Raw genomic sequence first — 72089 nt, 5'->3', positions numbered from 1 at the left:
ATATAAAGCAAATTGAACTGTGATATTCGTTTTCAGCACCCCTGAAAATCGGCGCTGTTTTTTACTAAGAGATTCGTTTACATTTAATCTGTATTTACTTTTTCTTTCTTTCCTAACCAGTTCGATATATATATTTTTTTCTTTTTTTTTAATTGAGACATTCAACAATTTCTTTTTTTCTTTAATACTGTTTTCATACTTTTGTTTTTACAGCATATTAATTGGTACTTTTTCCCCATGTGTGAGTGTATGTTTTCGTTTACATTTAAGAGATTTTGTTTACATTAGGGAAGGCGGTGGAGGATCAGGTGCTGCGGCCGCCACAACACCCCCTGATCTTCCACCGCTTCCCCAATGTAAACAAAATTTTTGTGAAATATTAAACTGCAGAAGCACCTGTTAAAAACTATACAAGTTCTATAATGAAAAAAGAACAAAAAACAAAAGTATGTTTTTTGTAAACCGCTTGTGTAACCTTACTGACAGCATCATTAGCGTCCTAAATTATGAGATGAAAAAATGAATGAATCTCTTAGTAAAAAACGGTGCCGGTTTTCGGGGGTGCTGAAAACGGATAACAGTTAACTTTGCTTTCTGATATGAAAAAATTACTAGGTGACCAGAAAGTGGGTGCTCATTTTACGTTAAATTTATATAGGAAAGTGATCACCCACTTTTTGGAAAAGTAATTTCTTCATATCATGAAAACTACTCATCTGCCCCAAATTTAAATGTGACATTCGTTTTCAGCACCACCAAAAACCTTTAACAGTCCTCATTTTAAAATTTTTGCGGGAGTTGGAAAGAAACTTGACATTGACCATCACAACTAAGTGTATTTTATGACCGGGCAATGCCAGTTGGCTACCGAGTATATATATATATATATATATATATATATACACTTGTGCCCGATATTATTCATACCCCCCTTGAAAATTGAGTTTATTAGGTGTAACTTTTGTAAGAATTTATTGTTTACGTCCATATTGATACATATTCTTAATAAACCTCTTCTGATCATTTTCGTCATTTTAAAATCTCGGGATACTTGTAATAAAAGAAATATACAGCTATTTATAAAATCTGCAATGTTCAAAAATAATCATACCCCCTTATTTTTTCAGTATTAATCGAGTTTCTGACTGTTTGTTTTCTGTTTGATTCTTATTTTGAATGCTTTTATACAACCTTTGATTAATTTCATTTCGTTTTTTGCATTTTTCAGAAATTAAAATGATATCAACTGAAAACCAATAAAAGAATAAAAATTATTAGAATGAGGAAGAAAAAAGAGCTTAGTAATGATCTTAGGACTAAAATTGTGAATTCACATAAGGATGGTTTAGGTTACAAGTCAATTTCCAAGAAATTTGAGGTCCCTACAGCAACAGTACAGAGCATCATCAAAAAATTCCAGAGCCACCACACAACAAACAACTTGATTGGTAGAGGAAGGAAAAGGAAACTGTCTGCTAGAGCCACCAAGAATATTGTAAGAAGTGTTAATGCAAATCCAACCACCACTAATAAGGACATTTTAGAAAATCTGGAGTCTTCTGGCATAAAAATATCAAGGCAAACATTGCAAAGGACTCTGCATGAAAATGGTCTGAAAGGAAGAAGACCAAGAAGGACTCCATTGCACACCGGAAAACACCTTGCAGCACGTCTAAAGTTTGCTAGGACCCATGTGAATTCTCCAGAGTCCGTTTTCTCAAGTATTTTGTGGACTGACGAAACAAAAATTGAATTGTTTGGCCATATGGATGCTTCTTACGTTTGAAGGAAAAAAGGAGAAGCTTACAACCCAAAGAACACCATACCCACGGTGAAACATGGTGGTGGTAGCCTAATGTTTTGGGGCTCCTTTTCGGCTAGTGGTCCAGGTAGTTTGGTCAAGATAGATGGAACCATGAAGAAGGAGCAATATTTGGAGATACTCCAGAAAAACATTAGACAGGATGCGGAGAAGCTCCATTTAGGACCAAACTGGGTCCTTCAACAGGATAATGATCCAAAACATACTGCCAAAATAGTCAAGAAATGGTTTGAGGATAATCAAATTAATGTTTTGGAATGGCCTAGCCAGAGTCCCGACCTGAACCCTATCGAAAACCTCTGGCACATATTGAAAACTGAGGTTAAAAAGCGGAAACCTAGAAATTTGAGGGATTTGGAGAACTACTGCATTGAAGAATGGTCAAAAATCAGTGTTGATGCTTGTAAAAACCTTGTTGATAAATATCCCAAACGGTTACAGGCAGTTATTAAGAATAAAGGGCATGCTATTGACTATTAGTAAGAGAGGCATGAATAATTTTGAACTAGTGCCATTATTGTTTTTCTTTGTATAATGTTTCAAACTTGCATAATTTATTTATTTGTTGAGTTTAAATTAAATGCTTATGCTTGATTTATTGTTTGAAATCCCTTTAATATTGTCTACCTTCTGGTTTGAGCAATATTCTTATAGAAATCTCAAAGATCCGAGGGGTATGAATAATATCGGGCACAAGTGTATATATATATATATATATATATATATATTTTATTATTTTACTATCTTGGGTGCCCGGCTTTGCCTGAGTGTTTGTAGGTGTAAAAAAAAAAATGTTGTAGTAAGTAGGCAGGCTCGAACCCGTGATACGAAGGCGGAAAAGAAAGTGAAAGAAACTCTGACGTCTTACCTCTACGCCATAACGTGACCGGAAGTGTTAAGCATTCAAATTAAACATAGTCAATAACAAAGATGACTTGCAGAAATGGCGTTGCTTTTAAACCTTCCACAAAGGTTGTTTTAATGTGGAGGAAAATCAGCTCCTCCAAAAAAGGGGAGCACCCTGGCAGTATCCAAATGAATAGTAATTGTCTCAGTATGAAGGGTTTCCACTACATTGATCAAGGAACAATTATAGAACAGATACTACCCAGCAGGAAGGCCAGGCGGTTGCGTTTGCGTTTGAATAGTTTCCCTTTATTTATACGAAAAAGACAAACAAACAGCTGACAAGACGAGACAGTGGGAATTTTTTAAAACTCAATCAAAAAAAAAAAAATGTGTCCGTTTGTGAATCTGAGATATTATGATCAGGAAATATGCGAAAACTTCTCACAGAATCTAATCGTTAAAAAGTAGAATCTAATTTTGAAGGGAAATGATTTAGTTAAGGATGTTATTAATTATGTGTCATTCTAGTGACTTATCTTCCCACGGAGGCAGATTTAGATACAAGGGTGGTTTATAACATACAGAATCCAGCTCTCCAAGAAGTGGCATTCTGAAAAAATAAAAATTGTCTAGAAGGATTTCTTTTTCACTGACCAAGAACAGAAAAAAATAAAGTTTACTACCAGAACAGATATTACACTTTGAATTATTTGTTTGCTAAAAAATAGAACATAGTACAAGGTTATTAACATTGTCGGAAAGTGCGGATCGTTGGTCATCCTCTACCTTATGCTATCTATTTTACTCTTAACTAGAATCATTTCAGTCACCACAATACCACATTTACTCCTATTCAAAACAGTGTCAATATGTTGAAAAAAATATAATTTCAATATTTTTTTTTCAATAAATATTAATAAGTTTTTAATAAAAACAATATTTTCCATAAAATAGCTGAAAAATATCAATAAATTCATTGTCAAAAATAGATTTATTCAGTGTTAGAAATTCAATCAATAAAACTTCATACAGAAATATCTGCCCGTCTCCCAATTTAAACCAAAAAAAACCCTTGTGGTTTAAGAAAAAAACGACTTATTTAAAGGTAGAATATTTGGGGGCCAAATTTTCTGGTGCCCTTATAACATATAAATGCATAAGTTTCTATCGCATGGAAGGAATTTATGATTTATGTACAAGTTTCCAATGTGTATTTTGTATATAAATTATCAGCAATATACAAATAAGAAATTAACATACTCATTATTTATACATTTTATTTCCCCACAAAATTATTAAACAGAAAGAAAAAACTGATGCAAACAAATTGTTAGTTCATTTTTTAAAAAATAACTTTGATATATTCACATCTCAAACTCATTGTTCTCTTTGCAATAAGTAAAGCTACAAATATCGGAGCAGTTCTATATAAACAAACTTAAATCGATGCCGTTTAATGAACTCTTTTGATAGGGGCGGCGGGAGTCTATATTACTTGCATGCTGTGGCTGTGGTTTTTTGGATGTTTTTGTTATTGGAATTAGTAATTGTATCAGAATCAAAAATTTAGAAGAGAAATGGTAATTGTATCAAAATCGGCAAAAAATATTGGAATCGTCCCATCACTAATATATATATAAACAACTACATGGTAGACAGCTGAGGATCCCCATTTTCTATTTAAAAGATTTTAGTAAAGGTTTTTTTTTTCATCCTTATATAGTTAAATTCTTTTTTATAATGGACTAGCGAGAGGTACCCAGCGTTGCCCGGGTGTTTGTAGGTGTGTGTGGTGGTGGTGGTGGGGGGGGGGGATCAAACCCGAAGCCCTGAGGCGAAGTTTGAAAATAAAATCGGCCAGCCAGAATGAGTTAGTGAGAGATGTTTGAATTTATTTAAGTAAGAATCAAATTGACAGGTGCACGGCCGGAAGTCGTCGAATGTTACGACGATATAGGTTTGTTTGTTATAAGCGAAGTAAAAAAAAGAAAACAACGTTAAAAAAACAAAACAAAAACTAACATAAGGCAAACAAACAATGAAAGCAGAAAAACGAACACATGAAAAATGGCTTGAATAAGCCTGTTTCGATATTAAAATTTAAAAAATCGGTGGGTACCCAGGTGTTTTTGGGTGTCGCTAAGAATAAGCGAAATAAAAAAAAACAGAAAAACGAACCTTACGTGAAAAATGGCTTAAATAACACTGATTAAATATTTAAATTTAAAAAATCGAAAAAAAAAAAACATCTCACACCATGATTCGAACCTAAAACTTTTAGATAATGAACCAACGCCTTAACCAACTGAGCTAAAGCGACATACATGAAGTTTGTTTGGTTTTTCAACTATTTAAAGTAAATCAGGTTACGACGTCATCCGACGCATGCATAGAATCTGTCATTGTCACGAGAGGACCATTTTTGTTGACCCCCCCCCCTGTCGAAAATTGTTGATTTCGGGGTGAAAAAGTTAACGTTTTTGGCCAATTTTTCGATATTTTTCGAGCAAAGGATGGAGCTTCGATGTGATACCAAGTTTGTGAATTTTCGTCACGTCTGTCGAAAGTTTTTAGCAGACATCCAAACATACACACAAACATACATACATACATTTTCGCTTTTATATATATAGATAGAAGACTTTTGAGAAATCTGCTTATGCAAGTGCTAAGTCTATTTCTATTTAACAATTTTAGTTAAGATTTTTTTTTCTTTTCATCCTTATATAAATGAATTCTCTTTTGTAATTACAAACTTTTTAGAAGTCGGATTATGTAGATGCTAAGTCTACGATAGGTTAAATTTAGTTTTTTTTCCAGGAATTTAAACTGCAGTGTTTATTTTTATCTTTATATTTTTTTACTCAGAGCTGCTTTAGACTATATATATATATATATATATATATATATATATTGTAATGATATAGGGGAAAGGGGAAAAGAAATGAAAGAAAAGAGTAATAAATAAATGAATAAATATTTGCAAGTAGCGATCCCCCTTCCTCCTTCTCCAAATCAAACGTAGACCTCTACCAAGCCCCCTCCCTCACACACAACAGTGCCGGCAACGAGAACTCCACCACCACCTTTAACACCCTGCCTGTTTCTTCCCCTTCGCTCACCCTTCTCTCTCATTGTGGCTTAGTGGGGGATGCCCTTTTCTCTACCCTGCAACCTCTCTCCCACAGAAGAGACGTTGCGAGCCTATCCTTGTTTTATCGTTATTTCCATGGCAGGTGCTCATCTGAACTCCAATCTCTGGTCCCCCCTCGCCAATCTTTCATGAAAAACACTCGTCTAGCTGAATCTACTGTGAACAATTTCACCCACTCTATATCTGTACCTAAATCAAAATGCGGATTCCATGAACAAAGCTTCTTTCTTAGAACTGTATGCCTGTGGAACTCTGTTCCGTCTGCCTGCTTCCCACCGGACTACAACTTGGATGTCTTCAAGTCCAACGTTAACAAATTCCTAATGAACCGCCCCCTTAAGTAAACACTTCATCAAATCTCCACACTAACGTAATGTACTTGAATAACCTTTATCCCTGAGTGGCTTCCGGGCCTTGATAAGTGGTGATCACTGTGTATAAAAAAAAAAACCCTTGCGGCAGAAAGCAGTAGCAGCAATGAGAAAGGAAGGAGGGAGGAGGAAAAAAAATCTCTAAGCGGGAGAAACAACAAAACCCCGGTCTTTTTAGAGTCGACACTACGAGGAAGCAGACGGAAAAATTCCACGCGCCGCCATGCCAAAAAGTAATGGGAGGAACCAGTGACCAGATATGATGGACGAATCATCTCCGTACTGTTCCGAGGATAAAATGAAGGACTTTCTTTTGCTGTCTAACTCAAACCCCCATGAAAAGAAACTTAGTATTCAACTGCAAAAAAAAAAAAATCAACGTGGAAATGATATTCACATGGAACGATATAAACGACGCCCATGGCGTACAAGTTTCAGGTCGATGAGATAATGTCGACGAATTGGAAAAAGCCTGCTAAAGGCAATGTATCTGCGTTCACGGACTTTTAAAAATAATAGAAAAAAAATTTTTTTTAAATAATACAAAGTAAAGAACACGAAAGAGAGAAGCTACGCTGGCCATACAACATATCCTATCGGCAGTTAAGGACCCCATTTCTAATACCCCAGCTCTCAAATCCAACCTCGCCTCTATCCATGTTTATATATTTTTTGGGGAGTCTGCTATTCTAGGACGACATTCATGTCAAGTTGTTTTCACTCTATCTTTTTTTTTGTTTGATTTAATTTATTTTTTTTTTTTTTTTTTTGTTTTGCTTAATTTCTCGTTTGCTCGATCTCGCCCCAACCCATTGAGGTGATACATTAAATTTCAATCATGTGTTTAATAAAGCCCTTATGATATTTTATCCACGAGTTGTCATTCTTGCTTTGCATTTGAATTGTTCAAGGTTAAATTAGTTATCCATGAACCTTAGACAACGTGTCATTCTAGGGCGCAAATCTGCACCCGACGCATTTAGATATTTTTCTTTTATTTTTATTCTGTGTTCTGAGAACGTAGACTGAAGCGCCATATTAGAGTAAAAGATTCTAACCAGGGGTGATCACCCCGACTTAGCTTCTTCCAGCCCGTAACAATATATATAAACTTAATTAACAAGATATATGAACCATACCATAAACCCAATCGAACGTTATTTTATATTGACTATAAATGAAATCATTCAATCTCAGCAAAGAAAGCTATTATACCTAGCATATCTAAAAGAATATCCTGATTATTTTATAACAAATATTAATAACAAGAAAAATATTATAATGAAACATTAGCTAGATCAGGATATAGAAGTGAAATAAAGTATATTAAAAATGAACATAATGAATTAATGGAGGAAAGTAGCACCAAAATTATCCAACATTATTTCATACAATATGGCAATGGGTAACTCCAGTCATATAAATTATAGAAACAAAATTACTAGTAATAATAACTCAGAAAAAACAATATGAGAACCACACAAAATAATATTGAAAATAAGAATAAAAAGAAAAATAGATGTAGAAATTGCATATGGTTTGATCCGCCTTATACATACAAAATAATTTACCGAAGGAATTTTATCAAATTATTGATAAAATCTTTTTAAAAGAGACCAACTGAGAAGAAATTATAAACCGAAATACAGTAAAGTTATCTTTTTCTACAACTACTAATTTAGTGAAAACTATAATAATATAAAACAGTGCAAAAATAGATAAGGAGATTAAGGAGAGTGGTTACTTAACAAATCAAAATATCAAAGTGAAATAATTTTGTAACTGTAGAAATATTGATGAATATCCTCTAGAAGGTAAATTTCTCATTTCTAATATAATATATGGATGTGAAGTCATTGATAATAACAGAACCAGAACATATATTGGGTTCATAGACGGCTGATTCAAGGATAGATTCAATAATCATATAGCATAATTTAAAATACTTCTTGTGAATAATAATAATAAGAAAACAACATCATTAGGAAAATGGGTAAGGGAAGTAAGAATTAATAACATTGAATACAAATTGAAATGGTCTATATGAGGAAAAACTAGTAAATACTCACCAAATAAGTCTGACATTATAACCTTTGCATTCTATAATCATATCATATAATTACGTCTAAAGAAAATCTACTAAACAAACGACAGGAGGCGATTCAAAATTTTTTGCATAGATCTAGGTATATCCTGTCTCAACTAAATCCTCATTAGGTTCAACAATGACTTACATTTTAAGAGGAAAAAAAATTTTACTTAAAAAAAATAGATAAGATAAACTAAAAAAATTAACAAAAGAGGCTGGTAGGGGAAATTGAAATAATAAAGTCACAATGACCCCAATAAATAAACCAAGTGCAATAATAGACTGATGGCCATTAAATCTTTAGTTATATATATATATATATATATATATATATATATATATATATATATATATAAGTAAATAAAGAAAGTGAAATACATCCATAATTATTTAATTAAAAATGTTTTGATTTAATTAATGTAAACGAGAATGTTTTTATTATCAAAAACAGAAAATGAAAAAATTATTAAAAACAGAAAATGAAAATGGCATATTCATAATTGTCTAAACTGGGTGACCGCCACTTGAAAACCAAAACATTTACTGTATAAAAATTTATCAAAATATAATTGTAAAAACATTTATTGAAAAGTTTGCGTAAGAAAATATAATTTTAATAAAACAGTTTTGTAATGAAAGCAACACTGGATTTTTATAAAATAGTTTCTTGGGGTTTTTTTTTGTACAAATAAACAATTTTAATGAAACATCTTTTTAATTAAAGCATCTTTAAAGGGTCAACAACAAATTAATTTAAATGAAACCGGAAAATAATTATCTAGTTTAATCTTTTTTGTTATTTATTTCATGCTTCGGTCATAGTTTAAAATACTGATTTCTCCCTCGGATTTTAACGATAGGTGCGCAAAAAAATGGTGTCTCTATTTTCAGCGATAAACTGTAGAAGTACCCCCGAGACCTATATGTTCTATCAGGTGTTTTTGATAAACTTGAACTGAGATATCTCAAGGTTGTGTTAGGTGTCAAAATCAACACCAGTGGAAATAAAGTTCAACTGGAAGCTGCTCTCTCTGACGAGAATAAATCCAGTTGATTCATTTCCACCTCCAAAGCAACAAAAAGAGTCTCTTAGAGAATCTGCTGAACATTCAGATAACTCTTGCAGTTGTGATGAAGAACCATCTCAGGATATCTTCAGTTATGAGCATCAAGGACAATGGGAAGCTGTCTACTATGACATCAACTTTTACATTGGCCAAGTCATTGAGGTTATATCTGCATCCAGCGCTGTAATAAAATTTTTATCGCAAACCAAAGGTAGAAAAGATTTTTTTCGATGGCCTTTGTCAAATGACATTTCACAGGTAGAGTAAACATTTGTTTTCAGATGGAGTTTTGAGGTAATGTCAATTTCAAGTGATGGTAGGATTTGGAGTGATCCTGATATATCTACCATAGCAGAAGCATATGAAAGAATTCTGAGAGAAAATCAATAAGGAAAAGAATTGTAGTAAGACCTCTGCCTATAAAATATCTTACTTGTTTACTTGTCTTTTAAGTTGAAAGTATTTCAATGCTAGAAAAAAATGACTTTTTGCATAACAAATTTCTAAATCTTATTGTTGTCGGCCCTTTTTTGGTGAGTTTAAATTCCCTAAAGTAAAAATATTTCTGTGGCAAAAAGTTTTGTTATTAGAAACAAGGCAAACATTTTTATTTTCAATTCCTCACCCAAAATTAGTAAAGTTGCAAAGTTTCAAGCTTCTACCTCCAATCGTTACATTTTTACAGCAATTTCAGTAACGTATACTTTTGACTCATTTTTTAACACTTTTTTGCCCTTTTTACCAAATTGTCTGTTCGACTGCTTTTACATGGTCCACAATTGAGTGGTTTAATCAATTTATAATTAAAAGAAAAAATTATCTTGATCTCTAATGTGTTATGAATCATACTAAGAAGATTCAATACATTAGCTATTGAAATGAAATTGATATGAACAGTCAAAGTTGCATTTCCGTGTCATATTTGCACTTTTTTCCTGTTGGTAGTGGGATTTTGCCTAGTATTTAGGTTGGTTTCATCTAATAAGTATTGCTTTCATTAGTATTAATTTTCATTTACCACAAGATGACATTGCATTTATAAGGATTTTTCACTTGTTAGTAGCTTATATTTTTAGTTATATACTCTGAAATTTGGCTTTTGGACCATGATAGCAAATTTTCAACTTTCCAACAAACTTTGAACGATCATAACTTAATAGTTAATTGAGCTACCAAAATAAATTTGGTACTTTTGTTTATGGTTTACAAAAATCTATATGATCACATTAATTTTTTTTTTTTAGATATAATGAAAATAAAATTTTGGTTTGGGATACCTACAAATCAAATACAGATAATCAGTTAAAGACAATGAGTATCATGTTTTATTTTTACCAAGAAAAATGGTAAAAGTAAATGGCACTGGTGATTGTATATCAGATCAGCTAGAACAAGAATCTCGCAGTGTTAAAATTATTGCATCCCTAAGGTAGGATGATGCGCCTCAGGTTGATCCAAATGTATAGGCAGGGCCTAATGTTGGAACTTGTAGCTGGACGTCAGTGGACATTGGAGCAAATAGTTGGACATCAGGGGGAACTGGTACGCCAGTGAGCATTGGAACAAGTAGTTGGACATCAGGGGGCACTGGTACAGGTAGCTGGATATCAGTGAGCTCTGGAAGCTGGTAGACGGACGTCTGTGGGCACTAGTACAGGTAGTTAGACGTCAGTGGGCACTGGAAACTGGTAGCTAAACAGCAACAAGAACTAAAGCTGGTAACTAGATGTCAAAGGCCGCAGGAGCTGGTGGCTGGAAGTGCTGGAGCTGGTGGAGGCTACTGGGGTCGCTGCAGAAGTGAGCTAGAAGTTGCAGGACTAAGCTGGAGTTGAAACAGGTTCAGGAACTACAGCGGCAGGCTGTGAGGGGGGGGGATCCAAAAGCAGGCAGCTGTAGAGAGTAGAATGTGTATCACACGCAGGTAGTTTTTGACTTGCATTAATAGTTTGCAATCCTCTTATAGTATTTTATTTTTTTTAGTTGAGTCATCACTTATCAAGCCCTGAAGACTCGAGGATAAGGGTTAATGAATGTAATGTGATAGTGTAGTAATCATTAATGGTGTAAATTGGATAGAATTTGATTATTGAGGGGACGGTTCTACAAGAACTTGTTTACATTGGATTTGAAAGCTACCATGTTGCATTCAACTGGGAAGCAGGTCAGCAGAACAGTGTTCCGCAGACGGGCAGTTCCTGGGAAAGAAACTTTGTTTATGGAATCTGCATTTAGATTTAGGCACAGCTAGAGAGTGGGGGAAATTGTTGATAATAGTTGGAGTCAGTCGAGTGTTTTTTGTGAAAATTTGGTAAGGGGAAACCATAGATTGGAGTTCAGTCGAGCAGCACTTGCCATGAAAATAACGATAGATATTTTTCACCAATCCAACAGACAATCTAATGAACCCTTATCCTCAAATGACTTTTGGCCTTGATAAGTAGTGACTCGACTCATTAGTACAAAATAATAATTATTACTACTAATTAATTATTATTATTAAATAGATAAATGAATACTATTAAAATAACTTCACATGTAACCCTGCTGCAGCGAGAAGTCGTAAATACCTCTGTAATGTTATTTAAAGGCGGTAACAAAATAAGCATTTTTCTTAGACAGTAAGTTTTTCGCCTTCTTTTTTTTGTTCTACACACACTCCTCTCTCTTCTTCATTCTCGCTCTTCGCACGCATGTTAATATAAAGACAAAACCCACGCGTATTTGGTTCATAAACGACTGATCTAAATTATTTTAGGAATAACAACTTGAAGGACACCGATTTTCAAAAAGGCGGCTCGACAACACGACTATGTTTTTTTTTCTCTCCGCCGTGTTAGCGGGTCCGTGGTAACTTCCGCTCTGTGTCGCTCGCCTAACTCTTTAACAGAGGCATTTCAAAATCTACTATTGTATTTCTCTTTTCAGCATTTCGTCGGCTCTGTCCGTCTTCATTAAAAAGGTAAGGCTACTCTTGGTATTTCTTTCCTCAATTATGTATCTCCTGTACCAAACAAAAATTTAATAAATTGTAATCCCCCCTCCTTCATCTTTTCATGAGATATTGTGTCCGTTTCTGGTCGTCTTAAACCGTTCTACGGCCATTGTTAAAAGTCTAGATTTTGGGAATACCTCGTTTTTCAGGTATTTGACAAGTTTTGTTGGTTTTTCTTAATCCGATTATATACAGAAATATAAGTTTAGATTTATTAATAAATAAGTAATTTGATATATATTCGTTTCATTAGTGCTGGGCACTTAGGTGGTACATTTTTTTTATGTGTTTGGGTTACATCGACAAGTCGAGGTCTCTCTTTAACCTTTTCAGAGCCAACCCAAAATACAAGAGAATATTATTTTTTATATATATATACAAACGGCCTTCTTGTGTTTTGGCCAGGAGTACTTCTACAGAATCTGCACCAAACTGTTTTTCCTCTAATCTAAGTTTTAGCTTTAGTTCGGTAAAAGTCTGTTTAGTTCGCTTCAAATTCTGGAGAAGAAACCTGGCCATGTGTAGTTTTAATGAAATCATGTCTATATCAGGAAGAGCTGTTTTTTGTTTATTTGGTTTTTTATTATCCACCAAAATTCTATGTTTTTGACTTTTAACGGTCAAAAGTGTTTTCTTTTCTTTAAGCACTTTAATAACATTTTGTCATGTGTTTTTAATTTCGCTTATTTACTTTCATGTTTTTTGTCCCCCCCCCGATACGAATAACCGAAAAGTACCTAATTTAATTACGATATTTTTTTAATTTTATTTTACCTTCGAAGTGGTTATTTTATTTTTTAAATAGAAGTTCTGTTGTTAATTTAGAGAAAAAAAAAACGAAGATAAGATAATTGTCGCTATTTTAAGAAAACGATTATCGGAAAGAAAAAAAAAAAATCACAAATAATTTCGTTTCATTTAGCTTAATTTATAAAACTGACACTTACTTTCTAACCAGTGTAACAACCCCTTTTAGGATGTAAATTTTAGTTCCACAACCTTTTATGTAAAGTCTGGCAATTCAATGACACTAGACACAAAATATTCATTTAGGCGCTTCTACATTATTAGGACGAGATTTTGTAGTCGATAAATGGAGTTTTCTGATTAAAAAAAAAAAAACAATTGTTTCAACTGATTTTTTGTCAATTCTAATAAGTTACAATGGTAGTTTCCAAATTATGCAGTCGAAATTACCTGAGAATTATTAAACAAAACAACTTTAATCGTGTTAGCAGGTGAAAAATTGCCACCATATTGTTTAAATCAAAATGGAAAATTACCCCCCTTTTGAACTCTCCTGTGTTTACGATCATTTTCATCAAATTCTATATTTTATTTTCTATAATAAATAATTTTCTACCTTTTATCTATTTTCGTAATTTTTAAATAATCGTCTTAAAAATACGAGGAATATGTTTTAAGCAAAAACAATATTACGTACTTAATTTTCATGTCGAAAATAGTAATAGATTAAAAAATTACGAATTTTCATTGAGTAGGAAATTATTTATAGCTAAAAGTAATTTTTACAGAAAATTGGGTAAAATAGTATTTTTCCTAGATGTTATAAAGTTTACGATTACCGTAAAAACACATGTCAATTGTGCAGTTGTGCACATATTTTTTTTTTTTTCAAACATAAAAAACACTTGTGAGGGGGGGGGGTGATCTATAGATTTGTTTTACTGGTAGTTTAAAATCAATAAATTTTTTTTTTTCTACCAGCAATGGAAGATTTTATTTCAATAAAAATCAAATAACAAAAGATAATTAAAAGAATAGTTTTTGGGATTGGAAAATCGTCACAATTTTTTGTTCAGGTTTTGATACCCACCTAAAGTTCTAATTTTTCCGAACACTAGTAGGAAGACAAATTTTTGTTGAGAATATCTTATAACAAGAAACCAGAGATTGAAGATCAGTCGAGCACTTCCCATTTATTTGATGATACTGGATTCAAACAAAGACTGCCATGTTGTATTCTGCAAGGAAGCAGTCTCATGGTAATGCATTTCTACAGTGGAAAGAAATTCTGACGCAAGATGCATGAAGGGAGAAAGGAAATTTCTTTTCAGTTGTGGTGGCTAGTTTTGCTGTGAATATTTTACAAGGAAAACTCTGATTGGATGGAGCCAAGCACCTTCCATTGAAATGATAGAATAGAGAAGGGACCAACAAAGCAGCTTTGGATAACAGAATAGATCTCTTCCCACTAGATTTCAGTCTGTTTTGTAATCTGTCAAGGAAAGAAAGATATGATAGCAGTATATCTTATGACCTATCTTGCTCTTACATGAGTAGAAATTGCATCACGAGTTTGATATTTCGATTGGATGTATGAGGAGCGTTCAAAAGTATTTTTGAACTCCAAAACTAAAATGTTAAAGAGTTACGAAAACATGAGTGGTACAAATAAAACCAGCAGCCATTTTTGCTCCAGAACTTATTTTTCTAGGTAATCACCATTCTCAATACTCTTTCCACAGTCTCTTCTGATGCCTGGGTTGTGAAAGTCCCGAGCTACTTTCTCTCGCATTTGTTGCCACTCTGAAATCAACAAACCCATCGCGTAACTACTGACATCAACTGCATTGATTTTGTAAACGTTCAATAGGCACCAGTGAATGTTGATTGGTTCAATTTTTTTTCTGCATGGAGAAATTCAATGGCATATCCACGACAGAGGTTGATTTCTTCATGCCATCAATATCTGCAACGCAGATGAAACTTTCAGTCGTAATAACAATGCAATTTGCAATCTCCTCTGATCCATTCGGGTTGAAAAAAAAAAAAATAGAAGGCCTTACTTTAGGAACATCCCCCATATCTCTATGACTTGTAAGATCTCTAATGAAAATTCAAAGAGTTGATTCCAGAATAAATCCTTAGCGCATGCTGGCATTGCTTCAATGTGTTTCAGATTTCTGTTCATCAGCAACTACTCTTCTAGATTAATGTGAAAGAAAGGATTTTATGATTGAGAAAACATTGCCAGATTTTTGATTATAGTAAACGCTTCTCGGGTTAAAAAAAACTGGGAAAAATTTCCAGCAAATTTGTCATGAAGCACTCCTGACATAACAGATGTACTATCACATCATAATTATAATATTACGATTGTTTATTAACAATCATGAGGTTGCTTGCACGGCAAACGACAAGGCTAATCTGCTTGCCAGTCGGTTTGCCTCAAACTCCGCCACACTGGACCCGGCACACCACTCCCTCCCTGACTTTGTTTTGCGGACAGACGCCACACAAGACGGTTTAAAAATCACCCCTTCTCAGGTGCATGGTATCATAAAAAACCTAGACACCTCAAAAGCATGTGGACCAGATCTCATCCCGGCTGTGCTATTAAAAAAAATGCTCTGCTGAGGTTGCTCTAGTTCTCTCCAAACTTTACAACAAATGTCTTAACGAATCTTGCTTTCCCAACTGCTGGAAAACCGCTTCTGTGGTACCAGTCTTCAAGAATTCTGGTGAAAGAACTGACCCACTAAATTATCGCCCCATTAGCCTCCTCCCGTTTTTCGCCAAAATATTTGAGTCCTTAGTTAATTAAGCCCTAGTCCAACACCTAACAGCTGCTAAACTCCTAACTGACAAACAATATGTATTTAGGCAAGCCCGTTCAACAGCAGATATCTTAACTGTAGTCTCTGAACATATATACCGTTCACTGGACAAAACAGGGGAGGGTAGATCGGTAGCCCTTGATATATCTAAGGCTTTTGACAGGGTATGGCACGATGGTCTTCTAAGGGAAATTAGATCATATGGTATCACTGGAAGAATACATAATGTAATTAAATCTTTCTTAAGAGAAAAATCCAAGTTGCCCTCTACGGTCGTACATCTAAACAATATGATATAAATGCGGGAGTACCTCAGGGGTCTATCCTTGGACCTTTATTATTCCTGATATTCATAAATGACCTCCCTGATAAAATTGTTTCGGAGATGGTGTATTTGCCAATGACACCACTCTCTATAACAGGCATAAGGGGAAAACAAATGAACACATATCTAAGGAAATGGCAGAAACACTAGAGGATGACCTCCAACCTGGAGTGGAATGGGGACAAAAATGGTCAGTCGCATTCAATGCTGCCAAGCTTGTTTCCTTCAATAACTACAAGAAACCTTGCCACCAATAGCAATGGGCAAGAACACATTGCCTGAAACTACTTCTTTTAAACTCCTCGGCCTAACGTTTACAGGGAACATGAACTAGAATAGATACATTGAGAGCATTGCCAAGGCTGCTGCAAAGAGGGTAGGCTCTCTCTACCATGCTAGAAAATTACTTACGCCTGAAAGTATCCTGTACCTCTATAAGGCCACCATTCGCCCATGTATGGAGTACTGTTGTCATATTTGGGCTGGTACATCTGCTGCTTGTCTCTCACTCCTGGATAGGGTTCAAAAGAGTCGCCAACCTGATAGGTCCTGAACTGTCATCTAGGCTTCAGCCTCTGTCCCATCGATGAAATGTTGCATCTCTCTACCTGTTCTACAAATACTTTAATGGTGAATGCGCTGACGAACTGCAAACACTTGTACCTCCTCGACGTGACTACCTCCGTCAAACCCGACAAGCAACTAAGTCCCACCCCTTTACAGTAGAGATCCCTAGGTGTAAGAAAGCCTTTTACTCCAAATGTTTCTTCCCCAGAACTGCAAGTCTTTGGAACTCCCTTTCGGGATTCTGCTTTCTCAACTGTACTGATATGCAGTAGTTCAAGTGTAATGTGAACAAACATCTTTCTACTCATCTCCCTTCATAATGCCCCCGCAAATTATGTCCCTGATAGTAGCCCCCTACTTCAAAGTGGCACTGTGCCTTGTTTGGGGTGAAAATTGAATAAAAAAAAATAAGAAGAAATAGGACTTCATCACAAAGCCCACAAAGATTGTGCCTCAAGATTGCTCGGTCTGCATGAAGTCCTCTGTGGTTACAGCTACTCATTAGACATCAAGAACAGTAAGGTTCAGAGGTTCTTGGATGGTTTTGCCCAAAATCACCAACGGAATGGTGCTTACATACACACAAAAGAAATGTTATCATTCCATGCATTAGCCTAAAACATTCTTGCTCAGCTAAAGATAAAAGATTCTGATGCCAACTTATGCGTTTTTACCAAAGACCTTTTAATGGTGTTGCAGCACTGATGCCATTGAATGCCGGATCTGTCCACCACCAGTGGCTCTGACAGAAACTCAGATTACAGGTAGTGTAGTTGTGGCACTACCTTTATCCTACTGACCGTTATAGGTTAAAAACATGTAATAGAATTACACCAAAGAATGGAATGCAAGTGGAAAGTGAAAAATAAAAATGCAATTTAGAATACTTACACAAAGTGTTAACTTCTGTAAGGGCAAAAAAAAAAAATGTCTAAAGAGTTGGTTTTTGTTTTGTTGTTTTTACATAGGGGTCACTATTACTCTAATTGAAAATGTAAGTATTCCCTCTTTAGATTTTATCATCCAGTTAGAATAAGAGTAAGAATATTTAAAATTAGGAAATTGCAAATTGTTTTAAATTCCGATAATTTTTTTTTTTTTTTTTTTTCCATCTTCAGAATGTTATCCTTTTGTGACAATGGATGGTGACTGATTTTTGAATTATGAGTGTAAACACATGCTTTGTCCTTGTAATGGGAGGGGTAAAATAATTAAAGTGACTTAATAAAAATAGGTACTTTATATTTGATTTATTTATCCTCCATTATGTAATAAAGAACAATGTATTTGTAAACATATAAAAGTAATAAAATCAAATGGATGTAGTTTACTTGATATACGCAATGGTGAACTTCAATCTAATTTAAATACGATGAAAGATGACATGCTGTTTTTCTCTTTTTATTTTTCGATCCCATTTGACTGGAGATCAACTTCTCTTTAGGCTACTGCACTGTCCGAAAAAAACAATTTCCATTATTTCAGCTGCTTTGAAAACTTTCCAACCGGACTATATGCATCTTCACACTGGATTTAATTTTGAACTCCATTCTCTCTAAAGAACTATTTTCGCCTTTTGGATTACCTTGAGAGAATTTTATGCAAGCTGAAATATTATGCCCGGTTTGTTTTTATTTTTATTTTTTACATATCCAACATTTTTTTCACTTGTTTTTCTTGGCAATTTATGACTACAATAAATTGCAGTTTCACTTAATGCCATAATCAGCAAATTCTAGCATTGCTACAAATATAATTTGCTGATTTCTTTCTGTCCTCTGATGAGAAGAATACCAAGAATAGCATTCTTTGAAACACCGCAGAATAAGGACTTTGTAAATTGTTTTTTGGAGTATTTAGTCGAACAATAAATTTTGATTGTAAAGTTCAACTTAGTTTTAATTTTCTTTCCCTTTTATATATATACTCCATCACAAAGTTAATGAGATAAAACTACCCCCAAGAGAATGGAGAATGCAAATCTATTTTTATAAAATTTTTTCTTTTCTGCTTTCTATAAAGATTTATTATGTTTCTAAAAATAAAAAAGCAAAGTCAAGTATTTTGTTTATTTTTCATCAGAAAGCACTTGCTTTTTTTTTTTTTTTTTTTCTACTTGTAATAGTTTAGTCTTATCCTATTGAAATTTGGGGTTTGTATTACTGTACACATAAATTCGAAAAAGTTGTCAAAAAACAAATATATAACAAATAAATGTTATCAAAGGCAAGATAAGTTACTTTTCTACCAAACTGGATATAATTTTTGTGTTTTTATTCAATGTAACATGTTTATTCAGCTCGAAAAACATGCAGTGTTTACCGATGTATTGGAAAATTTAAAATGGCGGCCGACTCTCTCTTAAACACGGTAAGTTCGGGAAAAGGTGTTATAAATAATAAACTAGACAAAATACTGTTAGAAATTCGCTCAATATATATTACCGTGACATAGGTTGATATATATTCGGTGTTTTTTTAATAGTATTTTGTCTAGTTTATTATTTATAACGCCTTTTCTCGAACTTACCATGTTTAAGAGAGAGTCGGACGCAATTTTGAATTGTCCAATACATCGGTAAACACTGCATGTTTTTCGAGCTGAATAAATGTTACATTGAATAAAAACACAAAAAATATATCCAGTTTGGTAGAAAAGTAACTTATCTTGCCTTTGATAACATTTATTTGTTATATATTTGTTTTTTGACAACTTTTTCGAATCTGTGTACAGTAATATAAACCCGAAATTTGTATTAAGAAATAAATTAAAAACATTTACCTTAGGAATTGAATAGCAAATAAAATCCTTGCTATCTGAAATGAATTCAGGAAGAAATCCTTGCTCTAAAGTTAATGGTAGATGTTTTTTGGTCCCCCCCCCCCCCCGGACAAAAGGAAGGTGGACCTGTAAATTCACCTTTGTCGATTCATCTGTTCGTCTGTACTTTTCTCAACTACGCCTTGGAATTTTTTGGAATTTTGCACAAACATTAAACATATAATGAGTAAAAAAAAGTAACAGAACCGATTTTCCGGGAAAACTCTAGTTGCCTCCCTGTAGGCGCCTTTCAGGTTAAAATAGCTAAAATGTACACTTTTGTGCTTATTAAAAAAAGAAAATTGATGCCTTGGATTTTTATAAAACTTTCTGAAAAGTTATAACAAACTGATTTCTATAAAATTTTATTTGTCTATACTTAGCGATAACTCTTGGGTGTGCCCCAGGGGCTCTTGTAGGACTAATTAAAAACACTCCATTTTTGGGACTATTTTGCCATATTTGTTCAAAATTTTCTGTGTATGTCTATTTAACAGTGTTGCATGGTGCTGAACTCAAATTTAAATATATTAAGGTTTTGGAGGACTTTTGGGGATAAATGGGGAGGGAAGGGAGCAGATGATGGACTTTTTTTTTTTCATTTTTTTTTTTATTTTGCATGGTGCAGAACTCAAATTTACATATGAAAAGGCATAAAACTGCACGGTTTGTTCATTTTCACCAGGATTTGACGTCCCCTAGAGAGTTTGGGGGCTAAATGGGGGTGGTTCATTAGGGGGCACTTAATGCTTCACTTGTTTTTATTTGTCATCAGAAATAGTAATCTATGAGAAATTAAATTACTGACATAAGTCTAGGTATGGGCAAATTTAATGGCTGCTTCATTAGGGGGCATGGTTTTTAACGCCGGTTAATCATTATAATATTTTAAATTTTCGATTACTTTTTTTATTGTATTTGAAAGATTATAGTTTAAAGTTAATTTCTCAAAGAAAAAAAGTGTGTGTAATAAAAAAAAAAAAAATACATGGAATAATTTTATCTTAAATCTGAAAAAAAAAACCCCTACATTTCACATAAAAATTCATTATGACAAAAATCATGTTTACATTTCTCTGGCAAGAAAAATGTTTTTTGGAATTATTTCCAAGTTAAGTATTAAGTTAAAGTCTTAAGATAATGAATTAATACAATAAATGTATTTAACTTTTGCTAAAAAAAAAAAGTAATAATTATCCAAAAATGTGACACTGGTAGGAACAAGACATGTTCATCGTATCAAAAACAACTCTGGCAGCAAAATTCAAATATGTATGGAAGGAAAAATTATACATACTTTATTTTTTTATTCCAGCATACCGATCGGCTTTTTTTTTTTTAGTCAAGGTTGCTGGGAAAATGGTGGGATCTTCCTTCATTTAAAAATGCATAAAAGTTAATTAATTAAATTCATTAATTATACTACTGACAATTTATTCATTGGAAAAAAAAAAAGTTAGCACCATTATTTATTAATATTAATACAGAATTACAATTGGTTAAGAAAATCATTTATAATTATTGAAAAAATTACACACTAAAAAAATACAGATTTGCGTTTAAATTTTTAATGTTTACGTGAAATTTAAAGTTGATAAACACAAACAGGCGGGTAGTTAAAAAGAGGAGGAGGGTGGGCAAAACAGACTGGTTTTCTTTTCAACTCTGCACATCCGTACTTACCAACATGGAACGTTCGTATAATTTTTGCCACTTTTTAATTTATTTTCCTATGTTCCTGTTTTTCAATTTAATTTTTTTTTACTTTATTATCCATTATTATATGAACATTATCTTACATTGATAATTATACATTCTTGCGTGCAATGGAAATATTAGAATCTTACATGTAAAGATTACGTTAAAAATGTAAGCATAAAAAAAGTAGAAATAATTTTTGCAATTCTAATTTTTTGTGTGAATAATAATAATAAACAATGATAATATTGGTAGTTTGAGTAATTCATTTTTCTTCGAGTTGTATTGATTTCATTAATATGGACTTCAGGGGCTTTTTTTTTGTAATATTCCTGTAAAAATTATTTTATTTTTATTTTGTTACAAATTACAATTTTTTATTTACTACTGAAAACCATAACTTTAGTAAAGGTATTTTTTGTTTAAACAAAATAATACATTTTCACTAAGATTTAAATAAAAATAATTAGTTCATTATATTCCGCGATCATTATTTGATAAATACTGAAAATTTCATTAAAATTGGTTAATTTCCTGATTTTTGGTGAATTTTTAAGGAAAGGGAGGGGTCAAAATGTTTATACATTTTGAGCATCGGCATTCAAAAAGAGGTCTATGGATAAAAAAAAAAGGGTTGAGAACCACTGATGTAGATAAATAGTGAGTGCAAACACTGGCAAAGCATTTTTTTTATGTTTGTCATTTTTGACAGAGGGTGTATTCTAATTAATGAAGTATTAAGATTAGGTTTTGTTGGAGTTTGGTCACATCTTTAAAAACATTTCGTAAAATTTGTGGCAAACCATGCACATAACATCACTTCAGACTTATAACACCAGACGTATCCTTTTCTCTCTCTCCGTCAGGGCTGACCACCTCGGGGTTAATATCACCAGAAAAAGGAAGTCTTTGAAAAATATGTATTTCACTGAAAGTCTCAAAAAAATTTTTTAAATGAGTTTAATCATTTAATAAAATATTTCATAACATCAAGTCTTTTTTTTTTCTTTTTTTTTTTTCTTTTTTGCTGGTGTTAAAATCCAAATACATAAATGTCACTTTTATTTTATTTTCCTATTTTAAAGCTGAAAGAAATTGTAAGAGACAGGTTAATCAATAAAATTGTCTACAGGCCTTGACACAGACTGAAGCAGAGACAGATGGTTCTCGTTCATGTGGGCCATCACATCAATAATGTCAACCTTATAGTGAGTCTCTTAATATTCTATGATTGTTAGTGAGTTTCTCCTTTTAATTGCACATGACTCTCTATTCAAAAACTGGATAACTAAGTGTTGTTGGATTATCCGGTAGTCATACTGAGATCATGTGGTGGTTTGGGGGGGGGGGGTAGAGTTCTGCTTGGAAAGCATTTCCCTATCCTAGGTCACTACCTCTATTAGTTACTGCAATCTGTTAGTGTTTCCTTTTGCCAATAATGGAGTATACCTATCAGCCTAAATAATATCAGGAACGATAGTGTTTTGTTTTTGTTTTTTTATCCAGTAATCAAGAGCCTTCTATGGATCTTAATTTTATGCCATTTGGTTGAAATTACTTTTTTTTTCTTCTTTTTTCGTTTTCCTCATGCTTTTTGAAAACTGTCACCAATGCCAGCCTCAAATGACCTAGTCTTGTTCAAGAAGCAGGTAATCTTAATTTGTTGAAGTCACAGCCTAAGTAGCGCTTGTTCATACAGGTTATGTCCTCAATAGTCTGGGTTATTAGGGAGTAGGTGATGAACTTGCATCCTTCATGAGAACTTGCCCCCATACTTTCCAAACTGTTTAAGCGTTGCCTTAAGGAGAAGTGCTTCTCAATACCCTGGAAAACCTCATCAGTATGCCCTGTATTTAAGAGTTCAGGAGATAAGTCATCCCCCTTTCAGTACAGACCAATAAGTCTCCTGTGTGTCATGAGTAAGTTGCTGGAATCCACAATAAATAGAGAAGTAGTCAACCACCTCAGCAGAAATAACCTTCTTAGCGACACGCAATATGGTTTCTGCTCTGCTAGATCTACAGCAGATGTGCTAACGGTTATATCTCATAGGATTAGTGAATCTCTCGACAAAGGCTTCATTTTTAGGGCAATTGCTCTTGACATATCAAAGGCCTTCGACAAGGTTTGGCATAAAGGCCTACTACACAAGATTTCCAGCTACGGTATAACTGGAAATGTTTTCTTTATCATTAAGTCATTTCTCTCAGATAGGCTCATAAGATTAGTGGTTGATGGGCAGAAATCAGAGGCCCACAGTATTAATGCTGGAATCCCTCAGGGGTCCATACTGGGCCCAACTCTCTTCCTGATCTACATCAATGATCTCCCAAAACACATACTAAAATCTTTCGTTGACATCTATGCTGATGACACAACCATCTATGGCAACACATCAAAGGCTGTAAATGATGATGTTCTCTCTGATTCACTCTCCTCTGATCTTGAGCGCGTGGTACAGTGGGGAAAGAGGTGGCTGGTTACCTTTTAATGCATCTAAGAGCAAGCTCCTATCTCTATATCATAAACGCTCTGATCCCCATCTGGCATCAATTGAAATGGATGGCTCTCATCTAAGGGAGGCCCCAGGCTTTGATAAGTTCCTGGGTTTGACCTTTACACCTGATCTTAAATGGAACACATACATCAAGTCTGTGGCCAAGGTTGCTGGGAAAATGGTGGGATCCTTCTACCGCTCCAGAAGATATCTCACTAATGATGCAATTCTCTATCTATATAAGAGCCAAGTACGTCCAAAGATGGAGTACTGCTGCCACATCTGGGCGGGGGCTACCAAAAACAGCCTATCTTGCCTTGACAGAGTACAAAATAGACTCCGTGGCTTGGTGGGGGATGCCCTTTTCTCTACCCTGCAACCTCTTTCCCACAGAAGAGACGTAGCGAGCCTGTCATTGTTCTATCGTTATTTCCATGGCAGGTGCTCGTCTGAGCTCCATTCTCTGGTCCCCCCTCGCCAATCTTTTTCAAAAAATACCCAACTAGCTGAAGCCATCGTCAATAATTTTCCCCACTCCCTATCTGTGCCTAAATCAAAACATAGATACCATGAACAAAGCTTCTTTCTTAGAACTGCACGCCTGTGGAACTCTGTCCCACTTGCCTGTTACCCTCCCGACTTCAACCTGGATGTCTTCAAGTCCAACACAAATAAATTCCCGATAAACCGCCCCCCCTTAAGTAATGACACCTTACCAATTCTCCAATACTATTGCTACACTATCCTTTTGATTACTGTACACACAATAACCCTTGTCCCTGAGTGGCCAGTGGGCCTTGATAAGTGGTGAACCATGTAAAAAAAAAAAACAAATGCTGAGATGTAGTTTTGTGCAGTTCTAGGTCCACTCTCCCAGGCTTTTTCTCTTTGAAACAGGTTTACTTTTTTTTATTTTATTAAATTTTCACCCCAAACAAAGCACATTGCCACTTTGGTGTAGGGGGTTACAATCAGGGACATAAGCTACTGGGTTACTATGTAGGGGGTTGGGCAGCAAGATGTCAGTTCATGTTACACTTAAACTTCTGCATGTCAGTACAGTTGGGGAAGCAGGGACCCAGAAGGGAATTGCAAAGTTTAGCGGTTCTGGGGAAGGAACTACTGGAGTAGAAAGCTCTCTTACATCTAGGGATCTCTGTGTAGGGGTGGGATTTAGTTGCTTGTCAGGTTTGTTGTGGGGGCACAAGTGTTTGCAGTTCGTCAGAGAATTCACCATTAAAATACTTGTAGAACAGGCAGAGGGATGCAACATTTCCTCAGTGGGACAGTGGCTGAAGCTTAGATGATAGTTCAGGACCTATCAGGTTGGCGACTCTCTTTTGGACCTTGTCTAGGAGCGAGAGACTAGTAGCAGATGCACTAGGTGTATCAGAATTTTTGTAGGAATTTTTGACACCCCTAACACGAAACTGCGAATAAAATATAAAACTCGTAATTTCTCTTTTAAAAGTGGATTGTTTATTTTCTTTATGGATTATACTTCCAAAATAAACTATTAAAGTTGTATAAAAAGTAATAGAAATATTTTTTTATTTTTTAAAAAAGCAGTAATGAAATTAATTGATTTTTACGAGTTCAGTATTTTTCAATTTTTAAACTTTAAAAATCTATCAAAATTTTTCTATTGATTCTATTTTTACGATATTTTCAGGGTCAATGTGAAATTTTATGCTCTTTCCAATAAACTGAATATAATATTTTAGACAAACGTTTTTTGTTTTTTTAAATTCACGCCCCTCACCCCATTTTGAAATGTCTATTAAAAAGTAAATAATTAATTTACTCACCAAAGTTTTATATATCACAAATTGAAGATAAAAGATGAATAAATATATTCAAATTTAAAACAAACAAAAAAAAAGTTTTTTTTTATAGAAATTTACCTATAAAGTCCGAAGTTTAAAACCTTTTTTTTAATAAAACCACATTGTTTTTTTTTTTTTTAATGAAACCTTGGTCCTTGCTCTTTTAATTGAAAAAAAAAAATTGGGGTTTGAATTACATTTTTCGAGTAGTTATAAGCTTGGAAAGACAGGGGGTCGAATTAATTCACGCCCCCCCCATTTTGAAATGTCTATTAAAAAGTAAATAATTAATTTACTCACCAAAGTTTTATATATCACAAATTGAAGATAAAAGATCAATAAATAATATATTCAAATTTAAAACAAAAAGTGTTTTTTAGAAATTTACCTGTAAAGTCCTAAGTTTAAAACCTTTTTTTTTTTTCTTTTTTTTTTTTTTTTTTAAATCACATATTTTTTCTTTTTTTTCTTTTGTTTTTTTTTTTAATGAAACCTTGGTCCTTGCTCCTTTAATTGAAAAAAAATTAGAGTTTTAATTACATTTTTCAAGTAGTTATAAGCTTGGAAAGACAGGGGGTCGAATTATTCAATATTTTTCACAAAGTTTCTGACACACCGACAGATGCACCAGCCCAAATGTGACACTATTCCATACATGGGCAAATGATGGCCTTATAAAGGTACAGGATACTTTTGGATATTAGTAGCTTTCTAGCATGGTAGAGAGAGCCTACCTTCTTTGCAGTGGTCCTGGCAGTGTTCTCAATGTAATTGTTCTAACTCATGTTTCCTGTCAGCGTTAGGCCAAGAAGTTTAAAAGAAGTACTTTCAGATAATGAATCTTTGGCTATTGCTATTGGTGGTAGAGAAGGTTTCTTGTAATTTGCTATTGCTAATCATTTGAGACATCTCTAACTGGGAAATTTAACAGGGCTGTTCAGACATTTTTTTTATTAGCGGACTACACACATCTATTGTATGTTGGCTTTTCAATCCCCACCTCCTGACCTTGTTGCATGTTCCCACGGTTGAAGGAAGGTAAATATCTACTAGAATTCTGAATGAATAGTCTTTTTGGGTAGGAACAAGGGGTAATATCTGATCTGATGCTGCATTTAGTTTATTTTGTTTTGAGTCAATGAAAGAGAAGTTCTGAACTGATCAAATTTTTATGTGATCCAATTCAGAGTTCACCTTTTGGAGAGCTGGATATTGCCCACATTAAAAACTAACCTTGTGTCTAACTTTGTCCTCGTGGGAAGCTAAGTGTATAGAAACACAACTTTTCAATTCCTTGGTAATTATGTGCTTCTCACTTGTGTCACATCTTGAGATGTGACACAAGGGCGAAAGTTAAGTGAAACTAGCTTCCTCAAGAGGAAACTTTGGTCAGGTACAAAGATAGACATGAATGGATTTGTTGACATTGCTTGGTAAAGACATCTCGGCAATTGGCAATAAATCAACCTTTACTCACAGTATGCTAATGCTGGAGAGAGTACACCTCCTATGACCAATCTAGAGCGGATTTCATTCTGGTAAAAGAAAAAATATTGATCATGAGCAAGACCTTTGTTATTTGGAAACTCCTAATTTTATACCTTTTGATTAACTCGAAAGAAACTTTTTTTATGTTTTAGTTTTAGGTTCATGGAAGAGGAAACGGTTGGTACCTGCACGGACTGTCTACTTTGCATATTTCACCTTTATACGCCTGTGTTTGTCTGTGGATACAATTCGATTATTTTGTGGGGGGATAATTAACCATTTCCAGTGTTATAGTAACATAGCAATACACATGAATAAATTGAAATGGCTTAAAATATATCGATAATGGTTTACATAGAAAGAGCTTTATGATGTGTAAAAGAATCTTTATAAATTTTTAAAATCTGATTAAAATTAAGGAAGTTGTAACTATTTTTGTGCCTCACACATTTGGATATTTTTTCCGTATTTAAGACTGTGTTTTGTCACATTTTTTACACTACTTTTTTAATAAAAATGCTATATTTTTGTTAAAACACAAGATTAAGCAATGAAATTTGTCAAAAAAAATTAATCAACATTCACCAGCGTCTGTTGAATGTTTACAAAGTTGATGCAAAAAAATGCGGACTTTTTTTTTTTTTTCAAATTTCTCCTCGGTCTTCTTTTCATAACATTGTTAGAATAATTGTTTATCCTTAACAGAATCAAATAAATTGTTGTATATAGACATTTATTTTCAATAAAATTAATAGTTTGTGAAATTTTAAGTAGGATAGAAAGAAAGAAAAAGGTTTAATTAACTAAGCAGTGATAGTTCAAAGATTTCAGAATTTGAAAAGATACACCTGAAGATGGTTAGCAGTTACATCATTTGAAATGTGAATATGATAATCAAGATAACAATAGTAATTTGAATAATTCTAATGTTTTAAGTGTTGTTTAAGCCAAATACATAAACAAAAATAATTATTCATAAAAGTTACATAAACTTTTAATAGCTAAATAATCTAATTGGTGGTGTAACAACTATGGGCCAACAAAGTCTTTAATCCAGTCTGTGCAGCTCTTATGGAAAACATAATATTCAGGGAAAATTTAAAAAAAAATGGAAATGTGTGAAAATAATGTGGTTGTTTTTTTGTTCAGAAAATGATTAAAAGAATGAGGTTTTGGAGAACCAATTTCACTAAAAAGCAAAGCTAATGAGCAAAACCATATAAAACATGTTTACGCCAGATTTTTATTTTTTTGTCTGCATAGCTTTAAAAACTCAGCAATACGGAACCCCCTATCCTTCGAAAACTTTTGAGAACCCTGATCTAATTGATACTAATAACTTTAAGTGTAAAAAAACAGTCAGTTGTAGTATTTGTTGTTTTTTTACAGTAAAGACTTTATGGTTTAAAAATGGTTTTATATTTTATTCAAGAATATAAATTAAGCTCAAATAAATGTAAGTTTTAAATTTATCAATTATGATTTTTATTCTTACTGCAATCGTCTTAAATTTTTTTTTTTTTTTATTATTTCAAAAATATTTTTATATTATGTTTTTAGTAAATTTGAATAAAAAACAAATAAAAAAAAAACTTATAACCTTGATCCATTATCTGTCAGAGACTAAAATATGTTAATGACAGTAGAACGCTAAAATTTTAACCAATGTTTTATTTGTACATTTTGAAATAAACTATTTTGCAATAAATCATATAAAAAAATATTTTAAAAATCGATTTGAACTTTATACATGATTTCATGGGAAAAATAAGATTTAGAATGTAAAGATTCATCAAAATTAACTTTTTTTTAATAATTCAAATTTCATTAATTATTCAAATTATTTATTCTGGTTCTTTTAATTTTAAATTATTTGCACGATAAATAAAAAGGAAAGGTCATTCAAATAAAAAATTTTAAATAAAAAAAAAAGACAATGTATAGATTTAAAAAAAAATATTTTAATAATGAGCCATTTGTCTTGTTTAAAACTCCAGCTTGAATTTTGCCAACCAATCCCTCCCTAACTTTCCACTTTGGATGAAAACCACACTAGATGATCTGAGCAACAACCCTTTTTCCAAAAACCTTGTCACCTTTAAAGTATGTGAGCCGGATCTAATCTCTACTATAGGTTATAGTAATAAAAACAAAATGCTCAGCTGAGCTGGCCTCTATTTTCAAATTATAACAAATACTTTGCACAGTTTTGCTTTCCTGATAGCTGGAAAATTGCTTGTCTGCTACATGATAAACTTTTGAATAATGGTATGAATTTAGGTCATCCTATTCTATCAGATATTTTAATGGTCGTCACCAAACATATATATTAAGTTGGTGCAAAAAAATGTCATTTTTTTTATGTATATATCTAATAAAAAAAACATTATTTTTGCACCAACCTAATACCATATTAGATAAGTTAGATGAATCGAGGGTAGTAGTGTTAGATTTCTCCAAGGGCTTTGGCAAAAGCTTTCTCATATGGTATTACTGAAATATTTGATACAAGATCTTCCTGAACTAAAAGAAAGATCCAAATAGTTCTTGATGAACGCACATCCAAACATTACATTAATGTGGGTGTGCTCCAAGAGTCGATACTTAGGCCAATATTATTCCTGATGTCCATAATGTGATCACCTCCGAGATGAATGTATTTGCTGATGACACTGCACACAAGGAAAAATCGAATGCCGACATAAGGTAATGGTTATGTTCCTTGAAAATGATTTCCAATCTGTAATAGAATGGCACCAAAATTGGATGATTACATTTAATTTACCAAAACAAAGATTGTTTCCTTTAACAATTATAAGAAACTTTTCCAAACACTGACTACCATGGCTGATAGAGAGTCCAACATTTAAACTCCTTGGCTTACCTGCTAGTATCTTATCTCTACAAAGCCACCATTCACCAGTGCATGGAGTATTGTTGCCGCATCTCGGCTAGTGTTCCAACCACTAGCCTCTTGTACAGGATACAATACATAATTTCTAACCTAATAGGTATTGCACTCCTCACTGTAGTGTTGCATCTCTGCTTATTACATAGGTACTTCATGGAATATGTTCTATAGAGTTTACTGCCCTTTTACCCCTCAATGTAAATAACCTGCCTCACCTGATTAACAGCAAAATCATGCTCCTTCACTGTTAAAGGTCCCTGAAGATTTTTTTACTCTTATAGCTTCTTGTGATCGTTTGCATTCAAGCCCCATCCCTCTGCTTCCGACAATATCAACATGCAAAGATTTAAATGTAGTGTGACCCCCCCCACACACACACACACAAATTATGCTTCAGTGGCAATATGGTTTGTTTTGGGATGAACAAAAAACTTGTAGACCGCAAGAAAAAAATTGAAAAAATATTTCTTTCTAAATCTTTGTTTCTATACTCTTAAGTTTAACATTTTAATTTATTATATTTAGTGTGAATAATTCAAATTTTGTGTATTTATGAAAAATTTAATTTTTAATTTACATATTTTAATTACAAAATAAATTTTAAGTTCATTTTTATCTGTTATTTCTTTTAAAACTACACTTGATGTCACATAATTCCTCACTAAAATCAAATGAAACTGTATTTTGTTAAAGTTATCTTTTTTTTCTTAAACTTGTTCTAAACTGTTTAAATAATTTCCAAATTGATTGAAGTAACATATGGACATGAATCCTCATTGCCAAAAATATTAATGCTAACAATGAGATTTGATATATTTACTGTTATAGATACTGAAATCAATATTAAAAAAATAAATCAGCTGTGAAATCAAACGTTTTTTTTGTTTTTGTTTTTGTTTTTTTTTCATTTTATAAATCAAGCCAAATTATTAGAATAAGAAATATTTGTGCAGCCATTTTGAAATTTAAGCGAAATCCTTAGTAGATTTAAGAAAGAAAAGAAAAAAATCTCATGAATCAATTATTTTTTTAATTTACATATTTGATTCAAGTATTGACATTAGTTCCAAATTATTTTTCTTTTAGAATCAGCCACTCACAGATGGTACCACGCAAAGGTTACCAATATCCTCAGTAGAACCCAAAATATTGTTACATAATGAAGGCTATGTTTGACTAGAAAATTTTGAATAACTCAAGGATCAGAGGTGACCCCAGGCAGAAGTCAATGAAACCACGTGGTTTCTGAGTTAAGATTTCTTGTCTTTTGGTTCATGAGATTTTAAACAGGAAAGATGTGTCTAGGCTGCTGTCATCAGTAAGGAGCAGCGTGCACAGTATAGCTTGGGTGCAGTGAAACAAACTCGCATACAAAAGTAATTTTCTGTTTACCATGACTCTTCTTATAAGCCTTTTTCCAAACTAATAGGCTACCTGGCATTGCCTGGGACCATAAATAAAAAAAAAAAATGTAAAAAAATTATGTGTGCATAAACTTTATCTCTCCCAATCTTTTTCTCCTTCTCCTTTCTGTTTTTTCACCATACCCCCACCCCTCTTTCATCTCTGCCCAGCTCATTCCTCTCATTTTACAAATCCTTCACTTCTCCTTTAACTAGCAATACACATGGACAATAAAACGCTTTTTTTCTTTTTTTTTTTTTTCCTTTTTCTTTTTTTTTCTCTTTTTTTCCTTTTTCTTTTTTTTCTCTTTTTTTTTCATAGGCGTCACCACTTATCAAGGCCGAGTGGCCACTCAAGGATAAGGGTTAAAGAGTGTACAATAGTCAAAAGTTATCGATAGTAATGGAAGTTCGGTAAATTTGTTAACTTAATGGAATGGCTCATCAGAAACTCCATCACATTGGACTTGAAGACAACCATATTATAGACAGCTGGAAAACGGAAGACAATTCCACAGGCATGCAGTTCTAAGAAAGAAGCTTTGATCATGGAATCTACGTTTAGGTTTAGGCACAGATAAAGTGTGGGGAGAACTATTGATAGTGTTTTCAGCTAGACGAGTGTTTGTTGTGAAATTTTTTTTTTTATTCCATTTTTTTAATTGAAAATCTGATTTTAAAAAAAATTTCTTTTTAGTTAGAGCTATTTTGTTACAAACCATATAAATATTTAAAAAATTTTGATAGTGGTCAAATTTTTTAAATATTGTGTTTTGCTTTGAACATGTGCACTGAAATATTTTTGGATGACAAATATTGAAAAATTGGCCAAAAATATTAATTCCTTCGCCCTCAACTGGATAGTTTTGTACAAGGAGGGGTCACTTTTTTGCCAACATTTTTGCAAAGTCATCATATGCGCTTGCAATGACTAGCCTTAATTTGAACGGCAGCGAAGGCGTATGTCTTTTTCACCTTCTTTTCCTCCTTCACGTTACAGCTTCGAGCCTGCCTGCCTACCTACTCTTTTTTTTTTTTACATTTCGAGGTTTACATAATAATGGGATTTTTTTCTTTTTAAAACAAAAACTAAATTATTTGACCATTCACTTAAACTTTTTTTTGTTTTTGCACACCTCTCGCCACCCAGGCAGCATCTATTTTTTTTTTTTTTTCTGGTAGTATTGACTCCTTACTACACCATCTCTCCACACTCGGGCAACACTGGGTACCCCCACTAGTTAAAAATAAAAATCAAATTCATTCAAACTTTGTAAACAATCAATTTGTCAGCTTTAGCAAAAAGTTTTTCATTTTTTATATTTAAATCGGTGGTACAAAAAATATTTTATACTTTTCTTAAGTCCCACGTCTGTTAATGACATCACTTGTTTTAAATAACATTTATTTTTGTCTGTTTGTCATAATTCTTGTAAAGTTTCACAATGGGTGTCAAACATTTTAAAAAAGAAAAAAAAAAACTTAATCCTACGTCTAACCCTAGGTACGAGTTACAAGCCTCCTCCTAAAATCTTGGTTAGGGTTAAGTCCAAGTGGCAGAGCTCTCCACTAAACAAGCTTCCTCGGTAAGCTACAAATAAGTGTTATAAAGACCTTTCCTTAAAGAAAAGTGCACATGATTAATCTCCCATAAAAAATAAATTGGTCAGCTGCCCTAAAACACTATAATGATCTTGAAACAGTGAAATATTTCACATTAAATTTCTGTGAAACCAACCCCCACTCTAAATTCTAAAATTGTTTTGTTTCTATCAAGTCTTCAGGATGTTCATACATAATTTCCTTTAGCCCTATCATGAACCTTAAAGTCAGTGGCAATCTCCTCCTACTTCTCATTATTGTACAAAGACGCTCTTAAAACCACACATGATCGCCTTTCAGAAAAAAAAACACCTAAGGTTTATCTACCATAGAAAGGGGGGGGGGTAACTCCCCTAAAATGCTGGAATGGTTCAAAATGGGAAATCATTTTACATAAAATTCTAAAATAATTTTTGTTTATCTTTCATTAAAGTTTTTCAAGGTGTTCATGCGTAATTGTCTATAAAAGTAGAATCACATATTTTGGAGAGGTGGTCAAATGTTGAGGGGGTAACGGAAGGTATTAATCTACAATAATACCAAAGAAATATTGCAATATATTCATTTTTAAGCAGTCCTAGATTTAGATTTCAGCTTTTTGTACATAAAATGCATTACAATTCAATTTTTTGTTCTTTTCTTTTAATGAATACATAGCATTTTTAAGTAATTGCAGCATATTTATGTGCATTTACTGCAGATTATTTGGAAACCCTTCATTTCTGTAGATTTTCAGTAGCATGTTCTGATTCCTTGCACACAAAAAAAACACTTATATAGCAAATTTCATTGCTTAATCTTGTGTTTTAATAAAGATAACATTTTTACTGAAAAAATAGTGTAAAAAATGTGACAAAACATCGTATGGTCTTAGAGTGAAAAATATCCAAACGTGCAAGGTCCAAAAATAGTCATAAGTTAATTTTAATCAACAAAAAATCAAATCTGTTTACAGCCGTGCTATCACTGCTGCTGATGATGCATGACACTCAAACTCCAAACGATTTTTTCCCCCCGGGTATCATGATTTTAAATTGCTAGCTACCGCAAGAGAAAACAACATACAATTATACTTTTAATGGATAAAAACAGTAAAACGATTGTTTTAACAGTGGAAACAATATTTTTCAGAATTTTCAATCCTACAGTGAAAATCCATGAGTTAAGGGAATAAAACTCTAAATTGTATTTGTTCAAAAAATAAATTTCCGTTCTGAAAATTGTTTTTCTGAATGAAATTTAAATTATAGAAAAAAAGAAATTATAAATTCCATTTCCTCTATCAAGTATATTAAGCTATTCTCTTTTCGGCTGGGATTGTCTTATATGATATTACCTCCAAAAAATATTTTGTAAGACTCGATACCACACGATTCATTAATCTGTGTTCCTATTCACCTCAGGATTCTGATTTTTGTGTGTGTAGAGAGAGAGAGAGAGGCAGATAGATAGGATACAAATGTGTCTCGTTATCTTTGTCTTAATAATACTTGACCTCTCCATATCTTTTCAGCTGGTTTTTTAATCCTTGACTTTTAATTTATCCTTTTATTTTAAAAATTTTTTCCCATATTTTATGAACTCTTTGGACTAAAACTTTTTTTTCAGTTATGACTAGTTTTCATATAATGCTGTTTCAATTTATACCAGTACCAGAAAATTCATTTGCTAATGCCTTTTCTCTGATGAGAACACATTTCTTTGAAACTCTGCGAATTAAGGAAATTCCAATATATCTTATTTGAGTATCCTGTTGAGCAATAAATTCATGTAAAATATATTTTTACAGTCTTTAAATTTGTATTCTTCTATAACAAGTAGCACTACACATGGATGATAAAACAAGTTAGATAATCACAGATTTCAAGGGGCTTCTGCTAAAATAATTATATTTTACAAAACAAAGCACTTTAAGTCCTTAAAATACCGTTTTGTTCAGAAACAAATATACTTTCAAATGAATAAATAAATAATAATGTACATTATATATTTTTAGAGTTTTAAGCAAATAAAATGATAAAAACCTGAACATCGTAAAATGGCGCTTTCGGCAAGATTCTTAGTCCATCGTGATAAATAGACACGGAAAAAAATGATCAAAACATACCATTTATCATATATTTTTTATTGTAATATATTTTTGATATTATCTTATTGTATCTCTATTTTAAGTCCATCCTTAAAATATTTGATTTGAAAATTTCAAATTATTCTGAATTTTTATCACAAATATTATTGAGGTTTTTAATCGATAACAGAGAATAGCTTTAAGTGAACTCTTCATACTGGGACTACACCACCTAAAATTGAGGTGGAATGAATCTCAGACCTTCCATACTCAAAGGATTATCACTAAGGAGCAAGAATGCTTTACAATAAATTGGAATCTACTTACAATGTTGATTTATTCAACTAACTGGGACTCTGACCACATCATCCCACTCTATACAAGGATTACCATGACACCTGAATACCATAATTTCACATCCTCTCTTTTTTTTCTACATCTATGTCCCTTAAAAAGATGTAATTTTTAATATATTTTCTTTGTATGTGCTAAATAGCAAAATTATTTTGAATTAGATCTAATATTTGCTAATGACTTTTCCTCTGAGGAGATGAGCCTACATCGAAAATCCATGGGTTAAAGAAAAAATTATGAATTGTATTTGTTCAAAAAATAAATTTCTGTTCTGAAAAAATATATTTTTTTGAATGAAGTTTAAATTGAAAAAAAGAAAAAAAAAAAAAGTTACACAGGCAGAGAGGCCTAGCATTGTCCAAGATTGAATGACGACGTAAAATTGTTTCACCCTCCCATACTTTTATTGTCATTAGAATTAGTGAAATTGCTCATTTTTCAATCAAATCAATTCTAGTTGGGGGACCAGAAATGGACAGAGGTTTGGTAGAAACCGTTTTTCATACACAAACAAGGTCACTTTTATTATATATATATACCAACAGGCCACCTGGCATTTCCCAGTCATAAAATATGCATAAATATAATATTAATTCATGCAGTTTTTTTGGGTTTTTTTTTTTTTGTATAATAATCAATAGAAAATGGACTCTATAAGATTCCATTTTCTATTGATTATTATCCAGTATATAGTAATGATTTCAAAAGTTATAAAATAATGACTTTGATACCATTTGCTACAATAAAAATCAGAACATTTAGAGCTCTCGCTTTAGTCATTATTTATCTCTCTAGCGTCGTTACCATCTGAGCTATCAACAGATGAATATAAGATGTTAAAAATTAAGCAACTTTGAGCTATGAATGTTTAATTTTGTACATGTGCAGAAGTAATGTTTTAACCATTTTATTTTCAATTTTGACTCCTTAGCAATTTTTTGGTGGCTAAAAACCAAATCAAGTGTCCTACATGTCCAAATACCCCATATATCAAATTTCAACTCTCTATATCAAATACTAGCAAAGATACCCGCACAAAGCGCAGGACTTTGCTGCACTCTCATATGCAGTAAATAGATGTTGTAAGAGAAGCTATTGTTTAAAGTATCTAAAAAAAATCTTAACTACCTCCTGAAGTGACTAAAATCCAACTTGTATTATTACGCATAAAAATTGAAACAACAATTACAAAGAATCACAATTTGTTTAGTATCACAAACATATTTTTATCAAAGATATAGCAAAGATACCTGTGCCTTGCGCGAGACTTTGCTTTGTGCCTAGGTGCTCGCTTTGTGGGCACCCTTGCAGTAAGTGGATGTTGTAAGAGCAACTATTGCTTAACGTGCTTAACATTTTTAATTAACCCCTAAATTGGCTTAAATTCAACTCCAAGTTGGTGTGCACCATCCCTAGGTGGGGGACCATCATCATCATCATGATGCTAGGTTTGTTCATGATCAGTCCAGTGGTGTTGGCTGTAAGAGAGCTATGTACACACACACATACAAATGCTACTAGTTATATATATTTTGAAAGGACTTTGGTAGAGACTTTTCGCGCACACACCAAGGTCACTTTTATATATAGACTAGCAGACCGCCCAGCATTGCCCGGTCATAACATACACTTAAATATTATATTTTAATTTCTGCAGATTTCGTATTTATAATATAATAGGTCTATGACAACAGGATATTCTTTTCATTGTTTTGACTCGAGTATATATATATATATATATATATATATATATATATATATAATCTGACACCACATCACTATATAAAAGCATATATCAACGGATACACACTTGAGTCAAAATAATGAAAAGAATAGGCTGTTGTCCTAGCCCTAATTATTATAGAGCCAATCCTCTATTGATTATTTTGTATCTAATATATATAGTAGTGATTTCAAAAAGTAAAAAAAACAAACTTGTGTGCTGTCAGCTAGAATTGAAACCAAAACACATAGGTTTCCAGCCTTATTTATCATGACCTAAATCCATGCGTATACAAAAACTGAAGAAAAAAAAATGCTGTTTAAACTATAGCTTTTAATTAGCGAATGTGCAGAAAAAATACACTAGGCCATGGTCAATTTTTTTTTGTTTTTTTTTGTTTATTTGTTTTTGTGTTTTTTAACTTTGACCCCTTAGCAGCTAATTTACTAGCTAAAGACCAAATCGAAAGTCCCAAGTACACTATATATAAGATTTCAACTCTAGATTAAATATTCAAAGAGGAGTTGGTAGAGACTTTTCGCACACATACCAACATGGTCACTTATATATATAAATTTCTTTCTTTGTGTTAGGATTTTTTCATCTTAAATATTATGCAGAATGTAAAAACTATGCATAAATAGAATTCAACATAATAGTGAAATGGAACCAATAATTCACTAATGCTCATTTTTCAAAAGAATATGTAAATTAGTTAACCTTTATCACTCACATATCCATGTTTGAGTATATTAAAGTTTATTTTAATAATTTTTAAATAAAAAAATGTTGACTTGTAATATCAATGTTAGAGCAAGAGAGAAAATTTGAATTTTATTTTTGTGTGTATATATATATATATATATTAGACGAACAATGACCTGGGAATAGTCCAGATGACAATCTGAGATAAGACCAGGTGACTTCTATAGAGATGAAAGTTGGTACACCAAACGGTAATCTAGATTAGCATTCCAGATCATATATTTTGTGAGGAGAAATCCACTTACAACAATGAATTATACCTCTAGAGCGGAGAACCTGCTGAAAAGGGATTTCTTTAAAAAAAAAAAATTGCTGTTTCATATCTTATGAAACCACTTTAATCTGCTAGACTTAAGATTGTGGTTAACTATTTCTTTTAACATAGAAAGATTTCCTAATCTGTATTTTAATCTTCAGTTATTTTTATAGGTTATTTTCGTTTTTATTTGAAAACTGATTTTTTTTGTTTTGTATTATTTCTTTTTGAAAGTACATTTCTATCTTTTTATCTGTAATTTGAGATAAAAACAAAAAAAAAAAACAGTTTTGTAATCTCCATGTATAATATTTTGACTGCAGAAATTCCCTCTGGACCAAAGTACTGTAGGTTTGCAACAACAGATGTCACATGCAAATTCAATACAGCTACTTTGATAGCCACTATCTTATGTAGCTTACAACCACCATTTCTGCTGCATTCACTTGTGATAATAAAATGCTACATTACATCCGATGAGCAACACCATCTTGATCGCCACATCTACAGAGGAAGAAGTTTTATTTTTCTCTCAATATTTAGTGTTCCAACCGCTACCAGTTGAGACCGAGTCAAATTCTCTATTTTCCTACAATATTGTGCTTGCACTCCTATTAACTGGTTATTACATACATACACATAACCTACTCTTTCCATTTTCTGAATCACAAATAATAAAGTCTCCCAGGTTTGCTTCTGTCCATTGTGATTGGTTGAGCTCTGACCATTCTTATATTCGGGATTAGTGGTATCCACATCATAAACAAGCCATTAACTTACCATTCAAATATGTCGGCGCAATGATACCTGTTTCCCCCCCCCCTCTGGCTACATTGCTGCACTTTTTCTTTCTTTTTTTTAGATTATGCCAACAAAACACACCAGACCTTTAATACACAAAATAAAATACATTGGTTATTTCTGTTTTTACGTGCATTTTTGCTATTTACAATTACTGCTACATGGCGAAATTTAGGTAGATGAACACATGGACTCGGAAACCCGTCAGCTGCAGAGAAGTAGATGTGTTTATCGCGGGCATCTTTATATGTAGAAAATTACTTGTAAAGTATTGGAAAAATTTGAGTGTGACTTTATATTTCATCCCGGTTTTGGAAAGTGTGAAGTGACATTGTTGTCATTACTAGTAGGTTTGCTTTGACCTGGAGTGTTAGAAACTATCAAGATCCAGTCTGTGAGTTAAATTGAATCCGTTCTGGATAGGACACGAAACTCTATACAAAGATAGATATAAAAATTTACACCATGAATAAATATTTGAGGAGACGCATAAAATTCTTTTACAAAATTAACTGAATTCTGATCTGCTAAGGGTTTATTTGCCATAAGACAAAACTAAAGCAAACTGAAAAAATTTGAAACCAAAAATAAATTTTTCATGTGTTGATATACAAATTCAATTTACTAACAATTTTCACTTTTTTTTTTTTTTAGCTTGTGATGGAGTATTCTACTGGATGTCAGATATTTACTAAAGATTTTGATTGAGAGATCTTTGTAGGATTCTAGCTATTCACTTTTCTTCTTTTTTTTTTTTTCAGTTAAAATGTTTTTTTTTCAGTTAAAATGTATCAAATGAAACTGGTCAGTTTTACTGAAATGTTTTGTTTCTTTATTGGTGTTGGCCAGATTCAATATTTCTATAGTTTCTGGTACCATTATTTTTACTGTACTATCTCTTCTTCAAATTTAAAAATCATTCTGAAATTGTGTATTTAAATATGTCAGAAAAATATGCAATGCATATCATAAGTGTTCTTTTTAGAATGTAGAATATTGAATTGGTTGAGCCAAGTTACAATCAATTGAATTTCTTGCAGTATGAATATAACGAACACACCCTTCTTCACTCCATATATATTTCGGTTGATCATTTCTAACAAATGTTGTGCTTTATCATGAAATAATCTCAAAAAGGGACAATAAACCATAAAACTAATAGATTAAACTAAAAATGTTACTACACATTTTATTATGGATTTAGAGTTAGTCAAAGTCTAGCTTTATATGTATACTAGCAGGCCACCCGGCATTGCCCAGTCATAAAATACACCTGAATATTTTAATTAATGCAGAATTCTTATTTATTATAAATAGAAACACTGGGTATTACATGTAACATTAAATTCGTTTAAAAAAAAAAACAAAAAAAAACGGAAAGACACTGATGCATGTGCATACGAGTATGTTTTTTTTTTTTTTTTTTTAAACGGTTCCTTTTTTGTAAATAAAAATACTACAGCTGAGATTGAAACCAAAACCTAAAGACAATGAGTCGAGTACAATAACCATTAGGCCAGCTTGACATGATCTTTATGAAGTGTTTTCAAGCTTACTTCTTAACATAAGTGATCTGTCATGTGAACGATTCATGCATGCTCATTCATGAAACAGTTAAAAATCCAATGACCCCCCCCATGTACCAAATTTTCAATTTTGACCCCCTTTGCAGCCCCCCCCTTTTTTTTTTCCAGATTAAAATCGATTGAAAAATTTTCTAAGTCTCGAAATACCTTTTATATACCAAATTTCAAGTCTATAGATTAAAAATTTGTTGAGTATATAGGTTGAGAAATGTTCTCACACACACACACACACACACACTTATTTTTATAAATATACTAGATATATACATAGATATGTATATATTTTTTTATTATTCTTTATGTAAATAGTCATATCTTGCAACAATGTGCAGACCGTTTCAATCAAAGCTGATCTCATCAGGCAAGAAGATTTAAAAATGCAAAAATTGAAAAGGGGTTCAAGACCATTTTCAATTTAAGAGGAGAGAACATGATTGGCGTGAAGCAAGGTTAATGATCTTATGCATAAGATCATTGCTTCATTAAAATGAAAGAAAAAGAAGTCTTGTTTTTGAGGAGCACATATTTGTCAAGTTTCAGCCTTTAATTTTGTTTTTTTTGTTTTTTTAATTTCTGTAATACATACCTGACTTTATAATTGTTTTTTTTTTTTTTTTTTTTTTTTTTTTTTTGGCTAATTCTCCACCTCTGCTTTCGTCTGTGTATATGACATGACTTTGCTTTGTTTCTTTTGGATAGTCTTAGAAATTTTTAGTGCATCACAAACAAGATGCTTTGCTAATCTTTTGTTAGTACATGTTTTACAGCTTTCCTGCTCAGTCTCTTAACGTTAACGATGATTTTTAGCAAACATTTCGGAATGTTTATTTCATTAGAAGTTTGCTTGCTTAATAGATTAAAGAGAGTTCTCTGGATTGTCTTCACATAAATGTTTTATTTTTTAACTGAGAGACTTGAAAGCTTTTTTTTTTCTTTTTTTTTTCTTTTTTTTACTTGCATGTTTGTTTTGCAAGAAAATGTTTCCCACTTTTGAAAAGAAAATTCAAAAATCTTTTAAGTCCTACAAATACTTTTTTTCACTAACCCTTTTTTTTTTTTTTTTTTTTTTTAATTGCATGAGGTTTTGAAAGTGAAATTTGATCAAATTATTAATTGAATAAAATTGATATGACCTGAAAAGATATTTTCTTGGCTTAATTAATCAATTAATTTTCTATTTAAACATTACTGCTGATTTTTCATCCTACATTTGTCTTTTTTTTTTTATCAAAACTAAGGTCAATAGGTATCTTCTGTGTTTACATTAATTATCTTTCATTCTTTTTAGCTCCTTACATCAAGTGGCTTCATGTCTTGTATGGATTTTACTGCTTAAATTTTCTATTTCTTTTCTCTTGCACCTGTCTTTCCAAACCTATTGACCCCCCCCCATCTTTCCTGGTCATGTTTTCTTCCTCTCCATCCTCCCTATACATCATACTAGCTAGCTTTGTCAGCTTGCTATCATTTCGCCAAGTTTCCTACTTCCTACTAAATACTTGAAACTAAAATGTTAAAAATTAAAAATTTCATGTTTGTTGTAAATATAAATAATTTTTATCCAAAGTATTTTTAAAAATGAAATAGCAAAAAAAAATGAAAAAAGGACATCAGTTTGTGTGTGCTTTTTTTTTTTTTTTTTTTTAAAATATCTACTTAAGAAGCAGTCAGTTACTTTTACCCTGTTTTCTATATATTTTTTTTAAACATTTTAATTATTGCTACATACATTTGTAATTTCATTGTCCTATTTTCTCCATATATATGCAATAGTTTTGTTGATATCAACAAAACTATTGCATATATATGGAGAAAATAGGACAATGAAATTACAAATGTATGACAACAGACATTAATTTATTATGAACTGTTTAAAAAAAGTTATGCAAATTAGACATTTTGTCTTTCATCTGCTATATGAAATATTTCAAATACTCTGATGTATTTAAGTAACAATAACTCGTTTTAGATGGTAAGTACAAGATGGGTGACCATTTGGAAATACTAGGTGCTGTATGTTATCTCTCCTAATCAAGATATACATGAGAAGGGATTGCATATGGATTTATATTCTCTATATACTTCCACTTTCAATGAAAGGTGGAATGTCAAGGGCTAGGCAAATACGATAAAAAGTGATGTTACTGGTTTTTCAATGTAAAATGAAGTCCGTTGGATTCTCAAATTTTAATAGATAACCTTGATAAATCAATATTTTATTCCACCTAGCTAATTTGTCTTTTTCCTTCCAAAATGTTTTTACAATATCAAAATGACTTGTTTTGTTTCTTTCAAAAAAATACTTATTCACACTAGGAACATGGTAACAATAGACACATAAAAGGAAGATTGTTACAAGGGATACATTTTGCGGGTAGGAGGGGTCAATAATAATCCTTTTAAAAAAATTCATGTATGCAACATTAATAAATAAATTCTATATTAAATTATTTTCCAGCTATCAGTTAAGCAGCTACATTTGTTTGAATTGCATGCTACAAGCAATCAAATGTTCATCTTAGTGTATTTTTAATGATTAAAAAAAAAAGGCTCTTATTGAACAACAGATTTTTCTTATTGATAAGTTTATTGTCTGTCTTACTGTTGGGAAGATCCTAAATAAAAACTGAATGCTGTGCATTTCTACACAAAAGTATTTTTATAGAAACACTGGTGTGTGATGTACCTGGAGTTGCCCGGGTGTGTGTAGGGGGGGGGGAATAATCCTGTTAAAAAATCGGAAAAACCGAAACAAAAAAAAAAATAAGAAAAAAAAAGCATGCAATCTTAAGATAACAACGTTGTGTGTGTAGGGGTGGGTGGGGGGTTAAGAAGAGGCCCCGGTGTTTAGAGGTGTAAAAGAAAAAAAATGTTTTGGTCGGAAGTTGGGCTTGAACCCGAAGCGGAAAAAAAAAAAAGCTCAACGCGTTACACGTATGCCAAAGAGACAAACAACTAAGTAGTGACAAAATGAAACATTTTAAAAAACCAGTACGTTAAACTAGCATGAATCTTTTTCCATGTCAAACATGACGTCATGGTCGCAGTAGTCGTGGAAAAGGCAAAATGAAGGAAGGATTTTTTGCTACACCCTCCCTTTAAAAAACTGATGATTTTAGGGTGAAGGAATTAATGTTTTTGGCCAATTTTTCGATATTTGTCGGCCGATGATTGGAGCTTTAAAATGATACCTATCTGGCAAAAATCCGTGGCCCGTTTCAAAAGTTTTTGCGAGACATACAAACGCACACACGCGCGCACGCACACACACACACACACACACACAAACCTTTTAACCTTTTCGCTTTTATATATATAGACTAGCGAGGGGTACCCGGCGTTGCCCGGGTGTTTGTAGGGGTGTGTGATGTTAAATAAAAAAGAAACGGGGGGGGGGGGGGGCGAAGCCGAACCCCTGAGGCAAAGTTTGAAAATAAAATCGGCTAGCCAGAAGTAAAAGATGTTTGAAAGTCGTTGAGCGTTACGATGACGATGTAAGCATTGTTATAAGCGAAGTAAGAAAAGAAAACGTTTTAATTGGGGGGGGGGTAAACACAAAAAAAAATAACGTGAAAAATTGCTTAAATAATACAGGGTTCAATATTTAAATTTAAAAAATCAAGAAAAAAAAAAAAAACATCTCACACCACGATTCGAACCCAAAACGTTTAGATAATGAACCAAGGCCTTAACTACCTGCGCTAAAGCGGCATATATAAAGTTTGTTCGGTTTATCAACTATTTAAAGTAAATCAGGTCAAGACGTCATCTGACGCATGCGTTGTTGACCCTCCCCCCTGTCGAATCTGTCTAGACATCTCTCTCTCTTTCACTCTCTCTCTCTTTCACTCTCTCACTCTCTCTCTTCGTCTGCCTTACTCTAAAGACTGGAAAATGGCGTCTGGCTGTTTTTATTTTAAAAAAAAAACTTCGATCGTTAATATTTTTTGTAAGCGTATTTTTTTTTTACTTTATTTTTCGTTTAACTATCGTATCTACCTATTTTGAATGTGGTAATAACTTTGGTAACGTTGCCATAGCGTAGAAGTTCATAGTTTAGCTTTAATTAATGTTTTTTTACCGATAACAACATTTTTAAATTGTAAATTCCGACCGCCATTAGAGGTTGCTGACGTCAAGATCATGTGACATGACTCAGCGGGTTTTAAATACAAGTTGACCCAAAATAAACGGCCGTGTGTATACTTTATGTAGAAGAGTTAGCGGCCGTAATTTTTGGGGCAGTTATAAATCGATTTAAAAATATGTAATGTTTAACATTAAAATGTCACTTTTTGGCCCTCCCCCTGCAGAAAATCGATCAGTTGACGCACTTCTGATGGTCACTTTGGGCAAATTTTTCGATATTTGTCGTCCGGAAGGTGGGGCTTTCATATGAGACCAAGTTTGTGAATTTATGTTGTGTCTGTCGAAAGTTTTTAGCAGACACACAAACATACACACAAACATACATTTTCGCTTTTATATATATAGATTAGCATTCCACCCTTATTGATTGCCCAGTTATAAAATATGCTTAAATATATTTTAATTTCTTTTTGACAGAGCAGATGCATTGATTGAGTTTACTAATTTTTTTTCAAAATCTTGTAGCATTATGGCAAGAGGACAGCAGAAGATTCAGTCACAGCAAAAGAAAGCCCAAAAGATGGAAAAATTGAAAAAATCTGCCAGTCACGACCAAAAGAAAGCAGCCGCAGCAGCTTTAAATTACAAGTGTAAAGTTTGCATGGTGAGTCTCTCTCTCTCTTTCTCTAATTATTTCTACTTTTCTCTATCCCCTTCTCTCTTCTCTTTTGCTCTACCTCCTCCCACTTCTTGCTTTACCCCTTGTATCTGTATTTCTACATTTCTCTCTCTATCTGGTAAAGAACCAGCCGCCTGTTCTTGTGAGTAAATATGAGATGGGATAGCCGAGGATTCAAACTTACGAAGCTAGATTTGGAATTGAGAATTCTGATCATAAGTTAAAATAAATAATACAGAATGTTATTGAAAATCGAATGTAGAATAACCATTGTTTAGTTCACATTAAATAGTTAGATATATGTTTATTGAAAAAGGAATGTAATGATGTAATTTTGTTTCTGTTAATGAAATGAAATTAAAATAAGGAATTTAAAAAGAGACAATCAAAAATGTTTGTAAAGTGGGTTAATCAAAACCTAGAGAAATCGGGTTGAAACATGTGAGTAACAATGAATGCTTAAACACGGAGGCATGTCAGGCCACGTGTCTGATATGCATGTGTTGGTCATGCAACGACGTCATGTGTTCTCAATATAGAGAGCTTTAGGAGTAAGTCAGTTGGTTAGTTAGTCAAGAGAAAAGTCAGTGAGTCAGAGAACCTTGGAAGCGAAGAGGAGAAGAAAGAATCATGTAGAGACTTGAATTCCTTGATGCAAAGCCATTGACCGCTCGGAATGGAATAAACGAATATCATGATAATTTTGTATCTGCGTCTTCGTGTTATGTTATTCAACAACAGAAAGCTATTGTGAATTTATATTATAAGAACTTTGTGAAAATCATCATCTCAAAAATAGGTAAAGAAATATGTGTCAATGTTATAGAAACACTCCCATTCACAGAACTGTCAACAGTATAAATGTCAAACTATCTCCTCTAACTATCGGTCTATCTGTCTATCAATCTAAATCTCCTCTTATTGTGTATTACATGCTGTCGGCTCTCCTGTATTAACATGTACCCTGTCTCTTTATATATACAGAACTGTCTCTCTCTTTATATATACGCGATATATCTGCACACCAACATGAACTGTCTAACACACAACAACAAAGATATAATATACATCATCACTTATGATATAACCCCTATGTAACATATCCACCCACTCCTTCTCTCCTTAACCCCATCTCTATCTAAATATATAAATTATTTAGGTTTGATTGACACCAGATTCACTTATTAAATATTTTATTGATTGTAAATAAGAATTGGAAATCAATTGGTCAAGATCAAAGTGTAGTATCTGTTCTTCAGATGCTGCACTTCTATTTCTTGTTCTCTTTCGGTGGAGGAGAAATCCTTCACGACTGAGACAATTTTTATTTTTGTACCTTTTCTCCACGTTAAAAAACGACGCTGGTGTCTAACTCTGTCCCGTAGGGAGGCATAGTAAATAGGTACTTTGTTGTTCATATGATTCTTGTTATTTTCCTCAGCTTGATTGTTGCCATATTAGTATTTGTGTGACTATTTTAAATAGTCACCTGTTTAATATTAGACCAGACTCAGCATTGCTTAACTTTTAGTGATTTTGGCCACATGTTTTATGATGATCAGGCAAGAATACAGTAAGATTAATACACATCCCATCATTCTCTGCTGCTCTTTTCATAATGTGTGTCATTGTATAAAAAAACAATTGCACGCATTTAAAAAAAAATGTGATTTGTGTTTAATTACTTCATTGAGGATTCATTCTCTTTCACTTTTCTCTTTATTATCATTCTATTCAGTTTGATGTTTGTTTTACTGCTCTCGTGTGCTAGCTTTAAAGAATTTACTTCTAAACTAATCTTTCTATTGGTAGATTTCTAATTATCTCTCTTACTCTCGAGTCTATCTTCCTCTCTCTCTTTTTCTTTTTAAAATCTTTTTTTGCTAACTGGACTTGCTACCTCAACCGTAATACATCTACTAACCTAAGAACTCTCATCCATTCATTCAATGCATGGCCATACCATTGAAGCCTCTGGTTCTGCATACATTTCCTTGTACCATCCAAATTTAATCTCCCTCTGAGGTCAACCAAACTAAGTCTCTCATTAAAACTTCCTTTACCCATCCACTATATTATTCTCATATCATTTCTCTTCATGCAATGCATGTCCTCAACTCTCACTAGTCAAGTTTTGCTTCTATTTTGTACTCGTGTTTGAGAGACTGATATTATTAGCCCGGTTAGCTGTCTATGTTGGATTTCTCAAATCCCTTGTTTCAGTGTCCAGACTCCATTGAAAAAATAATCAATTTTATTGACATTAAACTGTAATAAATAAAATTTGTTTTATACAGTAAATTTTTTTATTAACAAAAAAGAATTCTAAATCGCTTATTAAATCACATTGATGATTATTGCATATTTATGTTGTGTGTGTGTGTGTGTGTGTGTGTGTGTGTGTGTTCGTTCCTCTTCCCAACTCTAGTCTCATTGTAATATTTTTAATTTTTGTAATTTTTAAAATTCCATCTTTGCCATTTATGATTGTTTTCTGGAAATACTCCAAGATGTTATGAAAACCAAGAATACAAAATTAGTGTTATTGGATTTCAATTAAAGCATTTGTTTGACAAAATTATTATACCTATAAAGACAGTGTTGGCAACAAAATGGTTTGTATTTAAGTTTGGGCATTATCAAATTTAATTGTAAATTAAAAAATTTTAAAAGATAAGTTCATTTATTTGCTAAATAAGCAAAATAATCTTGTTGATAAGTCCTAAAATAAGTTTTGTGTTCTGTCAGTTTCAATTTTTTTTTTTTTTTTTTTCTCTATAAACAAGCAAACAAATGTGCCTTGTACATTTTCCCTTTTTTATGTGCATATTAGGATATTCTATAGAAAATTTTGAGGAATTATTCCGTTTTTCAAACCTTCAATGAAGTGTAAATTGAACTTTTGAAAATGATTAACTAAAATTAATGTTAATTTAAAAATGATTAACTAAAATTAATGTTAATTTAAAAATGATTAACTAAAATTAATGTTAATCCATATATTAATATGATAGCATGTGTGTGTTATTTTCTGTGTCACGCTTGCATCCTAGTTGTTTATGTACTTCCGTTTCTTGTAACAAATAATTTTTGGTTTTGATTATAGCTGATGGCACTCAAGTCATTTAATTTTTTTATAAATAATTTTACCAAGAATTCCTCATAAGTTTTGGTTTTGGTTTCGATTATAGCTAATGGCACTCCAATCTATTTTTTTTAAATAATTTTATCAAGAATTCTTCATAAATCTTGGTTTAGATTATAGCTGAAGGAACTAAAGTTATATAAGTTTGGGTTTCAATTAAAGTTAATGAACCCAAGTCATATGGATATTTTTTTATTTTTGAAATCACAACTTTATAATACACAAAATCGATAGAACATTAACTCTATAATAATATATACAAAATCTGCAAGAATTAAAATACCATATTTAAGCGTATTTTATGACCGGGCTATGCCGGGCATCTCTGCTAGCTTGGATAAATACTTTTGCAGTTTTAACAAAATAGCTACAATAATATTTGAGCGTTTCCATTCACACTGAATATCTACAGAATGCCAATATCAATATACTGCATATGAATCAGTCCCTTGTGGAATTTCCACAGGTCCTGCTAGTATTTCATGATTAAGTCACAGGGGTTGCTTATTGAGTTTATCTGTGAGGATGTGTTGTCTGATACAGAAAGGAAAAGAAATGGAAGGAAGGAAATTAACATTTTCCACTTAGATCTGTAGTGTAGGAGGATGTTATTGTCTGAAGAAAACGTCTTTTTTTTTTTCTTTTCTTTTTTAATGGGGGCGGTATCTGTCTATTTTGTCTGTATTAGAAAAGAAAAGAGAAAGCAAAATTCTGCTAGTAAAATCTGATTATAATTTAACACATTTTTGAATGCTCCAAAATCTTTTACTATGTTCTTTTGTAGTGAATTGAATTTATTACATTTTTTCAATTTTCAGTCTTTAATGCCAGATGTAAAAACCTACAAACAACATTTTGAAAATAAACATCCAAAAGCTACTTTGCCAGAAGAATTGAACGACGCCTGACAGGTGAGAGAAGTTGTTCCCTTTCTTTACTATTTATTTTTTTTATCTAAACTAGATTCTTTTTTTTTTTTTTTCTTTTAGATTTTTATTTGCCTAGATAAAATAACATTTAAAATTGTATGTTTAATTAAAATAAAATATTGAAGTCGATAGATTTTGAGTTGAGATCGCATAGAAATTTGAAAGTAAAGTAGAAAGCAAAGTAAAAAATGATTGGCTTTAGGATTATAAATTTTTTTTTAATTTATTGAAAAAGTAGAGTCTGAACAGCAGTCAATCATTTTATGATGTGTGCCATTTGCAACAGCAAATTTTAAATAACACTTAAAATGTAAAAATCTGAATTCAGAACAAAATATTATACATTGAACAATTTAACATTTGTTTTTGTCAAATTTTCGAAGTTGGATATCAGTAGAATTTAAGCTGACAAGTCAAATTTTGCTTCTAACTAGCAATTTTCATTTGTTATTGTATCATGTTATTGGCAATGTAATGTACTTTGCTACAATTTATTTTTAAAGGTTAGCTGCATCATGAGCAACGCGAGGTGGATACTAAATATAATCGATGGTATTGAATGATTTGGATTATTAACAATTGAGCTAACAAAATTAAATAGAGCTAACCATTCATCCCCTTGATACGGGTCCGGAACTGGAAGCATCTCTTTTTCACAAGCGGGAGCTGATAGATGGCGGCGATCAGGCTAGCTTTGGTGCTGTAGGAGGTGATGTTGGTGATTTTCTCGACGTATGACCAAACAAAGTAGTCCAGCGTGTTCAAGGAGGAGGAGGGGGGGGGGGCAGTGAAAAAAGGGTTCAAAGTCATAGCACTTCTGAAACCAAGTCTGGGTCTCTTTGGACCAGGGGATGACCACACTCTTCGGCACATCCAGGTACACTTTGGTGTTGACTTTTTCAACCCGACTTCGAAGATGTGAGGCGGCATTATGTGGTCTTCACTTGAAACCACACCAAAGATCATAACCATGACCAGAAACTTTGAGCTGTGCACTCAAGCGTTGAACCATCTGGATTTGCATTTTGAGGGTGCTGGCAATGGTCCTGTTGTCATAACTTGGATCAGTAGAGAGCATGTTGTACATTGGCGCATCTCTGATCTCTCTCGTTGAACAATTTGTCACTTTCAGGCATTATAGAAGGCTCCTATCACTCTTGGGAATTGTACACAACTGGCCAACTAGTAGATGGTCAGCAGCAAAAAAAGAAAACCAATTTTCATCAAATGGAAATGGAATCATGTCGTCTTTTTTATGGCAACAATTTTATCATTCCACCCTGTATATGATAAGCTTTACAAACACCACTTCCACACATAAATTGAAAATGGATGTCTTTAAGTCCAACGTTAACAAATTCCTAATGAACCACCCCCTTAAGTAAACACTTCATCAAATCTCCACACTAACGTAATGTACTTGCAATAACCTTTATCCCTGAGTGGCTTCTGAGCCTTGTTAAGTGGTGACCACCGTGTAAAAAAAAAAAAAAAAAAAAAAAAAATGGGCACACTACTTGCTACTGTTTTCTGGCTATTATCATTCAATTTTATTCGCTATAACAAATTGCTATATTATTTCTGAAGAGAGTAATTATTCAAAACCAGTCATAGCGAACCGTAGTAGGAGGATAACAACTAGCTTCTTAAATATTTTCTACTGTGACTATCCCAGCTAAGACCAGGCAAACATTTCATAGTATCCATTTTAATCAGCGTTCATCATTATTCTATTTAAGGCTGTCCACATTTTCCCTCTTTCGTACATATATTTATCGACAAAAATAATAAAGGCTCCCTTAATCATTCACTCCTTCATTTTCTAGCAATTTCATTGGTTGAACACTTGCATTCCGTTAATCTGTCATTCCATAGTTTTCAATTAATGAACGCTTCAGTATTAAATTCTTAAAGAATGGTGTCGGTGACTGGATGTTTCCATTAAAGCAATAACTTTTTCCTTTTTTTTTTTGCATTGGTTTTAGCGTCCAAAAGTATATTTGTAAAAAAAAAAAAAAAAAAAAAAATGCTAATCTCTTAACTTTACGAGCAATCAAATTAGGTGTTTGTTTATTAACAGTGTAAATACTGTTAAAGCGATTTCTATTTTCTTCGTTTTACATCGACACTTGATTTCTAAGTGAATAATCTTTTGTTATATTTCAAAATAACTAAACATACTTTATTTTAGGAGGAATATTTTAAACGTAACAATACTGTTCCAACTTCATTACCTTTTTTTAAATGAAAAACGAACACAACACATTAAAAAAAAATGGTACTTGTGCATCTACGGTATCATACTGAAATAATGTTATTTTGATAGCCATTCTTAACATGGTAGGCTCTCGACAATATCTATATATATTAGTACTAGAAGCTAAAACATCAAATATTATGTACAAGAGCTTTATATAAATAACAAAGCCAATGCTTCATTTTTCAAACACATATGCTTACAGAGAATTATTTATGTTTTCAAGTCCAACGTAAACAAGTTCTTGATGAACCGTTCCCCTAAGTAATCCAACTTAAAAAAATTCCACTACCTATGTTTACTACGCTATAATCACATTTACTAATGTATACCCATTAACCCTTATCCTTGCATGGCCTCCGGGCCTTGATAAGTAGTGATTCCTGTGTGTAAAAAAAAAAAAAAAAATTTTTTTTTTTTTTTTTTTTTTATTAAGTACTTTGACTCTAACAACTGCCAAGTATGAATAGCCAACCTCCTTATTAGAATACTTTTTCAACAACCTTCATCGGAACCACTATTCTAGAATACATTCATATATAACTATTAATTCTAATATTACATATTTACTTCATACAATCACAACTATTCATTACTGATAATTAAAAAGCAGTTTAAAATTTTTTAAATCCTACTTCGATCAACTAAACTACAAAACATACAACATTAATAATAGCGCTATTGTTTGTTATAAATTTTCACTATGAAAATTGTTTGATCAGAGAGAACCTAATATAGATTTTAATAAATTTCATTTTCTTTGTATTGAGCTTTTAAAAATATTTTTGAACATTTTTTTTTTCTAAATGGTTTTGCTTTTTTGCTCTTGATATCATTTCTAGACTTGGAAAGTCGACAGCCAGCGCCACAACCATGATACTAAGACATTGCCACACGTGGGGATTCGTGCTGCTTTGCCCTCTGTAGTCGATAACATGGCTACTCCACCACCAGCACCAATTTCAGCATCACTTTTCTTTCTTTACAATCCAACTATTTCTATTCTAAGTGGGAGAAGAAGAGGAGGAGGAGCCATGCGGAGGAGGGGTAGGAAGGGAGGGGGTGGAACAGCTTGTCCTCCACCTTTTCACCAACTCTATCTTTCGACTGTCTGCCATTGGTATCTATGTTGTACAGCCTATCATCATTATTTCTGTTGTCTTTTACTACTTGTACTCTTGTGTCGTCTCGAGAGGGGCGCCGGATTACCTTGCCCCTCTCCACTTATGTATAAGATATGTATCAATCACACTGCATCTCAACCCCAGGCTCTTTTCTCTCATGACCTCTCAATCACTGTAGGTAATTTATTCTATTGTAATAAAGTTTCATTTTTTTCTTCCGCATTTTTACTTTTGAACTTTTATCCTTTTCTCTTTTAATCCACTTCAAGGTTCTATAAACTGATTTTATTTTTATTTTTTAATTTTTTTACAATAATAAAAATAAAGTACTGCTTTAAATCTTAAATAAATGAGGAGACTTTCGTTTCAATCTCGACTTCATTCATTAAAGCCACTTGATGGAGATTGAAACAGATGTTAAAAGAAAAACCACAACACTATGGCTTTTTACACCCAGCATATTAGACACTCATTTTGTGAGTTAAATTTATTTTTGTCAAAATTTGTTTTTTCATTAAAAGAAAGAAAAATATGAAAATTCAAAAAAAAAAAAGTTTTGAATAATAAAATGATAAAGCTCTCAGGTTAACAAGATTTTCTTTGGTATTTTTCTTAAGTTTTTCATATTTGCACCATTTTTTTTTTTTTTTTTTCTACAAACTTTTTTTTTTTTTTTTGACAAAGTGTCCACTAATTTATATTTAAATTTTTATTCAGTGATGAATTTGAGTAAATAATTCTAGGCAAAAGTTTTTTTTGTCAAGCTCTCAAAATGTGATGCTACAGGCACAGAAAGGAAGAATTTGTCCATCCTGCATTAAAATTCTAAGAAGCTCTTGGGAGATATAAAATGAGTTATTCAGATATAATGTAAGTAAACAAATCCCCATTATTTACACTAGCATATCATTACCAAAAAAAAAAAAAATCTCCAGGAGAATGGCATCATGACTACAAAAAGTTTTGATTAGTGACTTCTGCCACATTAGCCTGTTATTCCTTTTCTCTCCCCACCCACCTCCCTGAAAAAAAAAAACAAGGAGATAATGCCTGAGGGTATATTATAATGAATACTCCCCAAAGAAGGAAGAAATGCCTGAGAAGATGGTCTTTGGAGAGAAATTATTATACTTCCCTTCAAAGGAAGAGATAATGCTTAGGAAGATAATATACATCTCTACTCCTTGAACTGACCATTACAAGATAATACATTAACAATGTTGAATAGCATAATTTGGATTTGAGACAGCAACCCAATCTCTGTATACTATTACCTTTATCATATTTGGCATGATCACATTTACGCACCAGTTCTCGTCAGATCACTAAAGTTAAACAACGTTGAGCTTGGTCATTATCAGATGGGTGACCATTTGGGAATACCAGGTGCTCTATGTAGGACATCAACACCTTTCTGTAAGAGCTGCAAAAACCTAATGCCATCATCTTCCCTGTCTGGGAGCCTTCGGCCTTTGGAGGAAGCCAGCTCAACCTACCTAAGACGAATGCCACTTAAATATGGTTAATTACTTGTATCAAAATTGGTAATTTTTCTACGTATCGATCTGTGCTACTCTTCTTCATATATATTGTTCATTTATGTACAATATCATTTTCATATTTAAATATGATGGGAGTGCAGCACAAACTTCATGAATGTTTCACAGTCAATTGCTGGATGGCATGATGAGCATCTTGAGCTTTGTGCTTAAATCTGATGATTTTGATGTTTATTTGAAAATTAATCAACAATCATGCATAGCGTGACATAAGCCGACATACGTGTGATCTAAAGCTTTTTTTTAAACAGCCTTTTTTTTTTTTTTTTTTCAATCCTTTGATAAGAATAGTCCAAAGAAAATTGTTAATGATAAAGCAGGAGGAGGGTCTCTGAAAAAATAGAAATTTAAAAGTTGAAATGTCTTTTTAACCTTGTTGACCAATTAGATGAAAAGTCACCAAATCAATTTCTCTTTTTCTCCCCCCCCCCTTAATTGTCTATATTCTTCAGTGATCAGTATCTTCCTTATTCAATTGTAATGGTATCTCTAATTTGATAACTGTTTTTTTTGTTTGTTTTTTTTTCCTTGGGTCTTAAGTATTTAAAAAGGGACATATTGTATGTAAAAGAAATAAGGTTAGTTTTTACGAACGTTTCAAATTATTTATGACCAGATAAAACCTGGAATGAAAGGGATTTTTTTTTTTTTTTCCTTAGTCCATTATTTAACAAATTTCTTCTCTTCAGAAGATTAACTGAAAAGACTTTATCATTTATATTATGTGGGTGGCACTGTTAATAAAATTAGAATATAATTGTAAAAACTCTGACTTCTTGTGTGTATGACCAATTAAAAACACATATCGAGCAGGTCATAATAAAAGTTTCTTCACCCGACATTCACAATCTTTAAATTAACAGGAAACTCTTTGGTACACTTACATGTGTGCACAGTTCCTAATACTATAAATCTATCCCCCATATTGGAACTACTCAATGAGAACACATCCCTCTTTGATAAATGAAAAATCCTTTGTATATCTAAGGGCAAAAATTAATGTTCAATGTGTGCTAGAGTATCAACTAAAGACTTAGCTTTTAAAAGGTTTTTAAGAGTATCCGAGTCTGTATTCTAATATTGTTTTCACTGGTCACCATGTTTGTTTTGTGCACGCGAAAACAGTGATCAGTGAAACGATACAAAATGCATTGAATAATAAAGTCTTCATATCATGAAAACTACTTGTCAGTGACAATTTTAAATGTGATGTGTTTTAAAACGGACCTCTAAAATAAACTTTTTAAAGATAAGTCTTTAGTTGGCAAACAAAATTTTTTTTTTTTTTTTTTTTAATAAGCAATTTGAGAAAAAAAGAAAATTTGTCTGGACAAAACTTTTGTAAATGTTGGGTGAAAAAACTTAAAGATAGCTATAAATATTTATATGAAATAATCAGAAAAGGGGCAAATTTCAAGTGGACTTTAAAATAAGAAAATTTTTACAAAGCCAAACAAGTCAAATAGCTTTAAAAAAGGCTAAATTAGTGAAATTTGCCTTAAAACGTCAAGTTGTCCTAAAATAGATGATGGATTTACTAAAACATTGCATTAGAAACTGACCACACTCCCCCCCTACAAAGTATTGACTTTTTTTTTTTTTTTTTTTTTTTGATAATCTGGTTGATTAGCATCTCTTCAATAATAATGTGCTTGGGAGAAAAAAAAAAAAAATATACACGTGAACCAAAAGATCATATTTCACAGTTTTGGTTGTTCAAAGCAAAACACTGTTTAATTTGCCGTTAAAAACTAATACAATGGATAGAAGTGCACACAAGTTACATATTTAGAAAACTTATTTTCTTGTCTTTTCAACCATACAAATATTTTGAAAATTTGATCAGAAATATATGAGAAATTGAGAAAGTTGAACAAAGTTCATAATGCTGGACTGGTTGGAATTGCTTTAATTATATATTCTGACTAGCTTGGATGCCCAGGTGTGTTGAGTGCAAAAAAAAAAAAAAAAAAAAAAGTGGTAGTAGGCAGGCTCGAATCTGTACCGTGAAGGAGGAAAAGGAAGTGAAAAAAAGTGACGCATTATGGGTTGCACCCACCCCCAAACAGGAAATGACATAGGTTTAAATTAATTCTTATCAATTGAAAAGAATGGATGACTTTTGAAAATATCGGCGAAAAGAGCGGACCAGTCAAAGGTGAAGGAATAACTTTTTTTAGCCAATTTTTGAACTTGAAGGGTCAAGCTTCAAAACGATACTGATCTCAAGAAAATCCGTCGCCTCTGTTGAAAGTTTTAGGCAGACATTTAAACAGACAGGTGAAAGTTATATATTCTGATAACAAAATAGCTCTAACTAAAAATGTAAGAACATTTTTTTTACATTTATATTTTCAATTTTTTTATTTATTTTTTTAAATTGGTTCTGGAATAAAGGTCAACAAAAATGATTTACAGTCGTTGATGCTGTTGCTACTACTACTACATGAGTTTTCAAACTCATGTAGTAGTAGTAGTAGTAGGATTTTTTTTTTTTTTTTTTTTTTTATATATATATATATGGTCATTTTAAATCACTAGCTACCGCAAGAGAAATTGATATACAATTATACTTTTAATGAATAAAATCAGTAAAAAGTCCGATTTTTATTTTTTTTTATTTTTTTTAAGTGCGTGTCTTTTCTACAAAATTTTCAATACTCATGTTGAAGTTTATATTTTTATTTTTTTTAACCACAACAAAAAATGAGCGGTCAAAAGTATTTGAGACACCCTAAACTATTAAAAGTAACGTCTTTTCGATTAGTTTCCAAATTTCATAAAAAAATTCCTTGGACAAATGTGGTATGAGCATTTACAAATGGAGTGGGATGATATTTACAAAATCTTACCAAAAACAGTTTTTTATTTATTTATGTTTAAAACTCTTAAAATATATAATGTACATTTTAATTTGAAAGTATATTCATTTCTAAACAAAATAGTATTTTGAAGACAAAGTGATTTGGTTTTTAAAATATAACTGAATATTTTAGAAGCACCCCTTGAAATCTGATTATCCAAAGCGTCCATGTGTATTGCTACAATTTCTTTTTCATGGTGGGCACTACTTATCAAGACCCAGAAGCCACTTGGGGATAAGGGTTATTGCATGTACAGTAATCAATGGGATAGTATCGTTGTAATCGTTAGTATTGGAGAGGCCCCATGAGAAACTACTGCATGGTCCAGAATCCATTCACCAAATGGCAATACAGCAGCCCCAGTATTTTACACCTGATAGGACAGCCTCCTTAGTGGTTAATCCAAGGTTCAGGCCCCTGACTATCAGGTGGGTAACGTCAGCCTAGATGAAACATTTACCTCCAGCACACTTACTAGTGACATAGCCACAAGGATAGAAACAGAAAATTTCCGACATTTCAGGCTACTGTTCAAAGTACTGCCGACCTGGAAAGCAGCTTTTTCTTCACCCTTTGTCAGAAAAATCACTCATTGGAAATGAGGACTGAGGGACAAATAAGGAGAAGCGAGAGTAACGAGAGCTGCCAATAACGCATCCACAATGCGTTGTCTACTCTCCATTAAAAAGAAAAAGGGTTTAAAGGACTTATTAATATTTACTTAGTAGTCCACAGCTCTAATTCGAAATTAAAGATATTTGAAGATAAATTCCCCTCCCATATTTACGAATGAGATGAAAATGAATACGTTACTGTAGTTGCTGTTTAAAGGTATTAAACTTTTTTCTTCTTATCTAAGAGACACCTCCGACGCATTGAAGGCTTTCCATTTCATCGACTCTTGCTTTCAGCTTGTCGGTGCTTATTGCAGACAGGGTAGGAGATGGAAGGGCCGCGGTGGGAGGGAAGATTTTGTTTATTCGTATAGAGAAAATAAAGCAATAATCCTTAAATTTTTTTTTTTCTTTCTTTTTCTTGGGAAGGGAGATATTCTAGATACGTTTGCATTTAACGACTGACTGAAATAAAATATTATATTAGACAAAATTCAAGTCAAACAAGGAATTATAATAATGAGAATAAAGCACCAAAAAAAAAAATACTGGTGGAGAATTATCACCTGTTGAGATATTCTCCCCTAACATGTCGATTGAAGATGAAAACCTTATGAAAGCGGCGTTTGGTTTTGGCTTCCTTGGAAAAAATACAGAAAAAAATGGAATACGTTATTGAATTGTCGTTTTGTTTATTGTTTGCCATTGTACACAAATCTTTTTAAAAATAAAATTTGAAGTCAGCACGTATGTAAATGAGTGCATGAATATATCCATAAATAAGTCGATATTGATAAAAAATATATACAAAGATAATTTTGATAAATGCACATTTGCTGTGTTCGAATATAATTATATGTCATCTTTGGGATTTTTATTTTTTTTAATGCATGAAAAACAAAATGGTGACTATATCAACAAGTTCCAAAATCAGAATTTGCTTTGGTATCGATTCGGTTGACCATTTCTGTTAGATTGTTAACAAACTTGGTGGATATTATGAGGTAGGGCTAGAGCACCCTTTGTTGGTGATGATCTTGCATCATTGTTGAGCAACAAGATGAGTTGGGATTAGCTTTTTTAGTTGGTTTGAACATATCAGGAAGATCTGACATGGAGGTCCATTTCTTCCACATAGCAAGGATGGGGTCTACTGATAAGATGACGGGAGGTGATGGTTCAGATGGAAGCCAGTGCATGCAGGCCAACACTTTTGTTAAACTTTACGGTAAAGTGAAATGCTTAAAGTTCAGCAAAAAAGACAGAAGCATAAAGAAGCTCTTGAATGGACTTCTACAGGTATGAACTTCATTTTAAGACCTATGGCGATTTTTACCTTCAGTGAAGCTAAACCCCGTGAGATCCACGCCAGATTCCTCCATCTCCTCGTTCCAGTAGCTGAATCTATGCTGCACAAAATCTTCAATCTTTCATGGTCGTTGACGAAAGTCTTGCAAGTGTGTAAGTGATGATGATGATCCTTTGGCATCAAAGCTTCTCAGCATCCTAATCTGAGCTGATTATTCGAAAATAATTTTGTTATTGAACAATTTGTTTCATAGAAAATATTGAGTAGATCAACAAAAACAGAATCAATCGGCATTTGATGTTTATGAAATGGCCAGGCAGTTAAAATATTGTTTGAAGTTAGAGTTTTTACCCAATTTCACCATAAAATATCTAAAGCAGAGTTATTGTTCTTTCATAGAAGCTTTGTTTATGGAATTTGTATTCAGATATAGGCACAGAAAGAGTGGGGGGGGGGGAATTGTTGATAGTGGTTGTAGCTAGTCAAGTGATTTTTGTGATAGTTTGGTAAGGAGAGACTGTAGATTGGAATTCAGACAAGCACTTGCCATGAAACTAATGATAGAGCAGAGACAGGCTCAGAACATCTTTTCTGTGGGAAAGAAAAAAAGAGAAAAGGGCATCACCTACTAGGTTTCAAAGCAGGTTTTGAACTCTATGAAACCAGGATAGGGAACACCGAGCAGCTCCTGCCCAGATGTGGCAACAGTGCTCCTAATACAGATAGAGGATTACATCGGCAGTGAGTTATCTACTGGAGTGGTAGAATGATCCAACCATTTTACCATCGATTTTGGTAACAGATTGGATGTGTTCCATTTCAGATCCGGAGTGAAGGTCAGTTCCAGAAGCGTGTCAAGACACAGTGCTTCCCCAAAACGAGCAGCATTCATTTCAATTGGAGCCAGACAGAGTTCACAACGATTTATGATGAAAAGAGAGAAGCTTGGTTTTTGATGCATTAAAAATAACCAGCCACCTTTTTCCCCATTGCACCACATGCTCAAGATCAAAAGATAGACTATCAGAAAGATCTTTGTCATTGCCAACCTTTAAAGTGTTGCCATAGATTGTGGTTTTGTCTGCATAAATGTCTACGAATGTGATGTGTGAGATCATTGATGAAGATCAGGAAGAGAGTTGTGCTCAGGATGGAACCCTGAAGGATGTCAGTATTAACATTATAAGCTTCTGATTTCTGCCTACCAACAACTACTCTTATAAGCCTATCAGGGAGAAAGGATTTAATAATTGAGAGGACATTTCCAGCTCTTCTCTAGCTGGAAATCTTGTGAGGTAGACTTTTATGCCAAACCCTATCAAAAGCCTTGGATATGTCAAGAGCTATTGCTCTAGAAATGAAGCCCCTCTCAAGAGATTTACTAATCTTGTGTAATATTACAGTTAGCACATCAGCTGTAGATCCACCAGAATGGAAATCATATTGCATGTCACTGAGTAAGTTATTTTTGCTGAGGTGGTTGACCACTTCTCTATTTATCACAGATTCCAGCAACTTACTCATGACGCACAGGAAACTGATTGGTCTATACTGAGAAGCAGATGACCGATCTCTGGAATTTTTAAATACAGGGCAGACAAGTTTTCTAGGGTGTTGGGAAGCATTTCTCCTTAAGGCAACGTTTAAACAGCCTTGTAAGTATGGGAACTAGCTCCAGCACTATAACTGGAATGCCATCAGGGCCAGTTGCTTTACTGGAATCAAGGTCTTTGATAAGTTTGGCAACATCACGCACAGATATTTGTATGTCACATAGCGTATTTTCAGTTATAGAAGGAAATATGGCGAGGTAGACAAATGGCATGGTCACAAAGGGTAGAATTTGCTACAAAGTTCTTGGCAAAGAGTTTTGCTTTGTCAGATGCAGATGAAATTACCTCAGATCCACTGATGATGGTTGTAATAGAGGACATAGCTCTGTTCAGAACCCTATTATTCACCAAAACTGGTGGGAACCAAGCTGTTGTTCAGCTACTTTAAACTTGACATATTGAGCATACAAATCTCTCATTTTTTATTACTCTTTTACAGTGGTTTTTAGCAGTCCTAAAGGTGGCTTTAGTTTCATAACATCTATTTTGTTAAAAGTAATTGAAATAGTGGTTTCTGTGCACAATGGCAGCAGAACATTCTGGAGTGAAGCAGGGTTGGCTGTCAGGCTTTTGCTTGAATTTCTTGGTGGGTATGAAGCAGTCTATACTGAAAATTAAATGAATAAAAGAAAAAGAAATGATCACAGCATAGGATTTGAACACAGTATAGTCAACCTAACACATTAGGTTGGAGAATTTGTTGAAAGCCCTACATTTACACAGAATAGAGGTTATTCTAAGCACAAATCAGTTATGTTGGTATAGTCATGTCGAGTGTTCAAACAAGACCATAAGGAGTGAAATTTGGAGATAGTTGATCGCTGAACTATGGAACTTGTGTAATAGAAAACATTTGACTTTTGAATAAGGGGAAAAAATGACATTAAAATGAATAGCGGAAGAATGTATCACAAATAAATAGTGTGTCATTCCGTGATGACACTATGTAAGCTGAACTTGAAACTATGGTTGAGAACTAAAAACTGAAACGTATGTAGCAGAAATCTCTGTCCAATTACGTTAAGGCATCCATGTTAGCTGTAGGTCTCTATGCCTCCTTCTGAGAGAGATAAAGACGGAAGCATCTATGTTTACATGAGCGATAAAGACATTGCAAATTTAAATTGCTTTCTTTGTTGTATTTCTTGATAGTTTAATGTAAAATCCAAGAACTGATGAGACGATCAGTTTTCTTTGATATTTTTTGCCGTTAGTTTTTGCTCTCTCCTTCTCTCTCTCTCTTTATCTTTCCAAAATCGTTTGATGACTTTTTGTTTGGGCAGATTCATCTTAAGCAAAAAATCTCAACCTGACAGATATTTCCAAGATGAAGTATTTTTGTTTTCTTACAAATTTCTGACTATTATCCTACTCTTGGTTGTTTATATGTTTCAGCCATTGCACTCTCCTGCCTTCTTCAGGTACCTTTTGTCAAGTAAGTAACATCCGGGAAATTTCAAACTAAACAATTTAATGCCTTTGAGATATTTAGCATCAGTTCTTTTTTGTTTTGTTATTCTTAAGTTTCTTCATCACAAACTGAACTCGCAACCTTTAAGTAGAACTCACTCTATAATATCTCTACATAAATTTCCAAAATTAATTCTAGATTGTTTTATTGGATGCATCATAGCCAAGTGGATGAAAAATGTTGGTTAAGAGACATTCTAGAGTCGGTTCAATCCTTAGTGGAATACATTACCATGGGATTACTTCCTTGTGGATACAAGGTCATCTTCAAACCCTATGTTAACGAATAATAAACCGTCCTCATAAGTAATAAAATTTTGTTCTTTCCATTCATAATTTTCAATCCTTTCATAATATTCTTCATCATTCAACTGACAATCTATCCAGCTCATTAGCCCCTATCCTCGATTTACTTTAACCCTTGATAAGTGTTAACTCATTTAATAAATTTAAAAAAAATTTTTTTTTTTTTTTTAAATTACTCATGGAACATGGAATGAGATCTATTTATGCCAATGGATATAATAGAGAGTTCAGTTTGAATTCCTCAAAGGTTACGAACATGACAAAAGGTCACTAGAAGAAAGCCAAAAAGTATAATATGAGGGCAACTGTTCAAAACATGTATGGTCAGTGTAAGTAGTACGGTATGGATTTCATATGAAATGGCGTCTTTTTAATTTAAAACAGGTGGTGGACTGACATCAGGAGGAGCATCTGGATCTAAAATGAAAAGAAAAAGTAGATAAGTTCCATGATTTAAAAAAATAAATGCAAGTTTTTTTTTATTTATCACAACACACAATATTATTATCAAAATAGGCTACTCTAATTTTAATTAATGATACTCATCTGAAATAACTATATATATAGTAACAAGCAAAAACTTTTAGAGAGCTTATAACAAATTAGTGCTTAGTGTTATTTGGTTGTAATTTAATTGTTCTATTTTCCTATATATATGGAATATTTTTACTCAATATTAATACTAATTCATTAAAGTGATCTATCTAAAAGCAAATAAATAAATTAGAAAACTTTTTTGTAAATTAAGTTAACATCACTTGCCACAAGACATAAGAGAGGAAGGGGGTGGCTTACTCGCTTGCCTGATTGCTATATTTCTTCCTTTCTCTTTCAAAATTACCTAAATGGTAATTTATATGAGTTTTAGTTTTGTGTTTACAAGAAAATTATGAAATGTTTAGTGAACTTCGCAAAGTGACAACGATCTGGCAAAGTCAGTTCGTGTTAAAATAATTGTTAAAGAGAAGGAATTTAATATTTTTCAGATGATGTATTTTTGGTATTTACATGTTTCAAATTGTTATTCTCATCTTGGTTAGTGCTAACCTTGACCTTGAAGTGGTATTTTCTTTTTAGCTCTTTACATAAAGTGGCTTCATGCCTTGTCTGGATTTCCATAAAAAAAAATATAAATGGATATTTCAATTAAAGACGCAATAAATTGATTATGTGATAAAAAAAGTTGACATGTATGAAACTGCTATAATCAACAAAAGTGACTAAAATACTGCAAGTTAATTTGAATTTGGGCTTCAATAATTTCTTCAGCCGGGAAGTCAATCTGTGTGTCACATGATTCATTTGTTGTTCATTTGATGAGTGTTTGTGTAAAGGTGGTCAAAACCTGCAAATTGTATGGTGCTGGATGTGACAGTGGTAAATAATTTGGTGGCAAAATGTTTTTTGAAAGAAAAAATTCATTAGATGTTACCTATAAGTTCTTCTGGTAAAGGTGTATTTGGATGTTGGCTTTCAAAATGTTCTCTGTAAGTCTCCACATCTGGCATGAAACACTACAATGTTAGAGGTGAAAATAGTTCAGAAATTTGATTAAAATAAGAAAGAGTGATTGGATAAATGTAAAATGACTTCTTACAAAAGTTTCGACCCATAAACAATTCATTACATAAGAATACACAGTAATGCCACGAAATCTAGTTGACTGCAAGAAAAAAATTGTTTAGGCATTAAAAAAATGCTTTTTATGTTAAATATTATTACATGAAGTCATTTTGAGTTGATATTTATTTTATTTTAAGCATCTAAACACAAGAATTACATGATTTAAATATGTAAACATTTCCTAAAACCTAACATGGCCATCTCGTAAACACTTCATACTGACCATGTTAGTTTTTAAGCAATGTTTACATTTTTAAATTGTGTATTTCTCGTGTTCAGATGCTTAAAATAAAATAAATATTAACTCAAAATGACTTCTCATGTAATAATATTCAACATAAAAAAACATTTGTCTCACACTCAGACTTTTTTCTCACAATCAACTCAATACTAGATTTAGTGAAATTACTGAATCTCTATCTATCTATCTATCTATTATATAAAAGGAACTTTGTATGTGTCTGTGAGTTCATTCACTATGGATTCAAAAATGGCTGGGCCGATTATTATGAAATTTCACACAAAGGTACTTTATGTGCCTGGCAGTGTTCTTAGATAGATTTTGTACCAGACTGTCTTCGATAAGTATCAATAATCAAAATAATCCAATGGTCCCCCCCCCTCGCTAATCTTTCACGAAAAACACCTGTCTAGCTGAATCCACTGTGAAAAATTTCCCCCACTCTTTATCTGTGCCTAAATCAAAACGTGGATTCCATGATCAAAGCTTCTTTCTTAGACCTGCACGCCTGTGGAACTCTGTTCCGCCTGCCTGCTTCCCACCTGACTACAACTTGGATGTCTTCAAGTCCAACGTTAACAAATTCTTAATGAACCGCCCCCTTAAGTAAACACTTCATCAAATCTCCACACTAACGTAATGTACTTGCAATAACCCTTATCCCTGAGTGGCTTCCAGGCCTTAATAAGTGGTGATCACTGTGTAAAAAAAAAAAAAAAAAGAAAGAAGGAACAGGCAATTTTGACCAAAGTTAATACCTTGCACAGTCTAACATCACAAGTGTATTTGAGAAGTTTTATTATCACACAAGCCGAAAGGCCCGACATATAACATCAACAGTAAGTTCTTTAGAGGAGAGTTCAAAATGAATGTTTCAGTTTAGAGCACAAGTGCACCATGATACTTGACTTTTGCATTTTAAACTTAAATTCAAACCATTATATATAAAAAAAATTTTTATAAACTCAACAGTACGTCCTCTAAAGTGTAATCTAGATTGCAATATATTGTGGACTAAATCAGTGTGGGGAGGTATGTGAAGCTTCCTCTTGGTGCACCGCGATGAGTTCCCAGACAATCGATTTGATTGAAAAGTGGGCGATTTCACCGATTTTGATGATAATAAAATATGAGAGTGTAAAACATTCGTAGATAATCATTCAATCCTGGGCAACATCAGGTCTCCTTGCTAGTATATGATTAGTGTTCAAATTGATATTCATGAGAGAGAAGTACACTTGATGAAGAAAATAAATCTAATGAATATTAGTCTCATTTGATCAATTTAAATATTAGTCTCATTTGATCAATTTGAATATTAGTCTCATTTGATCAATTTGAATATTAGTCTCATTTAATCAATTTGAATATAAGTCTCATTTGATCAATTTATATATTAGTCTCATTTGATCAATTTTAATATTAGTCTCATTTGATCAATTTAAATATTAGTCTCATTTGATCAATTTGAATATTAGTCTCATTTGATCAATTTGAATATTAGTCTCATTTGATCAACTTTAATATTAGTCTCATTTGATCAATTTAAATATTAGTCTCATTTGATCAATTTGAATATTAGTCTCATTTGATCAATTTGAATATTAGTCTCATTTGATCAATTTGAATATTAGTCTCATTTAATCAATTTGAATATTAGTCTCATTTGATCAATTTGAATATTAGTCTCATTTGATCAATTTATATATTAGTCTCATTTAATCAATTTAAATATTAGTATCATTTGATCAATTTGAATATTAGTCTCATTTGATCAATTTGAATATTAGTCTCATTTAATCAATTTGAATATTAGTCTCATTTGATCAATTTATATATTAGTCTCATTTGATCAATTTAAATATTAGTCTCATTTGATCAATTTGAATATTAGTCTCATTTGATCAATTTGAATATTAGTCTCATTTGATCAATTTGAATATTAGTCTCATTTGATCAATTTGAATATTAGTCGCATTTGATCAATTTGAACATTAGTCTCATTTGATCAATTTGAATATTAGTCTCATTTAATCAATTTAAATATTAGTCTCATTTGATCAATTTGTCTCATTTGATCAATTTAAATATTAGTCTCATTTGATCAATTTGAATATTAGTCTCATTTGATCAATTTGAATATAAGTCTCATTTGATCAATTTAAATATTAGTCTCATTTGATCAATTTGAACATTAGTCTCATTTGATCAATTTGAACATTAGTCTCATTTGATCAATTTAAATATTAGTCTCATTTGATCAATTTGACTATTAGTCTCATTTGATCAATTTAAATATTAGTCTCATTTGACCAATTTGAATATTAGTCTCATTTGATCAATTTGAATATTAGTCTCATTTAATCAATTTGAATATTAGTCTCATTTGATCAATTTGTCTCATTTGATCAATTTAAATATTAGTCTCATTTGATCAATTTAAATATTAGTCTCATTTGATCAATTTGAACATTAGTCTCATTTAATCAATTTAAATATTAGTCTCATTTGATCAATTTGAATATTAGTCTCATTTAATCAATTTAAATATTAGTCTCATTTGATCAATTTGAATATTAGTCTCATTTGATCAATTTAAATATTAGTCTGATTTGATCAATTTGAATATTAGTCTCATTTGATCAATTTGAATATTAGTCTCATTTGATCAATTTGAATATTAGTCTCATTTAATCAATTTAAACATTAGTCCCATTTGATCAATTTGAATATTAGTCTCATTTAATCAATTTAAATATTAGTCTCATTTGATCAATTTGAACATTAGTCTCATTTAATCAATTTAAATATTAGTATCATTTGATCAATGTGAATATTAGTGTCATTTGATAAATTTAAATATTAGTCTCATTTGATCAATTTGAATATTAGTCTCATTTGATCAATTTGAATATTAGTCTCATTTAATCAATTTGAATATAAGTCTCATTTGATCAATTTATATATTAGTCTCATTTGATCAATTTGAATATTAGTCTCATTTGATCAATTTATATATTAGTCTCATTTGATCAATTTTAATATTAGTCTCATTTGATCAATTTAAATATTAGTCTCATTTGATCAATTTGAATATTAGTCTCATTTGATCAATTTGAACATAGTCCCATTTGATCAATTTGAATATTAGTCTCATTTGATCAATTTGAATATTAGTCTCATTTGATCAATTTGAACATTAGTCCCATTTGATCAATTTGAATATTAGTCTCATTTGATCAATTTGAACATTAGTCCCATTTGATCAATTTGAATATTAGTCTCATTTGATCAATTTGAATATTAGTCTCATTTGATCAATTTGTCTCATTTGATCAATTTATATATTAGTCTCATTTTTTTTTTTTTTTTTTTTTTTTGCACAGTGATCACCACTTATCAAGGCCCGGAAGCCACTCAGGGATAAGGGTTATTGCAAGTACATTAAGTTAGTGAGGAGATTTGTTGAAATGTTTACTTAAGGGGGCGGTTCATTAGGAATTTGTTAACATTGGACTTGAAGACATCCAAGTTGTAGTCCGGAGGGAAGCAGGCAGACGGAACAGAGTTCCACAGGCGTACAGTTCTAAGAAAGAAGCTTTGTTCATGGAATCCGCGTTTTGATTTAGGCACAGATATAGAGTGGGGGAAATTTTTCACAGTGGATTCAGCTAGACGGGTGTTTTTCGTGAAAGATTGGCGAGGGGGGACCAGAGATTGGAGTTCAGACGAGCATCTGCCATGGAAATAACGATAAAACAAGGACAGGCTCGCAACGTCTCTTCTGTGGGAGAGAGGTTGCAGGGTAGAGAAAAGGGCATCCCCCACTAAGCCACGAAGTCTATTTTGTACTCTGTCAAGGCAGGATAGGCTGTTTTTAGCAGCTCCTGCCCAGATATGGCAACAGTATTCCATCCTTGGAAGTACTTGGCTTTTATATAGATAGAGAATTGCATCAGTAGTGAGATATCTTCTCGAGCGGTAGAAGGATCCCACCATCTTTCCAGCGACCTTGGCAACAGACTTGATGTACGTGTTCCATTTCAGATCAGGAGTAAAGGTCAAACCCAGAAGCTTGTCAAAACACGGAGCCTCACCCAGACGAGAGCCATCCATCACAATTGATGCCAGCTGGGGATCAGAGCGTTGATGATGTAAGGATAGGAGTTTGGTTTTGGATGCATTAAAGGTAACCAGCCACATCTTCCCCCACTGAACCACGCGCTCGAGATCAGATGAGAGAGAATCAGAGAGAACTTTGATCAATTTAAATATTAGTCTCATTTGATCAATTTGAATATTAGTCTCATTTGATCAATTTGAATATTAGTCTCATTTACTCAATTTGAATATTAGTCTCATTTGATCAATTTGAATATTAGTCTCATTTGATCAATTTAAATATTAGTCTCATTTGATCAATTTGAATATTAGTCTCATTTGATCAATTTAAATATTAGTCTCATTTGATCAATTTGAATATTAGTCTCATTTGATCAATTTGAATATTAGTCTCATTTGATCAATTTGAACATTAGTCTCATTTGATCAATTTGAATATTAGTCTCATTTGATCAATTTGAATATTAGTCTCATTTGATCAATTTGAATATTAATCTCATTTGATCAATTTGAACATTAGTCTCATTTGATCAATTTAAATATTAGTCTCATTTGATCAATTTGAATATTAGTCTCATTTAATCAATTTGAATATTAGTCTCATTTGATCAATTTGAATATTAGTCTCATTTGATCAATTTAAATATTAGTCTCATTTGATCAATTTTAATATTAGTCTCATTTGATCAATTTAAATATTAGTCGCATTTGATCAATTTGAACATTAGTCTCATTTAATCAATTTGAATATTAGTCTCATTTGATCAATTTGAACATTAGTCTCATTTAATCAATTTGAATATTAGTCTCATTTGATCAATGTGAATATTAGTCTCATTTGATAAATTTAAATATTAGTCTCATTTGATCAATTTAAATATTAGTCTCATTTGATCAATTTAAATATTAGTCTCATTTGATCAATTTGAATATTAGTCTCATTTGATCAATTTGAACATTAGCCCCATTTGATCAATTTGAATATTAGTCTCATTTGATCAATTTAAATATTAGTCTCATTTGATCAATTTGAATATTAGTCTCATTTGATCAATTTGAATATTAGTCTCATTTAATCAATTTGAATATTAGTCTCATTTGATCAATTTGAATATTAGTCTCATTTGATCAATTTATATATTAGTCTCATTTAATCAATTTAAATATTAGTATCATTTGATGAATTTGAATATTAGTCTCATTTGATCAATTTAAATATTAGTCTCATTTGATCAATTTGAATATTAGTCGCATTTGATCAATTTGAACATTAGTCTCATTTGATCAATTTGAATATTAGTCTCATTTGATCAATTTGAACATTAGTCTCATTTAATCAATTTAAATATTAGTCTCATTTGATCAATGTGAATATTAGTCTCATTTAATCAATTTAAATATTAGTCTCATTTGATCAATTTGTCTCATTTGATCAATTTATATATTAGTCTCATTTGATCAATTTAAATATTAGTCTCATTTGATCAATTTGTCTCATTTGATCAATTTGAATATTAGTCTCATTTAATTAATTTGAATATTAGTCTCATTTGATCAATTTGAATATTAGTCTCATTTGATCAATTTGAATATTAGTCTCATTTGATCAATTTGCTACAAAAAAAACATGCAATTGATACTCACCATACACACTGTACATATGAAATTAAAAGAAGTAGCTGCAGTAACTTGATCATTGCTAACAAGACGCTTCTGTTTTTCAGTTTCTGATTTATTCTCTTTTGTACCCTCTTTTGTCTTCCCAGGCATTACGTTAGCGTTAGAATAACTGCAATTTAAAAAAAAATGTAAATTTTAACCAAGAATATCAGAAAATGAAACGTGTTCATAATACGTTAAAGCAGAACAGAAAGATATGACATTTCTCAGAAAATTAACAAACCCAAAGCAAAATCAGCAAACTCTAATTAGAATGAGCAAATCATAAGAAAAATTAGTAAATAATCAAGAATGTATTCTAATAAAGTCATATTCCTGTCTGTTTGTTCACAATTTGATTAATATGTACAAAAGGTGTACTGTTTCATAAATTAATTTTCATAATGAAAACGGACATTTAAACACTTATATTCCAGCATGATTTCTATATATACTATTTATTCAAAGGAAATCTACATTCAAGGAGTAACCTCATTTGCATATTACATTAAAGCAAATTTATTTTAATAATTATCTCCATGTTATTGTTTGCTGTAATGTTATTGTCCTATTTAGAAATCTATTATATAAATCTGACCTGTCTGTTTAAACGTATGTATGCATGTTTGTATATCTGCCTAAAACTTTTGGCAGAGGCGACAGATTTTCATGAGATTGGTATCATTTTGAAGCTCGATATCTTGGGTGACAAATATAAAAAAATTGGCCAAACACAATTCCTTCACCCTCAACTGGGCAGTTTTCTACAAGGAGGGGTCGATTTTTTGCAAGCCATTTTTGCAATTCATCGTATCGGTTGGATTGACTTTGCCTAATTTTAACATTCTGAACTTCCGGTCGCGTCATGGAGTAGTGGTAAGACGTCAGATTTCCTTTCACTTTCTTTTCCGCCTTTGCGTCACGGGTTCGAGCCTGCCTGCCTACTACCATTTTTTTTTTTTTCTCAACACACACCGGCAATGCCGGGCACCCAGGCTAGTCTTATATAAAGTTGATTTATTTAATTTATTTTCAATTATTATTATCCTACTCCAGTTGCCTTTAAAAGCAGAAGTTTATTTATTTAAGCTGTGAGAGTTATTTTCCCTTTAAGCTTAATTTTCATCAACGAAAATTTGTATTTTATATCAGCAATTATATAAATGCAACTTTTTCTCTGTGTGTGTGTGTGTGTGTGTGCATGTGCGTGTGAGTTCGTTCCTTATAGACTCCGAAACGGCTGAACAGATTTTCTTTAAAACTAGCGAGGGGTACTCGGCGTTGCCCGGGTGTTTTTCGGGGTATGTGAAAAAAAAACAGGTGCCCGTGAAAAAAAAAGCCTTCACGACGCGCAGTTGGAAAATAGTAAAGTGTTAAAAAAAAAAACAGGTGCGCGTTTTTGATTGACGTGACGGTGATAGGTATTCAGCAGTTACGATTTTGTGCGGGACAGTTTTGAATGAGGTGAATAAATCGGTTTGTTTGTTTTTAAAAACCCACTCCCTGTTTATTAGGAGGAGCGAAATGAAAGTTACAGTCTGATATGACGAAGTCAACAAACGTTACTTAGCTCTCTTGAGACAACTGGCTTGCGGCCTGTGATTAGAATCGAGTTTCGCTTTTTTCTATACCGAAAACCAAATGTAACGCGTGCCGATGCGGGAAATGTCAAATAATTAACGTTTGAAAGTCAATAAAATTAAATAGACAGGCGAGCTCCGTGGATAACTCTGAGATATTACAATTTATAGATGATATAAAAAGTTTTAAGAAGTTGTGAAGCGAGCAAGCGCTTCTTTGAAAGAAGCCTTTTGTGGACATTGAGGAAAAGCGTACATACATACACACATACATTTCCGCTTTTATATATA

General features: G+C 32.4%; 2 protein-coding genes across 2 annotated transcripts in view; one reads left to right on the top strand and one right to left on the bottom strand.

Moving 5' to 3' along the window:
- Positions 1–12086: 12086 nt before the first annotated feature.
- On the top strand, positions 12087–53060 carry LOC145280064 (zinc finger protein 706-like). The gene is made up of 4 exons (XM_080131753.1): positions 12087–12311; positions 45230–45368; positions 49347–49439; positions 52557–53060. Exons 2-3 carry the CDS (start codon positions 45234–45236, stop codon positions 49434–49436), a joined length of 225 nt encoding a protein of 74 aa, XP_079987879.1. The 5' UTR covers positions 12087–12311; positions 45230–45233; the 3' UTR covers positions 49437–49439; positions 52557–53060.
- Positions 53061–62726: 9666 nt separating this feature from the next.
- Positions 62727–72089, bottom strand: part of LOC145280063 (uncharacterized) — a 15734-nt gene continuing 6371 nt past the window's right edge. The window contains exons 3-5 of the mRNA XM_080131752.1: positions 70204–70348; positions 64006–64087; positions 62727–62990 (exon numbers count right to left, since the gene is read on the bottom strand). Coding sequence (XP_079987878.1) covers positions 62944–62990; positions 64006–64087; positions 70204–70348 — 274 coding nt within the window. The 3' untranslated portion in view covers positions 62727–62943. The remainder of the gene's footprint in view (positions 62991–64005; positions 64088–70203; positions 70349–72089) is intronic.

The sequence above is a fragment of the Euprymna scolopes genome, chromosome 7 (assembly GCF_053919585.1).
Source record: "Euprymna scolopes isolate OS-2025 chromosome 7, ASM5391958v1, whole genome shotgun sequence".
NCBI lineage: Eukaryota > Metazoa > Mollusca > Cephalopoda > Sepiida > Sepiolidae > Euprymna > Euprymna scolopes.
The sequence above is the reverse complement of the archived record's forward strand: the minus strand, read 5'-3'. Positions and strand labels throughout refer to the sequence as shown.

Excerpts from the sequence above, each read along its gene's own strand:
- LOC145280064 (XM_080131753.1), top strand. The coding sequence starts at position 45,234 with ATGGCAAGAGGACAGCAGAAGATTCAGTCACAGCAAAAGAAAGCCCAA. Across the intron at positions 45,369-49,346 it reads ACAAGTGTAAAGTTTGCATG|TCTTTAATGCCAGATGTAAA; the intron begins GTGAGTCTCTCT and ends TTCAATTTTCAG.